At 35.5% G+C, this 72089-nt stretch overlaps 1 protein-coding gene and 3 pseudogenes across 1 annotated transcript; 3 read left to right on the top strand and 1 right to left on the bottom strand.

Annotated features, from left to right (window-relative positions):
* Nucleotides 1-37780: 37780 nt before the first annotated feature.
* Nucleotides 37781-38563, top strand: LOC145661622 (zinc finger MYM-type protein 1-like). The gene has a single exon (XM_081726942.1). It carries the CDS (start codon nucleotides 37781-37783, stop codon nucleotides 38561-38563), a length of 783 nt encoding a protein of 260 aa, XP_081583068.1.
* Nucleotides 38564-40224: 1661 nt separating this feature from the next.
* LOC145661621 (cytochrome c oxidase subunit 2 pseudogene) lies at nucleotides 40225-48353 on the bottom strand (annotated as a pseudogene).
* LOC145662752 (NADH-ubiquinone oxidoreductase chain 4 pseudogene) lies at nucleotides 41918-43270 on the top strand (annotated as a pseudogene).
* Nucleotides 43337-45094, top strand: LOC145662751 (NADH-ubiquinone oxidoreductase chain 5 pseudogene; annotated as a pseudogene).
* Nucleotides 48354-72089: the final 23736 nt, after the last annotated feature.

The following is a 72089-nucleotide window of genomic DNA, read 5'->3' as shown; positions in this document are numbered from 1 at the left end:
AGCGTTAAATTTTAGTGACCTATTCAATTTTGTACCAAGTAGAAAAAATTGAAGAATGAATAAATTTTGTTTGTAATTTAAATAGTTCAATAGTCTTTTTTTGAATAGTTAAGTATTTATGTACATTTTGTACTACTCAAATTCTACTTTCTGTACCAACCAGAGAAAAACAAAGAAAGACCATATTCTGCTACTCAAACAAACGAAGGAACGAAAAAGGATAATTTTATATCCTTTTGTACTAATCAAATAAACGAAAAAATAAATTTGTGGCCTATTCACTTTTATAGCAAGCAGAAAAAGCCCCTTTTAGTTTTGTACCAACCACGAAAAAGGGGAAGAAGGCTCATTATAGCAAGCTCGGTATTTTATACCATTTTGTATAACTCTAATAAATTTGGGTGGTCTATTTCATTTTTTTAACAATCAGAAGAAAAGTAAAGATGATACATTTTAACTAGCTCAGAATTTTATACCTTTGTGAGGAATTAAAATAAACGAGTGGTTAATTTAGTTGTGGTGCTAGATTTTGTATATTTTTGTGTCATCCAGAGAACAATTAAATTGCCTCTCCCGTCACTATATGGGTATTGACGTGTGTTTAGCGAATTAGGTTTACAAAATACTAGCGGCGACGCTAAAGCCCAAAGTTTCCCGGTCATTAACTAAATATTTGAACGTGAGATTTAACAAACCAGAGTTGCGCCATAATTCAATGTTAACTTAATTGTGTAGAACAGACTCCATAGCAATTAGCGTTCTAAAGAAAACTGATGAAGGACGACAAATCATGACAGCATGATTGGCCATTTTTGATCACAGCAGAAGGAAAAGTAGACAAAGAAGAGATCATATCAAAGTAAAAATCATCTCACCAAGGAATAGAGAAGTTTTGAAAGTTCCATGTTGCACACCATCTATAAAGAGTGCTGAATTATTCATTCTGTTGCTGCAGATATTTAAACAACGTTACGAATGCGTTACCTAACATTTGTATTGCTAGTATAGTGAGGGTCCTAAGGTACTGCCTATTGCTCAACGATTCAATTATATTTGCTTAATGGAATTATTTTTTAAACTTTCTTTCCTCGTCTAAGGTAAATTATATGAAACTTATTAAGTCCAAAAAGACAAATATATTTTTGCATTTATGTATTTTATTATAATGGAATATAAGTTTATGGAGTATATTTGGAAAATAATAGAACATACATCATGATGTTATATTAACGAATTGTTTCTTGGAAAAGATTTATTTTGTATTGCCTTGAAACATATTATTAAACACGGAGAATGCATAGAATGCTTTTATTGTATGTATATAAATACGTGTATCACACTTGAAAAAATATTTTTTTGATTTGGTTTTGCTGAGCAGAAAAAAGAATAGCATGGAGATTGTTTTTGTTTCATCTAGAGAAAAAGAAATACAGCGTGAAAACGAAAAACCTATACTTTTAATTCACCCGTCTGACCCCGATTTGCCAGATGAATTAGGTGATAAAGTGAGACTCATATAGCCATCACAAGAAATAGAAGAAGTGTATTATTTTAGACGCTATAATAGATATAATGATGAAATACTCCCGGAAAGTGATGATGACAGTTTTTCAAATATTAACTGTTTTGAAGTGGAAGCTACTGAGTGCGAGTGTACTAGTGAAAGTATTAGTGATACATGTGTTATACAATTATTTAATGAGTACATGCCAAATTCAGTATTATTATGTGAAGCATGTTCTGAACATAATGAAAATGAAAAAGATCGCAACTGTTTGCTGCAGTATGATTATGAATTATTACAAAAGGTGTGGACGATCTTAATTAAACGTGAAATGAGAGAGAAAATCTATAAACTTTATTTAAAGAAGCATTTTAAAGGTTGTAATATTAGGAACACTTACACTTTGGAGAAAAATTTAATCTGGTATATGAATACATTACAGAGTGTGATTGTTATATCAAAGAAATAGTAGAAATGTTTTTAGAGAAAGATAAACAATTATTTAATTCTGTAAATGAACACTGACACACTGTAGCATAAGCATTTGATTGTGTATGAATAGAAGAACATATTAGGGCTAAATACTTTGATGTAAGTTGAGAAATTACAAAGGGTTAGAGAGAATTGAACTGTTAACTATATTATTTTATAAACGGATCAATTTGTAGTATTGTAATATTAAGAATTTAATAGATTACAAACATTGGACTAACACATGCAAATAATAGTTAGAGCTAAAATACTGAATTACTGGCAACTGAATTGTCAGTGAGAGTAATGTATTGTTTTCTTTAAAAGAAATAAACTAATCTGGATGACACAAAAATATACAAAATGTAGCACTACAACTAAATGAACCACTCGTTTATTTTAATCCCTCACAAAGGTATAAAATTCTGAGCTAGTTAAAATGTATCATCTTTACTTTTCTTCTGATTGTTACAAAAATGAAATAGACCACCCAAATTTATTAGAGTAATACAAAATGGTATAAAAATACCGAGCTTGCTATAATGGGCCTTCTCCCCTTTTTTTCCTGGTTGGTACAAAACTAAAAGGGGCTTTTTCTCCTTGCTATAAATGTGAATAGGCCACAAATTTATTCCTTCGTTTATTTGATTAGTACGAAAGGATATAAAATTATCCTTTTTCGTTCCTTAGTTTATTTGAATAGCACAAAAAGGTATAGAAATTCAGAGCTTATTCCTTCGTTTGTTTGAGTAGCAGAATATGGTCTTTCTTTGTTTTTCTCTGGTTGGTAGAGAAAGTAGAATTTGAGTAGTACAAAATGTACATAAATACTGAACTATTTAAAAATAGACCTTCTCCGCTTTTTTAATTGCAAACAAAATTTATTCATTCTTCAATTTTCTCTACTTGGTACAAAATTCAATAGGCCACTCAAATGGTATATCATGCTGAGCTTCGCTTTTTGTGGTTATTACAAATTTATTTCTTTGTTTATTTGTGTAGCTTTTTCTGTTTGGTACAAATATTACAAAAAGGCATAAAAATCTAAGCCTGTTATAAATGGTTCTCATTGGTACAAAAGGAAATAGGACACCCATATTTATTTATTCCTTTCCTTATAGACATGGCAATATTAGGTATGAAAAAGCTGAGCTACTTAAAATGGTTCTTCTTTGCTTTCCTTCGAATGAGTACAAGAACTTAGACTACTCAAGTTATCCTCAGTTTTTTTAATGGTACAAAAAGTATAAAATGGCCCTTCTTTGATTTTCTTCTGATTGGTACAAAAATAAAATAGATTATCCAAATTTATTCTTTCGTTTATTTGGGTAGTACAAAATTGTACAGAAATATTGAACTAATTAAAATGGACTTTCTTCACTTTTTTTCTGGTTCGTACAAAGCTAAATGCTCCATCCAAATTCATTTCTTCATTTATTTGAGTATTACAAAATGATATAAAATTCTGAGTTAGTTAAAATGGTCCATGTTCGCTTTCTCAAATTCAGCCTTTCGTTTCTCTAAATAGTAGAAGATATAAAATTTTCAGTTTGTTAAAATGGTCCTTAGCACATAAAGGTACCTAAATTCTGAGCTAGTTAAAAAGGCATTTCTCCTTGGTACAAAATGGAATAGATCACTTAAATTTATCTCTTCGTTTGTTAGTTAATATGGCATATCTTTCCTTTCTTTCTCGTTAGTACAAAAATAAATACTCCATCCAAATTAATTTTTGCGTTTATTTGAATAGCCCAAAAAGGTACAGTAATTTTGAGCTAGTTAAAATTGTGTTTCTTTGATTTCTTTCTCATTAATACAAAAGTAAATAAGCCACTCAAATTTATTCCTTCTTCAGTTTTTTATTGCTTGGTACAAAATTGAATAGATCACACAAATTTATCCGTTGCTCTGTTACGAGTTATTTGACCTTTTGACCTCAATAGTCAATATTTTCGTACATGTAGTTGATGATCTGTTACTAAATGAGGAAGCAGAGTTCGCTGCGGTTAAAAATAACTGAAATATTGATTTTTAAAAATTATTTCTGGACTTAGTCAAAATTCGAGGTGGGTGATTTTTAAGTGTTCCTCATAACCGCACCCATGATTGATTATTTTTTTAAATATACGTTGTGTTGAATATGTTCATGAAAACCAGAGTTCGCTGCGTATGTGGCTTCGTATACGAGTTTGACCTTTTGACGTCGATGGTCAACACTTTTGGAAGTTGTAGCCGGACAGGTGACCCCGCCCCCTGGCCACGCCCACGTTTGCCCCCACCCCTGACCACGCCACGTTTGGCCACGCCCCGGCCACGCCTACGGTCCCGCCTCCTGCACCGCCCACGGACACGCCCACTTGGCCCTTTGAACATAGCCGATAATACATAAGACTACGAACATAGCAGATCGATAACACATTTTCCAACCGCCTATTTAACATAGCACATATTACGTAAGACTATATAACATAGCAGGGGTGTACTTGTTCTCTTTTATGAGTACATTTTAAGGTGTGGACTCGTTCCCTTTTATGAGCACTTTGAACATAGCAGATCGATATCACATTCTCCAACCGCCTTGCAGAGCTAATAAAAGAGCATGGCTTAACATTGCAGTGGAGACTACGAACACATAGTATAGGACATATATTTAAGGTGTGGACTCGTTCCCTTTTATGAGCACTTTTAACATAGCAGAAATTATACAGAGACTATGAATATAGCAGATCTATAACACATTTTCCATCCACCTATTTAACATAACACATATTACAAAAGAATATGTAACATAGCACAGCTAATAAAAGAGTATGGCTTATTTTTCAACCCCTGTTTGCGCATGGCAAAAATATAAGGGCTTGTACTCATGACTTTTCAATAAGACATTGAGATTTTTGATAAGACAATAATGACTATTGAAATTTTCTTCACAATACAATAAATCAATATGTTTACCTGCGGATGTGTTTTCTCTTATACGTAGTGGAAAAATTGTTTCATTATCATAATCAATGCCTATTATCGTTATTTTGAATATTTATAATACATTTTTTAGAAATCCATTGAGGTAATTTTATATATGATGCGGTCAATGGATCATATTTACTGATTTTAATTTCTAAGAGATGGTTAGGTTGAGAGCAAAGAGACCACCCTGATTTCTTAATTGCTCTGATTTCTTGTTCAACTAAAATTTTATTAAATAGTTTTTCAATTATAGCATTCACATCTGTACTCGGTAAAATAATTTCGTTACCACTATTTACAAAGAATCTACATGTTTCTAAATCTACTGGTTTTACAAAAGTTGTAGCCAAAGAGAAATTTACTTTAAAACATGTATTATCTTGTTCCTGTTTTAATATATCTAAACAGTCTTTTATTATTTAAAAAGCACCCACTATCCTCATTTAAAACATTATCACATCTTAAAATGATTTTTTTTTCAAATTATTATTAAAAAGAGTATCAGTTGGTAAATTGATAGTATTCGGTTTAACCTTTTTCGTTGCCATGACTATAATACGTTCAAAAGTGTGTGTTTTTTTTTAAATAGCACAACGTTACTATAATATGTTCAGAAGTGAGTTTTTATAATATGATGTTATCGTTATAAGATGTCTTACCTATAGGCAACTAAGAAAAGCACACTGATACACACAAAAAACAGAGCTTCACCGATAAGACGTTTACTCTTTAAGCACCAACAAGCAACTTATTAAAAAAGAACTTCTCGGTCAGTCCTTTATACCTTTGTAATTGCATTGCGCAATATTACGCAATAGGGATATGTCATCGAGTCACGGTCAGGGTTTGAATGTCAAGACAGATCGCGAGCGATCAACACAAACCTTTGTGATTGCATTGCGTAATATTGCGCAATAGAGATGGTATCATCGAGTCACGTAACCATGGGTCTCCAATTCCTAATTCATACCGCGAGCGATCAACACTTACTATTAAATCAGTATTGTCTGTTGAGGAAAAACTAGCACAATGTTCTTATAATCCGGATGAATGTTGTAATGAGAATTATCCATATATAGCGGAAGTTATTATGTAACTGATAACAAAACACGGAAGTCTGCATTCCTTTGCAATCTTTAAACAGTTATAAAAAGCTAATAAATATTGCCTCCTCGTAAAAGAAAATAATCTGTTATGTTCAAATAGGGGTTAGAACAAGTTCATCCCCTAAAAGAATCTTTGCTATAAGGGTGGGAATGAGTACACACCTGCTATGTTGAAAACGAACTATGTTGGTAGTCTTTGCTATTTCTGTTATGTTAAAATAGAGAACGAATACAGCTGTACTATGTTAAATAGTTGTGTGTTCTTCTTTTATGTAATTTCTTCTATGTTAAAATAGGGGTTGAAACTGCCATGTTTAAATAGTGGAAGAAGTACAGTTGTGTGTTCGGTACACCCCCTTTGCTATGTTACATAGGTATTCATTGTCTGCTATGTTGAAAAAATGCTCATAAAAGGGAATGAATACATCTCTGCTATGTTACGTATTCTTTGCTATGTGTTCGTAGTCTCAGTGTAATTTCTGCTATGTTAAAATAGGGGTTGGAAAATAAGCCATACTCTTTTACTAGTTCTGCTATGTTAAAATAGGGGTTGGAAAATAAGCCATACTCTTTTACTAGTTCTGCTATGTTCACACCCCCTTTGCTATGTTACATAGATATTCATTGTCTGCTATGTTTATAGCTAAAATAGGGGTTGAAAAAATGCTCAGAAAAGAGAATGAATACACCCCTAAAATGGAGGTCGTTTTATGTATTCTCTGCTAAGATCGAATAGGGATTGGAAACGATGCTATATTCGTTATGTTAAAATAGGGGATGGAAAATACGCTCATAAAAGAGAACGAGTACACCTCTGCTTTGTTAGGTAATTTATACTATGTGTTCGTACTTTTCTGCTATGTTAAAATAAGGGTTGGAAAATAAGCCATACTCTTTTACTAGTTCTGCTATATTATATAGTCTTATGTAATATGTACTATGTTAAATAATTGGTTGGAGAATGTGTTATCGATGTGCTATGTTCATAGTCTCTGTGTAATTTCTGCTATTTCAAAATATGGGTTGAGAAAAGTGCTCACAAAAGGGAACGAGTACACCCCCTAAAATGGAGGTCGTAAAAGACCGTGGGTGGACGGTTCAAGTTATTCGATTTCCCACATGTGGGCGGGGCCAAGTGGGCGTGGCCAGGGGCGGTGTCACGTGACCGGCGCCAGCCAATCAGCGTGAAGCGGGCGTGGCTTGTTGGGGTCACAACACCGGCGCCAGCCAATCAACGTGAAGGGGGCGTGGCTTGTTCTAATACTGTTCCAGGTCTGTTCCAGATCGATCCATTTTCTACTACTGCAATACATTACTGAAATATATTAATATTTCGAATTATTAACCTCCTCTTGTTACACCTTTCAGGCTTAGTTGAGAAAAAAAGAGAAAAAATGAAAGTACAAAGATTTACAATAAATTACTTAACATTTACTGACATTGTAATAGTGGATATTTCTGAAAACGTATAATGATCCAAAAATATATTTAGTAGGTCAGATGTATATATCATTCGATTCTAACTTGAAAGTTACAGTTCAGGCAGTGACGTATCGAAGAGTCATGGGATTAAGGTGTTGCAAGCCCTCCCATTGAAACTTGTATATTCTATTGAAATAAAAATTATTTCAGTTTTTAATCTTGAAAAATCAACAAGCACCGTGTGTGGAGGACGGTTAATTTATACTACGATTTATCACTTCCAAATGTGTATAAGATGTGGCTGGATATTGTATATAATCATTCAAGAGATATAAGAAAACGAAGGAACTTCGTAAACCCTTTACGCCTCCCCAGAAGGAGGAAGCGCGCCTCCCGGTTGAGAACTACTGCTTGCGAGCGAAACATTCTAACAGTCTGTTAGCATTTCCTTCTTCGCCTTCTCTGTGTACTGCGCATACACCTGTCAATTTTCATGAAAGATAATGCATAGCCTTGATACTTTCTATAGTATTTATGAAAGAACGTGTAATATAATCTATCAACAACATACATCATTCGTCAAAGTAATCAATAACGTGTTCATAAAACAAATTAATGGACATATTACATCAAAGTAAATTAGGCTTAAATTTTAGCCAATAGAAAGTAATGTTATTCTGTAAGAAGAATTGCTACTCGAAGCCTTTGCTACAATCACTAGTTGCTACCATGGCCAAGTGGTCTAAGGCAATCCTTTTTGTAAAACACCCTGCGAGTTTAGTTCGAATCCCCGGATAGTCCAACGCATTTTTTCTCTCTCTTTTTACGAGGTCTCGATGTTTCTGTCTGTATTCCTGTCGGATTCGATTAAATAGAATTTGGAATAGAGACCAATATGTATGATAAATGGTATTATATTTACGAGTCTCCACTCGTCTAATATACGCTTTCGAGAGTTTTATTTTGGAAGTGTATATAATATGGAATACTGAAAATAGTAAAGTAAAAAAATATTCTTATAAATATTGGTTAATTAATTGGAGTTGAGCATGGGTTACAGGTTAGGGTTATATAGAGATGATTTACTTTCAAGTGCAATGCGAAAAAAATTGAGTTTTAATCCCACACAAAATTGTAACTTACAGGATAACTTTTACATGATTAGTATTATAATTTTTTATGTTTTTATTATAATACTGTTTAAGATATGATACTACTATTTCAAAATGCAGAACGAGAAAGAAGTGTAATATTATATTTGTTACGAAAACCTTTTAAATCAGTGATAAATTCAGGGAGTAATCTGAGGGAGAATTTGAGACCCTTCTTAAGCTAAGCAATTTCTGCCTTCCGGACCTATCTTCGATCATGCTTAATGTGGATTACCACTGAGTATACCCACCACATCTATTAAAAATTTCCCCGAGGATAATTTTCTCAAATCACCACTGTTTATAATTAGTTTTTCGTTACAAATCAGAGGATAATAATGGGGTAGTAAACATACTTTATATTTTGTTTCCAGCTATGGATTTTAGTTTTGCAATTGATATATTGTTCCGTCTTAACCGAATTTGAAACAAATGAAGTTTTCAATGAGTTACTCAAAGAAATGTTTTCCGCCTCCAAATGAAAATAGGAAGATACTTAGAAACTCTTATTATCCGGTTTTAACACACAAACATATGGTTGATAGAGTATCGACCTAAACCACTCGACCATTTTGCACGCTTTTGCAGGCTTTCTTTTAACTTTTGTGAAAGCAGTTTACTGTTTCATACTCGCTTTTGTTTATTGCTATACGACTATGAGTTCTCAGTGAATATTTGGACTTCACAGCTCTTGCAATATATAAAAGTGTTTGTAGAATAAATCACATTCAATTTTACGTCTTAATAACATACGTAAATCAGGTTTAATTCATGAAATGTTTGAGGTTGGAGTGAGCGTAAATGTTTTCATACTTTGGAGCCTGGATATAGAAACCTGCTTACCGCGGGGATTTACTTCTGTGAAATTTGGTCGATGAAGTTATACAAACACGGTAAAATAAGGAACGTTAACATTCTTACAATGAGAACAGATTTCATTTCCTGGTGGGAGTTAGCGTACGCGCGCCATTTTCGTGGGAGACCCGGGTTCGATTCCCGGTGGGAGCTCATGTGTTTTGTATTCCATGTTAATCAGTAGGTCCACGTCTCCTATAGCCACGCTGCTGACCGGGCGGTTAAATTCAAAATCACAATCACCACCACACGACGGGAGTTTGCATGGTTCGGGTTTTACGTTAATCAATATGTCCACGTCAAATATGGTCTTGCTGTTGAAAAAGACGTTAAACTCCAAATCAACTCAACTCATTAAGATCAGAGTTCTGAGTTTAATATCAGCTTGAAACCATACGTTCAAAATAAAAATTGAAATAAAATGAAATCTTTAAGTTTAACGTCCCGTGGTTATGCCGGTTAGGCTAAAGGAGACGGTGATAATTAGAAATGAGTGAAATGGTGGAATGAAGAAAGTGGGAGGAAACAGAAGAACCCCGAGAAAACCCACGAGCACGGCGCTTGTCCACCACAAAGTCCAAACGGCGCGAGCTGGGATCGAATTAGGGACCCGAAGCACCGGAGGTGAACGCTTTACCACTGAGCCACCGCGTCCCCAAAATGAAAATTATTCATGCTTCTGATACCTATATATATGGAGAGAGAGAGAGAGAGAGAGATAATAAAAATGGTTGTATTTTTCATAGGGCCGAAGTGGCTTAGTGGTAGAGCGTTCACCTCTGGTGCATGGGGTCCTTGGTTCTATCCCAGCTTGCACAAAGTCAGATTTGTGGTGAAGAAACACCGTGTGTGTTCGTTTCTTCAGGATTCTCCTGTTTCCTCCTACCTACATCGTTGCACAATTTTCATTCATTTCTCATCATCACTGTCTCCTTTACCTAGCCGACATAAGCATGGGACGTCAAACTTAATTTCATTTCATTTCATTGAAAAAATTACTATAATTCATAATCTGCATCTTTATAAAGCAAATTCAACAATCATATGGATGTATAATGCTTAAAATTGAACTAAATCGCAATTGCAGTAATCTGCAATATTTTAGGTTTCTCATTTATTTACATCAAATGTTTAGTTACTTGATACTTTATAGCAAGAATAGTAACTGCTATATAAGACACAATTATATACCTGTGGCGTGGGAGACCCTGGTTTGATTCCCAACGGGAGCTCATGTGTTTGGTTTCTATGTTAACCAGTAGGTCCCGTCTCATATAGCCTCGCAGCTGAAAAGGACGCTAAACTCAAAATCAACTCAACTCAATAATTATCTATACATTGAATTTAATAATAAGGAGGGAGACCTTGAAGGATGGAGGCCGAATAAAGAGTAAGATCTTAAAATTTAAAACGTAGGGTCAGTGTGAGTCACAGAGATCACGGTGGGTGGTGCGTCACAGTGAGTCACGTCCTGTTGACCCACGACCCACTGACCTATTCACAAATCCTGACCCAATTGACCCACTCCATCTCTGGACTGTACACACAGATAAAGAAGACATATATGTAACTTGACCTTACTTGGCCTTCACTAATTTTAAATAATCTACAAAAAATGAAAGAAAGCAATTTCAAACACAAAAAATATAGAAATGTATTTTCAACGGAACAGAAAAAACGTATCAGCCCAGATTTGAACCCGGATTTCTCCACTCAGCAAGCAGACGTCTTACCGACTTACCCACGGCAGATCTTCCGACTTCTGGTTTTGAAACTTTATTTACATTGCGTGTGTTACGTAACAACGCTACGAGATGTCCTTACTGTTGTGTTAACACGCGTTCCGTAAATTTACGAAGTCGCTCTTTGAATCCTCAATCAATCCGACATATATATATATATATATATATATATATATATATATATATATATATATATATATATATATATATATATATATATATATAGATAGATAGATAGATATAGATAGATAGATAGATAGATAGATAGATATGTTGGTGCACCAGTAAGCCTCCAAGAGTACAGATTAATTCATCCTTGATTTTAATCGACAGAACAAATGCTTTTTATGAAAGCAAGGGGACTGCTACCCATAGATGGCTAAGTGAGGTAAATAACATGTAAACTTCAAATGGAACTGGGGTGGCTCACCGACAATGGCTGATTTATCACGTTTGATAACAGCGCGGGTAATAGCTGATTTATAAACGCAGTTGATAGAGCCTGTGTAGATAAGTGGATACCGCGTGAGACTGTCATCCTAAGGGTCTGGGGTTCGAGTCTCGGCTTAGACTGAGTTAACATTTTTTGAAAGAATTAAACACTATAAATGATGTTCGCGTTTGATACTGAAAGAGATTTATCCTATGAAGGGAGAAAAACCAAGACAATACAGGGGGCAGGGGGAAAGACGGACTCTGTTTATCCTTAAGTGTTAAAATGTAATTTATTCCCATGTCTTTTGCTCTTTTCTTCTTTTCTCATTTTGTTTAGCTTTCCGTACTTTTTCGGTTTCTGCATGAAGCGTATTATCTTTTCGTTTTCTTTGCATTAATTCATATCTCTTTGAACTTAATGTGAATGGAATTTCTGCAGATTTATCTCGTGGTTGTTTCTCTAACTGATGCTCTCAGATAGTAATACTTTTTCCTCCAAGTGGAGGAATATCCTGGCATGTTGTTTTCGGGCACGTATTTGCTGTCATGTTGGTTGTCCAACTATCAGACATAGAGTGAAACTATTCTGCTACTGGAAAAAGCTATCATTTCTTATTTATGCAACCTCCACTTATTACTGTCGCTGACTGTACATATTTTTCTTGATAATATTACTGAACTGATTTTATATTCACTTTACATTTTCTTTTCTATATTTTGTGTCCTGAAAAGCCAAACAACTCGCAAGGATTGTGAACAGAGATATTTGGGTAGAGCCAAACAGCCTTTTGTAGATTAAATTATACTCTGATTATATTAATAAATAATTATATATCAGTCATTTATACTTTTATTGTAAATTTTGTAGTATAATGAAAAAATGTATTTGCATGGATTGCCCTTTAGTGAACTAAAATTGTATTTTTTTCATTGGTTCGGAATATTATAACGGATGGAGTAACTCACTGAGACGATGAGAGGCAAGCCTAGTTCAAGTATGAGTGGAAGTTACTTTACACAATACAAAAATAAGTTGAATTGTAGGGCGCAAACATCCCAGTGCAAATATATAGCCGGCGCATTTTCCCTCTTTTTGGGGTAGGGCGCAAACATCCCAGTGCAAATATATTGCGGGCACATTTTTCCCTATTTTTGTGGAAGGGCGCAAATTTCCCGGGCGCAAAATTCTCACATTTAAGGAAAATATAATGTCCGTGAAGTTGACAAGCCACTTATGTCAGACCCCAATTTCGACTTTAAATGTCGCTAGTGCTACGTTAGTGTTCGATAGTGACGCAAATCGTTAGTACTCCACAGATAACGTGTGCTTTTTAAATAATGAATATAGGTCTTCTAACTGCATGCCAACACGCCCACTTCTAAGAATCATCTCAAAAATGAGGTTAACCGTTAGAGCAAGTAATGCTCATTACTGCCATTAATATTAACGGTAATGCCTCCATTGTACGGATGACTTTAACAACTTTATACATCTGGCTCACCTTATTAAAATTAGCCAAACGAACATAACACCACGCTCTTTGCTAGAGTCTCAATGCGTCCCTATATTCTCGCGATCATAATGCGCAATGTGGATGTCCCCTGACGTGCCCAAATTAGTTACGTTTTTTGCAACTATTGTTTATCTGTTATTTATTGCTAGTCTGCAGAGTAGTCCTTACATTAATATGCCATTGTCCTTGATAATCATTGCGTATTTACAAGCAGTTTGTTATTACTGTTAGAAGATATCAAAAAACAACAGATAAAATCTGCTACTTAACGGTTCATATTTTTCTTTTACAGTACATAAACGATTATTATTATTATTATTATTATTATTATTATTATTATTATTATTATTATTATTATTATTATTATTATTATTATCATCATTATTATTATTATTAATAATAATAATAATATTCCAGCATAAAAGTTATAAATTGCATGACACTGGCAACAAGCGACGCATATTTTAACTTCATAAAAATTCGTTTCTCACGATTTTCTGGAAAACTACGTATGATAACATCTTCATTATGTCAAGTTGTTTATCTCAGTGTGATATATGTCTTACCTCTGGACAATATCACAGTAAAACAAAAATTAAATATTAGGAGTACGTCGTACTTTTGGACTACATCTCATTAACCATGGAAAGATTGAGCAGTGTATATTTTAGGATGTAAATTTCAGCTTAACTTGCATCATACATTCTTAGGATTACAAAGAGGAAATTTGTTCGTTTGGATTTGAACAAAATTCTTAGGATTACAAAAAGAAAAAATACCTTTTTCCGAATTCCGGATTTTTTCAGAATTCCGGTTTTTTTTTCGAAATCCGAAATTTTTCCGAATCCGAATTCCGGAATTTTTCCGAAATCCGGATTTTTTATTTCCGGATTTTTTCCGAAATCCGGAATTTTTCCGAAATCCAGAATTTTCCGATTTTACTTCCCGGATCCCGGAAAGTAAAAATTCCGGAATTGGCCATCCCTAGAACATACATAAGACATTGGTTATACCAGTCACGTATGCATTGATGCTAGATAAAATAGAGCGAACATGCAAGGAACTGTTAACATTTCTTAAAATGTGGTCTGGCCAGAACGAATCTCGAGTGCTGAAAGTGGATTTTGAGCTTGCTGTAATTTATGCATTGCGTGCGGTGTTACCTAATTCACAGGTTTCTGGTTGCTATTACAATTTTAACCACAGCATGTGGTGGAAGCTTTTAAGGTCTCGTCGAAGAATATCTCCACAGTGAAGATGTACATCATCATGTTCGTATGTGTAGTGCCTTAGCATTAATATCATTAAGCAGTATCGATGAAAGTTGGCTCATCGTCATGGAGGACTGTTCATCTAGCCAGAAAATCGAAGAGTTAAACGATTATTTCATTTAACAATAGATGGGTATTCCAAACATTCAGAGAAATATAAAACTGCAATGGTCAAAGGCACAGAATAAACAATCCAGTAGAGAGTTGGCGCTGTCGCAGCTCCAGTACGCGAGCGGAACGTACTTTATAATTTCAACTTCAGGATTAACAGTATGCGAGCGGTCACACATGAATAAACAACAAACATATTAAGCTTCTCTTAATCTTTAGCTGCAGACAGATCCATGGGTTGGCAAGTATTCAAGTATTTTAAACAATAGGGACGAATTCAATATCCCAGTTTATTTGTAGAAAGTAAAGTTATAATTGAAGTCCGTCGGTTAATTTAGACGTATTAAATTTAGACGGTTAATTTAGACGTAAAGTGCCGAAAAAGAGATTTACCGACGGACTCCCGAGGTTTATAGTATGACGTTTGTCTACGAAGTTACATCAGTTTTTGGAGACATCACATTTATAGTAAATGCTAAAAACGTGACCAGTTTCTGCAATTTACGTCAGATCTTATGACTATTTTGTACTTTGGTCACCAATGTTAACTTTCCATATACACCCTTTTGTGCACTCAGCACTTCAACTGCGTGCGCACATAGACTCCAAATATTTTTCCTTTTCGTACACATTTTTTGTTATATTTAGAAAAAATGTCACATTGATATTCAGTGCTTACGTCCTCATCACGTGTAAGGCCTGGTGACCATTTCCTAACAAACATCTCCAAAAATCTCTTTCATACCCTTTTGTGAATTACCCCTTTGACTTTGTCTCTCCTATGATATCCAATGTTAATAGAAATTTTCCTTTGAGAATATTATATCATTTGAATTTAAGAACACACAAAACAAACATGTTAAACAGAGGAAATAAACGAAACATACATATATACAATATAAACAATTGGTAACTTCTCAATTAAGAAGGGGAGATCGGCCGTCCTTTTATCATCCCGTGGCATAATTAAATATAAGTAACCAACAACAAAAATTAAATAATATTCAATAAAAAAAATAAAAAATACAATAGTGAGACGCAGGGCTGTTAAAGCGCAATAAGTTAAACTGCAGCATATCTAAGAGACACCACGTACTTGAAGCTTGCGAGTGTACTAAAAACAGATGCGACGTCTAGTTTTCATGCTTTTGCGAGACAGGGCTTAAAAATTGCAATCCGGAAAAGCGTAGAAAATCAACTTACATTCATGTTGACCACAGAGTGCAATTAGTCCTGGAGAAACTAGGAAATGGCGTGGACTTTAAAGAAATGCTTGAGAAGCTTGAGCTTAAGGATGGGCACGAGTCGAGCTAAAACGTCACTTGAATTCAAGTCGAGTTTCGAGTAGAGTCAAAGGTAATTTTCTCGAGTCGAGTTTGATAAATAGTTCGTTTTAACTTTTGAAATCATGACCTGATTAGACTCATGAAAGTGAAACCACGAGATTTGAAGCAGTAATGTCGAATACTTTCAATGTTGCTTACGAGAGGGGACACTGCTCGCATCTCGCCTCGTCGCGATAACGAGACGACAATAGATTTTTATAACGAGACAGCTTCAATTGTCGTGAGCAGCAATATAAATATATACTGTAGTTCTTACCATCAAAGCTGAGTTTTGCATGGTCGAATTGTTGAGCCTAAGCAGAAGCCCAACCCAGGTAGTAACGTCAACCGGCTCTGCTCGGTTCAACTGAGTCGACTCGGTTGGGATGAACCAACGGCTTGGCTCAGTTGAGCCGATCACTTGTTAGACTGGGTTGAAACGAGTCCTTTGGCTCGGTTTGACTCGGATCAACTAAGCCCATGGCTCGAGCCGGCTCGGTTGGGGTGATCCATCAGTTCGGCTCGATATGAATGAGCTGTGACCCGAGCCGCTAGAGCCGTTGGAAACCCTAAACCCGGCCGAGCAGTTCTGAACATGTTTGCCCGGTGCCTTATAACATTTAACAAATTTTGGCTCGAGCCCGAATACTTGCTCCTCCGGAACTCAAACCGAGAACCTCGTGAATGATGTCCTTGCTTCCTAGACTTGACGACTACCGAAGTTGGCAGTCAACTAGTTTTTGGTATTCAGATATAAACCGCCTGTCTTTATTTTTATATCATTGATAATAATTATATTGTCTATGAAGGATGTTTGAAGAGAGTACTTGAAACTCACAAGATTTGGCTCAACTCGACTCAAAAGTTGACCTCAATTCGGGTCGAGTTGAACGAAAATTTTCGAACCGAGTTGTCGAGTCACTGGAAGATGTATTTCGAGTCGAGTCGAGTTTAAAAAAAAACGCTCGAACTCCTGCGCATCTCTAAAAGCTGGAATAATGAACTATGAATTGTGCAGAACAGAAGTATGAAAGTTCCACCTTAACGATGTGTTGTTCTATCGGAAAATAACAAGACGACAAGGTTCTCCAAACAGCCTTGAAGTATGGAGCCAATGTTTTGTGTTTCACAAATCACAACGTTTTTTTATGCTCTGGGGCAGGCACATTATTTTTTTCGATTTTTGAACTTCCTGACTAAATTCTCTGATGTGTTGCTTATTTTATTATTTATTTATTTTAATTTGTGATTGTTCTATCGAGCGGCGAAGCGTGCTGTAAAAAAACTGGGTAGACAGACACACACAGACAGACACAGGCACAGACACACAGACACACAGACACACACACACACACACATATATATATATATATATATATATATATATATATATATATATATATATATATATATAGGCCTATATTTGTAGAGTATTTGCTTTTTACTTCTATTTTTAGTTCTGATATTTCGTACTGTATAAAGGATACTGATATACACTAATCAGTATTCCAAGTAGGATGAACCCTGATAATTCATAAATGTAGTATTAATGTTTGAGTTTTCAATATTCTTTGTAATAAATGTTTACTCTGTTCCTTTCCTCTGTTCCTCTGTTCCTATAAGTATTAAATTTTATAATTAATGAAATTTGGTGTATAGTATTTCTTTTTCTGAAGTATAGATTTCTGAATGGTACCACATTTGCTAGAAATGGGGCATTAGTTCCCCATACCCTCTTTAGGGATAGTCATTTCTAAATACCTTGGAAATGAGCTGCAAAGTAAAAATAAATAAATAAAAAACGATAGAAGTAAAACACCTTACAACACCTAACCTAATAACAAATAGGGCCTGCCTTACCTAATACCTTACAGTCTTGTAAATGAGCTCCATACCCTGCTGTTCATTTCGGCGAAAATATTAATAGCTCTTTCTTTGGATTCAGATATCCTACAAAGCTTCCACACCAAGTTCTTTATTGTAAGTGTCCGTAATTCAGGAAGTGTTCATAATTTCTCATGCTGTTCGTTAAGTAAGTTTTCACTCTTTTCAGAGCACTCAATGAATGTTTTCAAAAAACTGAAGTTGATGGAATGCTCAATACCATATTTAGCAGCTTTGTTGTCTCTCTGATATACGCTTTGAAGTTCATTACTGAGAATATATTTCAAGTATTCGGGAAGAAAAATGTGTTGGTTGCTTTCGGAACATAAGTTGATAAGTTCATTCTTAAGCTGATCTGAGCAAAATGTATTAGAAAAGGTGCATATCAAGTCATTCAGTTTGCCGTATGGAAGAATTTGTTGATATATACTAAATATTCTATAATTTATTAGTTCTACAATGACCAGATTTTTGTATTTTTCAAATCTTTCATCTGCACAATTATTGAGCGAAGAATTAATATAAATAAAATAGAGTTTGTTTGTGTGTTTATCTGTCTTTGTGTATGTGTGCGGCCTGGGGATCAGACGAGTGGACCGAGTTACCAAAATTTGGTCACGGGTACCTTGGTCTAGGCCCCAGACCAAGACGATGTGTTTTTTTAAAATTCGAACCAGGGGATCTCAGGGGGGGGGGACGTTTACCGGGACATGTAAAAGTACTTTTCATTCTCGCGAAAAACATAAAAGTGATAGAATTGCCAATACATCTCAACTTTTCGTTTGGGGGGGTCTTTCTTTTATTCTGATGTTGGAGCAGTGCATTTTTTAAGAAATCGCTACTGGGTATCCAGGCACAAAAGGGTCCTTTACACACACACAGCAAAATTCAAACGCACACAGTTTTTAAAGCGCAGTTTTGTATAATGTACACATAAATGAAATAATGACATACAAAATGGCGTATTTGTCAGACTTCTGCTAACCGTTTCGTTTCTGATTTAACACATCGCCATTATTACAGGAGCGGACATGTTCTTTTTTCACATTTTGGCTCAGATCCGCCCTCAGGTCGGTATTTAAAAGATAAAATCATACTGCGCGATCATGATTGGATATTTTCTTTCATTTATTTATTTTTATATCCATATTTTTAAGTTAGACATAAACAGGACAAGGACAAAGAAACACGACTAGTAGAGATGGAGAGAACAAAAAACACACAAGACACAAACCACTCAACAAAGAAATAACAATATGTGAACCTGACTAAACATTTCCCTAACGAAATCATTTTAGGTGTATGCGTATGTATTTAATACTAAATATTACTACCAATATAAAATCAAAAATTTATCTTCATGGTTTAAATCTCTCCTGTTTTAAAGCGTGTTATTCCACTTGCAGATGGTTAATTTCTAGCATTATTTTCACACTTCAATGGCATTGTTTGGTTTCTTACATAGTTACCATAGGTTTCACGGAGCCGTTAATATCACTAGCAGTCTTAATGCCTGTATTACTATCACGGAATTTAAACATGATCTACTATCACCGAATAAATGGCACTGACATTACCAAAGAAAAGGATTTTTTTCTGGTAATATTTAAGAAAACTGGAGCTGAAGAAAAAACGGAAAAGTATACAGTGATGCAGTATTAGAGATTCTAGTATCTGAGTATACGGGAAAAGGGGGATGGGCACAAAGGTAACAGCGACAGATTTATAAAGACATTTTGGTAGGGACTTCCCCTAAGAATATTTCGTGTATAGGAATCCCAAAATTTTGGGAGAAGGGGCTTGAAGATTATGAGTAACATTTGATTCGTTTCCTATAGAAATCCTAAAATTTTGGAGCTCAGCCTCCCCGCCACTGAAGGTACCTGTGCAACAAAGAGGGTCAAAAATTGTTAAAAATAGCGCTTTGTGCTTAATGGACAATCTCTTACTTTCTTACAAGTTTGTGCCATCTATTATGTCAGAAAAAAGGTCTAAACAACTCTCAATTATCGATATTGCCCATAGCAGACATGAAATGTTTGGTTGCCAGAAAATGTTAGGCCAGGATACGTTAAAGAGAACAATCTTTGAGAAGACTGGAATTGGGCAATAATGAGAATTGGGAATCTCTGGAAAGCGAACCAAGTAATTCAACTAAGAGCCTATCCGGTTTGCCATAAGCACCAGACTGTGTCACGTGATCACGTCAAAAGTCACGTTGCGCGCTAAATCGAGTCCGGAGATTCCAATTCAAGTCCCTGGGTAATTCGAAGAAGATACATATACTTTATCATTATTATTGATTTTACTCAAACAACTTGGCTTTTGACAACATTCTATCCATATTTACCCTGCAGTGTGTGCTATACTTCATTTATAAGCTCTTCACTGTGTCTTTGTAATAAGCTTTCTATTACAGGCAAAAAAAAGAAAGGTTACTAGTAAACAAGAAAAAGGTGGACAGTAACCAAGTTAGTTTGTCAATATATAGACAACAGAGTCGTGTGTCCCAGCAGCCAAGCCAAAAAGGTTAACGAGAGAAGGTGATCGTAACCTTGCGTTACAGGTTAACATTGCTAGGTTACAGTGTAATAACTCACAGGGGTACGCTAACCGATCACGTAGTTACCACTATCAATCATAGCCTGTAACCGGTAACCTTGTTAGTATGTTGGAATAACCGACTGCTCGGTTAACGAAACAGGGTGCGACATCTTTCTAACCGTGTATTTTGATTAGTATAACTTATTTAATAAATAACAGTAACAGATATTCATTCAGCCACGAGCACATCAAAAAATACAGTACTAAAATAGATAATAACTACCTAAATTTATTTTCATTTGTAATATGTACTTTTTTTTCTTTTTCATCCCGTTTAAAGGGTAACGCTCTATTTTTTTTTTTTTTGCTAGCCGAAGGCTAGCTCCCTTGCGAGGGTTACGCCCTCTATCCGGGGTGAGAAGTGCAGAGACTGGGGAAGGAAGGATATTGGAGGTGGTCTATGGGAAGTAAGGTAATCTGGAAAAATAATTTACTTTATTGTATTTAATGACAGTTTATGACTTTTATTACATTTTTATTCAAGTGCAACGGACATTATGAACTTTGTTCATAATCATGAGGAGAGGAGGAAATATGACAGTGAAGTGCATATCACAGGACAACACAAGGAAATGTTAGTTAGACGAATGCAGATTATCTTCTTGTCCAGGGGCTGCTCTGGACAGTGATGTAGACAAGTGGAGCCCTGTTAGCACAATAGGTTACAGTGCAGCATATGTAGGTGATAAATGAAGTGGAAGGTGATCAGAAGAATAAGCTGAAGCGACAAAATGATCTGGATGGTCTGGTGGAATGGTTTTGAGATATAAAGAGAAGAGTAGGGATAGAGGGCAAGTAGAAAATTAATATCCTAAATCATAGTGGCGGTCGGCGTCCATAGTTTCCAGAAGTAATGGATGACGTTGTTGAAACCGGTTAGTAATGAACTTTACTCGTAACTGTTCAAGATGACAGAGGATGGTGGGAAAAGTGATACGGTCATAAAGCTCCTGTGTCGGACTGGGAAGCTTGATTCTATAAGCCAGACGAAATGCATGTCGTTCAAGAACTTGTAATTTCTGATAGAAAAAAAGGTAGTGCAGCAGTCCAAGCGGGATGGCCATATGTTAGAACTGGGCGTAAGAAGACCTTATATGTATTTAGGATTGTCGTGGGTTGCAATCCCCAGGTGGTACCAACTAGACGTTTTAGTAAATTAAGCCGAGCATACGCCTTGCGAATGATCGCTTGAAGATGTGGCCGCCAAGTTAAGTGATGATCGATGATGATACCAAGATAGGTGACCTGTTTTGTAGGTGATATTCGTGTGGCGTGAACCTCGAGATTGAGAACTCGAGAACGTTTTCGAGGTGGTATGAAGACTATAGCTTGAGTCTTAGTCGAGTTTATATGAAGACGCCACTTAGTGCACCAGTGGAGAAAAGAGTCTATTGCTAGGCGGAGAGCAGAATTGATTTGTTGAATAGTTCTGGCCGTGCAAAGAAAGGCAGTGTCATCTGCATACTGAAAACTATGAACAGTGGGAGGAAGGGTTGGCATATCGGCTACAAACAGAAGGTAAAGAAGAGGCGAGAGAGCGGAGCCTTGAGGTACACCAGAATGTATAAAAATCGGATGAGATGAGGAGTTATTGATAGTAACATAAGACAGGCGGTTAGAAAGAAAATGGAAGATGAAGCGAAGGTAGGACAGTGGTAGCCTAAAACGGTGAAGTTTGAACATGAGAGCTAAATGCCACACTTTATCAAAAGCCTTCTCTAGGTCAAAAAGAATGAGACATGAAGGCCGAGCAGTGTTATAATGATTCGTGATGAGATTGAGAAGTCTGAGCAATTGATCATTGATACTGAAATTAGGTCTGAAACCAGCTTGCTGTACAGGCAAGAGATTATGTTGAGAAAGATGGTGATGCAGTCTGATGACAATGATGCGCTCAAGAATTTTGCTAAATACGGAAGTTAATTGTATCGGACGGTAAGAAGCAACAGAATCTGGAGGTTTGTTGGGTTTAAGAAACATAAGAGTGGAAGAAGTCTTCCAGTCACAAGGTATGTAGCCGGTCCGGAGAATAAAAGAGTAGATATATGAAAGAAGCAGAAGAAGACAATAAGGAGCCTCTTTGATATGACGATAAGTTATTCGGTCGATGCCAGGAGCTGTGTTGCGCTTGCGATTTACGACGGTGGCGATATCAGATGTAGAAATCGGAACTGTGAGAGGATTGTCGTCTGGAAGAATGTGTGCTGCACTAGGTTGTAGATATGGAGATGATAAATTCAGGCGATCAGTAGGATGTCTTTGAACAAAATCAGGTGAAAACGGGGTGAAGGTAGTCTGCAGGTGGTCTGCAAAGGCGTTTGCTTTCTCCTCATCTGTGTGTAATGGTTGGTTATTAACTAACAGCGGATATGGTGTGCGAGTAAGCTTCCCAGTTAACATATGAAATCGCTTCCAATACTTAGTGGGGTGTGAAGTTTCGGCTAAGTTGTTACACGTCTTTATCCAGTTGCGAAGCTTATGTGCCTTGACGTAGTTACGCACAGTGCGCTGGAGTTGGCGATGATGACGAAGAGCTTCTAGGTTACCAGTGCGCTGATATTCACGAAAGAATTCGCGAGATCGATGTACGAGAGGTAGGTAGTTTGGCGGTAGACGTGGTTGGTACCTGGAGATTTCAGTTGTGGGTATATGAAGGTCAGAAGCGTGATGAATGGAGTGAGTGATTTCAGAGACCCGTGCGTAGAGATCATCTTCGGTAGTAGGAGGCTCGATGGTTACCAAGTCTTCAGTAATAGTGGTGCGATAATCATCCCACTTTGCTTGATCAAATCGTGGGACGCGACGAGGTTCAGGTAGCAAACGAAGAGTAGGAGCCTGTGGTTGGTCGATATGAAGTTTTATGGGAAGGTGATCACTACCTATAGAATCGAGCACTTCGAGAGTGCAGCGCTGGTAACGCCCTACCCTTATAAGCCACCAATATCACAAGTATTTAACAACTAACAGTGAGAATTTGTTTGGGTGATACTCTTTCCTATAACCAAAGACGTAAAAGGATTTTGATATTTGTACCGTAAAGCAACGTAAAACGCATTATGTTTCCTGAACACATTACAAAATTATTGTTACGAGTGTGTGAATTATTTGACGACAATTACATAACTAGTAGTGCTACCATCTAGTGTGGATATTTGTACTAGAAACATGTCACATAACATTTTATTCATTTAAATCTCAGAATATGCATAAACCTCCGTAAATAAACTTTCCTTCACATTTCTCTATTAATTTATGTAGAATCCATATTTTAATAACTGTTTTCCTATTCCTTCGGATGTATTCATAATTCTTAAAACTTTTCGTTCTTAAAATTGCAAATGGCGACCTTGCTGTTTGTACTTCTAGTAATGCAGTGTTACCAGTAAACAATTTTCGGAGGGTTAAATTTGCCTTGTGTGAAAATCGGTTGATAACAACACAGTGTTTTAAATTAAATTAACCTTCTTGAATTGGTTACCTTCTTCTAACCTATTTTATAGGTTAATAGCAACCAAACACTGGATTGTTTCTACACATTTTCTAGTAACCTTTCTTGATTGATTACCGGCGACCTCGTAAAATTAACCTCTTTTGTCTCAGAAGGGTTGTTACAAATTATTAACTGGTTCTAGCAGCTAAATTGTCCATTAACCCCCACTAGGTTACCACTTATTTTTCTCAGTGTAGCCATCTCCTTATTACAGTTTTTGAGATATGTGGACAACTTCATTTTTTCCCACTGATTTTCCATTGACTTGACTTTTCCATGTTTCGTGATCTTTTTTGACTATGTTCCATCCATTTTAGGACAATTTCTTTTTTTGAATGTAGAATCTGCATAGACTGTCCAATATTTAATCTAATTTTCAGCCATCTCCCTGTTTAGGTTTTTGAGATAAGTGGAGGAAATACTTGTTTTCCATTGATTTTTCCCTGACATTAATGTTAATGTTTCGTGCTGTTTTTGAGTATGTTCCATCCATTTTAGGACAATTTGCTTTTCGAATTAGAATCTGCATAGTCTCTTCCACATTTAAGCCGAATTTCTGCCATCTCCCAAAAGGTCTGTTTACATCACTGAAACCGGATAGGCCCTTTATTGTTCAAGTACTCTTCCAGTAATTTAAAGATTTATGGAGTGCACTGGGTATCCAAACTGCTGGGCCTGGGTATCCAAGTACTGGGACTGGGTATCCATTTGGATAGAAAAAGGTAGCTTAAAAAATGCCCTGTGTTGGAGACACATGGGGACAATAGTACTAATGTTCTTCAAGGGTACATTATAACAAGTTAACATTTTATAGAGGGAGCTCGAAAGATGGTTTAAAATAAAAACAAATAAGAAGAAATAGCGGTCTGTTTCTTTCACTTACAACTCCAGCTTAAAACAAACAAGATAGACAACCCTCTAAACGTAGGCAAAACAGCAAATGTCTTTTGGCAGGTATTACTACACAGCGCGAGTCTTTGGACTTCAACTTTTCACGTGGCTTTTCTCCTACGCTTCTATGGGTTGATGCAAGTTAAATGGATGCAGCAGAGGAATAATGTTCAAGGTTTCGCGAGACACTTTGCTTTCTGTCTTTTATATATATATATATATATATATATATATATATATATATATATATATATATATATATATATATATATATATATATATATATATATATATATATATCAGAATAAGTGATAGGAAATTTAAAGATCAGAATCTTTAAATTACAAAATTTTAAGTTAGTAATTTAGGCTTAAGGTGGATCACCACCCGAAAGTCAGTATAAGCATTAGTTCATTGCCTTAATCAATGCGTAACGAAATGGCACATATTATAAGAATTGCACTATAAAACAGTTATGCGTCAGCTACAATATAATATACTATTTCCTTTGGTTATGTATTCTGTTATCTAAAAAAAGTAATATATAAGAGGAAAACTTGATGAGTTTTAAGATGAGTACGCAAGATGTCGCTTGCTGTTAGATTTTGCTACTCCTGTGCTTAGTTTTATGAAATTTTTACTTACAGGCATAAGTTATTTTACAACTAGTTATCTCATTACGGAATATGGATATTATATAATCGTTTTTCGTGTTATGTTTTACGTCTTATCCAAATATTATTCTATCCCTAATAGCATCTAGGTTTGCAGCAAGTCTTTCACTATATTTGATTTTAACTTGCTAGACTTTCCGTACACTGTGCACCTACTGCAGGCGTTTTGAAAGAGTTACCCACAAATGTAGTAATTTGATTTTCACTTGCTAGATTTTACTTGCCTCGGAGGCTTGCTGCAATTTTGTAGCAAGTGTGTCAGTTCTAGTTTCTACCAGCAGGTGGCACAAAAGTTTAATCTTAGAAATCTCCCCGCCAGGACGCCATTTGTAGTAGGTGCGAAGTGTGTGAAGCATTAAAACAAGTGGATAATTAAGATAATTACGTAAGTATCCAGTATGTAAAGATAACATATTTTAAACGCGTATTGATTGACAAAGTTGTTGAGAAAAATATACTATGTGATTGTTCGTATATAGTAAATGTTGGGTTTGTAAAAGACATGCAATACAATGCTAGTATATACCTGCAGAAGACTTGTTACACTGACTTACTGAAGACCTGCTGTAGACTTGCAATGCAAGTATATACTTGCAGAAGACTTACTACAAACTTGCTGTAGACTCGCAGTGCTACTGGTATCCTTGCAGAGACTTGCTGTCGACTTGCTGTGCACTTCCATTGCAAGTGGAAACTTGCAGTAGGCTTGCTGTGGAAGGAAACCCCTTGCAGAAAGTTGCTTTGCAAACTTACCATACACTTGCACTGCAGACGTGCTGCAAGTTCGAACAGCGTCAACTAGGAAGTTTGAATTAAATTTGCATTAAACTTGCAAACTTGCATCACAAGTCTGCTAGAAGTTGCCAGACTTGAGTTGCAAATCTGCTGCAAGTTTGTTGCAAGTCATTTTTGCTATTTGGGATGTTTACGGAAATAGTTTTAGCGGTTGAATCTCATGTTTGCGCAGGACGGCATTTTGCTTCGTTGCCAAACTTGCATTTATACTGTTGCAGTCACAGTAGTAGGGCAATTCCTCGTAAGCGTTTCAAGTCCAGAAGCGGAATCTGGGAATTGTGACAAAACGATTATAATTAACAAAAGTTTAAAATGGGAAAACGGACGGAATCATATAAAAGAAAGAAGAATACAACTCAAAGTAAAAGGTCGAAGAGCGAAGAGAAAGTGAGAATAATTTGAAGAAACAGCTAAGCGCTTTTCAATTTTTAACTGTTTGTTGCCACGTAAATATTATACACACGTTTAATACAAAGATAGTTTATCTTGACAATCATTTTGAACGTTAAATATGTAATATGTGCTCTTACTTTCTTTTTCTTCTTTTATTTATTTATTGCTGAAACTTAATTTGGTTAGGTAAAATATTATATCTTCTTGATAATAATTTATATATGTTTTTGAGCTTTCATATGTACACGAATAGTTGCCTGAACTCTTTAGTGGAAAATACTAATTAATTTCACTTTCTAGGGAAGGTCATGGGATGTTACTCTGACTTCATATTGATACTATGCTCAGTCGACTCCTTTTGACATATGAAACAATTAGGTGACCGGAGAAATCCTCAATCGCAAGCGTGTTCCAGTTACAAGCGTTAAAAGTTCAATATTGAACAGATTTTGAAAAAGTTTGAAGTAACCATTTTCTGAGATACACGCTTCACTTTTGGTACTGGGGTGTTTTCTTGGGTGCTCGACAGAATGGTGATGTCAAAACGTACACATTTTGCAAGATAAGGAAACTTATTGGGGAGCGGTTGAAGGGTAATGACGTATTACAGTCGAATAGGGGTAGCAAATACATTTTATTAGCCTATTGATCCAGTTTGCCAAATGGGAGGCAATTTACAAGATGTAAGAAACCATAAGCTTCACCCTCTTCCAAATAATTGCCCTTATCTTACAAAATGCGTACGTTTTGACGTTCCCACTCTGTTGCACACCCAAGAATCCCCCCCCCCGATACCAAGAATGTATCGATACGAAGCCAGAGTAACACCCTAGTTAGTATTTTTTTAAAATCATAAGACCTACAGCTAGATTTTCTTTTTATATAGAGGAAAGAAAGTATGTATAGCTTCAGTTCAGAAACGCAAACACTCCTGTAAAAATTCAAATCCTTTTTCTACTCCGGAGCTGCAATGGTAGAGCATTGACATGTACTTGATGTCGCTGGTTCGATGACATATTTGCCAGGTGGGCTTTATGGTGGACAAATACCATGTGTGAGTAGGTTTTCTCTGGGTTTCCACATGTGCTACTACAGTAGTGTATTGCGCTTATCGGAACAGAAGAAGGGGAGCTAAAAACACAATAGAATCCCTTTGTATTTGTATTAGAGAGGCACCAGCGGGTCGCCCCCAGACAATGGGTAGAGAGTATAGTTGTATAAAATACACTATTGTTTAATTGACATATGATGACAGGTAATGGGTAGTGTACTATTGTGTGTTGGGGTACGTAAACAAAAGAGAACAAAAGAGAATGGTGATGGTAGTGGAAGGGGGATACAATATGAGTCGATAGAAAAACACATGGTTTGGAGGGGTGATGAGAAGGTGTATAGAATTCTTTGACGGCATGTAAACAAAAGGATAAAAGAGAAATGAAGCATACAACGTTATACAACTATATGTTTAAAGAAAACAAAAGGTTAATAGAGGATAAAAGAGAAATGAAGCATACAACGTTATACAGTTATATGTTTAAAGAAATACAAAACAAAACAAAAAGGATAATAGAGGATAAAAAGAAATCAAGCATACAACGCTATGCAGCTGTATGTTTTTAAAAAGAATAATTGGTGAGAAGGATAAAAGAGAAATGAAGCATACAATGCTATACACTTGTTTGTGTTTAAAAGATTTTGGAGGGTGGTGTGGGAAAAAGGTTTGTTGTTAATTTACGTGCGTTAAATAGTAAACAAAAGAGAAATTGTATATACAAGGCTATGCAGCTGTATGTTGTAAAAAAGAATAATTGGGAGGGTAAGAATGTTTTTGCGAAAGATGAATTGTAAACAACAAGAAAGAATAGTACCAGGTGTTGATAGCGTGGGAAGATAATATGTATACTATGATTTTCCAGCTGGGATGTTTATGCAAAATAATAATTTTAAGAAAAATATTAGAACCTTGCAGCCGAGGGCGGAAACGCGGCGCGGCGCGGGCGCGGGAAGGTTGGCGGAGGCGTGCGCGACCGGAAAACACCCGCGTGTGCGGACGCGACAGCGACTAAAGATGAAATGAGAGTATATTGAAAAAAGAGAAAAGTATTAACCTTGAGTTTATTCATGTGAACATGTGAATAAAAGAAAATAAATGATGTTTACCCACACATTGAATTTTCCAAGAAAAGAAAACGTAATGCACATATGAAAAGAATTTTGGGGGGTGAATTTCTTTTTGTAAAGATTTGTTCTGTTTCTTGTATATGGGTACTATGATTTGTTTTGGTGGGAAAAATATATGGTTGGTATGAAAAAAAATAAAAATAATAATTTTGTCCTTGAACGCGATATGAGAGTTGTGGTGTGGTTAGAACCCCATTTTGTTTGACGTAAACGTTTAAATACTGAGTGTTAGTAAAATGTTGTATGTATTAGCTGCTATGGCACCCATACGTAAGCTAGTTTTTGAGGAGGACGAAGACACTTTACTGTGTCCACCATCACCAGCGAGAAAGAAGATGAAGACAGGACATAGTGATTTACCGAGGAAACAGCCAAAGCACAGACCGGATTCCCCGGACTGTGTTGAAGTCGTGTATTTATCGTCACCTTCGGATGATGATGAAACTGATTTGGAAGAAGAGCGCCAAACTCCATCACCAATAGTTTCACCGTCACCACCTTCATCGCTATCGTTATTAACGAGTACAAGAAGACAGACAAAGCACAGACCGAATTCCCCGGACGGTGTTGAAGTCGTGTATTTATCGTCATCTTCGGATGATGATGATGAAACTGATTTGGAAGAAGAGCGCCAAACCCCACTACCAACACTTTCACCGTCACCACCTTTTTCGCCATCGTTATTAACGAGAACACGAAGATTTTGGAGATTGGATTGCACATGTGAAAACTTGAAAGTGGACCCAAAGTGTATTTTGAAATCAATTAAAGACTGGGAAACGAGTAAAATTTTAATCTGCGAGGGCTGTTCTGAAGGGGTTGATAATCAAAACGGGGACGACTGTTTATTTATGTTCGAAGAAGAATTGGTTAAAAGGGCAGTGCGAAATCTAATTGAAATAGATATTGATGAACTATTTTATACATACGCAAAATCCCACATGATCGGAATATGCACACAAGAGATCTTTTATGAAACATATTACGATTTGATTGAAGAACGGGACAATCAATTTTTAACCGAAGTGGTTGAAATTTTTAAAACTAAGGACAGGCAGAAAGCATATTCCAAGTAAGTGTTTTTTTACCAATGTGAAAATAAACTAAACATTCGTGAATTGTGTGTTTGTGTATATAGTTTACCAGAAAGTGAGATGTGATTGTGTAATTACTTTGAACTACAACAAGAAAAAATCATATTTAAACTATTTGATTATGATTAATCATGAACTTGTGTTTTACTTAAGACATTAGTGAAGTTTATACTTACGTTTAAACAATATTTCTTGTGAACATTGCGTGTTGAAAACTTTATACGAAAAGTGTATGAATACGGAATTTGTTGATCCATGTTTTTATTGGAACGTAATCGTGAAATTCCAACATATGATAATGAATTTATTATTTGTGAATTTTGTTTAACTGCATACAGTAAATTTGCATTGTTTAATTATTTCATTTATAGAATACAATTTATTTGGGTTACAAACAAATTGAATTAGAAATATTTTTCCAATAACTAATATTATTAATTTGCAAAGTAAAGAACCTGTAGTATGAACAAAGATCATGTTTAATAACAGTAACTATTACAATGTGTTTGCTGTAATTTCAATTGTTGTAAATGTATGATAAAATGAAAAAAATATAGAATCAAATAAACTTTTCATGATACTAAAAAAAGTGTTGTGTTTTCTTTTACAAAAAAATAATAATGAAATAAATAGAAAAAAACTTTACGAAGGAAAATGTTGGAAAGGAATACTTGTATTATATTTATATTCTTCTGCATTTACATTTATTATTTGATGATTAGTATTATTTCACATGTCTGCAATATTTTAATTTTTCGTTATATCGTTTTACACTTTAAGAAACTATTTTAAACTTGAATAAAAAATAATCTTGAAGAGAAAACCAACTAAGTATTTACTAAAGTATTACAACTTGAAATATAAATATTTCCTGCTTTAGAGAATATAACATGAAATGGTAACACTTGTAAGGAAAAAGAAAACAAACTTTCGAGACTATTTGTTAGTTGTTGAGTTTATTTTCTTCTTAGAAGACACGTTTCTGCATTAGCAAAAGTATGAATTGCGTATGCAAGAAATCAGTTATTGACATTAATTGTATTACGTCCGCTTTAATTAATTGGATACCAAACAATTTTTTTCTCTGCAATGAATGTTATATCGCTTTGAAAGATAATAATATACATAGCTGTATCTTAAAAAGTAAACATGTGTTGGACTTGGAAGCTTTTAGTATTTTATCAGAATACGCCACGTACAAGGAAATTTTGAAAATATATATGAAATCACATAATATTCATAGTAAGAAGGATTATATTCTTATTCAATATATTTTTAACAAACATTATGAAAACGTTCTATTTCATTTGATATTATCCAATTCTGATTTTCCAAGACAGATATTTTTGCACAAAGATTTTTTACATGGCATGAATATGATTGGAGAAAAATATTGCTAACTTTTGTAGGACGCATGCGCATTCGTTGAAAGTTTTGTGCGCTTGCGCATTTGTTTATATATTTCTAAGAAGAATGTTTAAGTAAAACAGTTTTTGTAAAGATGTGTAGTAAGCGTGTATTTGCTTCCGAGTATATTTCTCCAAGAGAAAAGGAAATTAAATCTGCCAATAGACATAAAGTTATTTATGTCGATGATAATATTTCTGAAGAAGAAAATAAACTGAAAATATTATTACGTAAGGAAAAAAATATTGATTCGTTTAGAAGATTTTATAGATATGATGATGAAATTCGATTTGAAAAAGTGTATCCTAATTCACGTATTGAAATTCCTGAATTAGATATTGTGAACTGTAAGTGCAATCGATTTAACATAAGTGAATTGTGCGTAAAAGAACTTTTTGAAAATTATCAACTGAATGAACCATTACTTTGCTTTGCTTGCTCAATAAGAATACCAGATGAAAGACTTCATTCATGTACACTAGCGTGTGATAATAGTTTGAAACGTGCTGTGTGGGAATTTGTCATTAAGAAGAAAACTCGTGACATTGTATTTGAACTGTATTTCAAGAAACATTGCTTAAGTAGTGCTTATAGAAAAAATATAAACGTTTTTAAATAGATTTAATTTATCATACGAAGGCCTCTCGTTTTCTGATTCTTATATTTCACAGTTAGTGGAACTGTTTTTAAAGAAAGACAAATATGCATATAGAAAATAAAATTTGCGTGTACAATTGTACTTCTTTTAATGTAAATGAACATTGTGTGTTTGAATGTATTTCAAGATGGAACCCGCAACGTCGAGTTTTGTGTTACGGATGTTTTCAAAATCGAAGTGTTTTAGATGAACATGAATGCATTACGTTAGACTATGATATGTTATGCTATAATGCATGGCGTGCTATGGTGAATATACAGACTTTTGATGATTTATATGAAGAATTTGTATCAATGCATAATGATATTGAAATTGATAAATGGTCATTTAATTATGCGCTATATAATATTTTATTAAACAGAAAATATATTGAGTTAATTTTAGAATTACTCCTTGAGAAGGATTTCTTTTATAATTTTGAATTTTGTACATGTACAAAAAAGGTATAAATTGTAAACACAATTTTATATTGCTCATTGAATATTTTAATTATGATTTCTTTTGCGTTTACTGAAAAATATTATATAACATTGTATATGATATACCATATGTATAATTCATAAGCAACTTTTTTAAATTTATAAACATGATTTTAAAATTTATATAATATGCAAAACGTTCTTTTGAAAATAAAATATTATTCGTTAAAAGTATTTCTTCTTCTTCTTCTTGTTTATATATTTTAAAATATTTTTTGTTTTCACTTTTCAAAAACTACCCAGATACATTAAGTTCATACTCAGACAGTTTGAAAAAAGAAAATAGTAGCTGTAATATTACGAAATGTGTTAATTATATACCGTGAACGCTATGAAACAAGAAAACTTATTGTCAGTATTGTTTGGACATCAAACAGAAATCATAAGTGTATTTTCAAAATGCACAATGTATGAATAGTATCACAATGTTTGTAATAATATTATTAAACTCGAATGTCCTGATTGTCATAGACTGTTTTCTAGGGATGAATGCTTTGCCAATCATAAAACAGTATTTGTTTGCGGAAAGAGTTTATACGGTCACATAAGTTCTAAAATGATTGTAGTGAATGTTAATCTAATACATGTTATACATATGTAAACGTTGGGTATATTTATTTCGTTGAACGGTTACCATGTAGATATCTTTTTGTACATCATCTTTGATGTAAAATGAACATGGAGAACAAGAACATCAGCTCATTTGTATTTACAAGTGTAAGGACATGCTTTGTATGTGGAGATAAAAAAAACGGATTCCGTTTGTCTACAACATTGATGGATTAATAACTCGACCAATATTTTTTAAAAAAATTATTCTACTTTCACATAATAACAGTAATTATGGTATGTAATTTTATGTTAAAAAACTTTACACTTGAAGTAATAATGTCGGGGCAAAAATTGATGAAGGACAAAAGATTTACTTCCGTGACAGTAGTTGTATATGGGAGTTAAATTATTAAAACTACCAAACACATTAGGTATTTTTGCAAAAGCGAGATTTCATATATTTTGTTTAATACATTAAACAATGAAAATTATGTAGGTAAAATTTCTGAGCTAATCCTGATTCACGGACCACCGAAGATCGAAACCAACTCATCGCCTAGTACGAAAAAACGTGCTGCAAGTGGGGAGGAGTATGATCTCCAAAAGGAAATGATGGAAATGATGTTATTAAATTTTCAAACTTAATTGTGGACAAAACAATTTGTAGTTAATGATTTATTATAACACAAACTATTGCTAGTTTGACAATACTGACGTTTCGTACCTCCCAGAGAAATTATTTCACCCTATGGGTTCGACCATTGTGATCGTCAAAACCTAAAGGTAATGTATTGGTTACGGTACTTAGAACGTACTAATGGTAATGAAATCCATCATTCCGGAAATGGATTGAAAAAAAACGATTTGGTAGGAAAACAAATACAGTTTATGAATTTCATGGATCACGGGTGCTTAAAGTGTTATCCTACAATGCGACACGTATCCTTGAATTTTACGTTTCAACAATGTACATCACTACAAGACCAGTATGACCACGAAAATAGCATTTCTTAAAAAATTAAATCTTAATGTCGTTGAAATGTGAATGGGACCACCTGGTGAGAAAACGACAAAAATCCAGTAAATTATTCAAGCAAACTCTTCGATGGTACACCATGAAAACTATACTTAGGTACCAAGTGCTCGACAAGATCAAAACAGTTTGTTTGAATAATTTACTGGATTTTTCTCTGGGAGGTACGAAACGTCAGTATTGTCAAACTTGCAATAGTTGGTGTTATAATAAATCATTAACTACAAATTGTTTTGTCCACAATTAAGTTTGAAAATTTAATAACATCATTTCCATCATTTCCTTTTGGAGGAAACTAGCTTACGTATGGGTGCCATAGCAGCTAATACATACAACATTTTACTAACACTCAGTATTTAAACGTTTACGTCAAACAAAATGGGGTTCTAACCACACCACAACTCTCATATCGCGTTCAAGGACAAAATTATTATTTTTATTTTTTTCATACCAACCATATATTTTTCCCACCAAAACAAATCATAGTACCCATATACAAGAAACAGAACAAATCTTTACAAAAAGAAATTCACCCCCCAAAATTCTTTTCATATGTGCATTACGTTTTCTTTTCTTGGAAAATTCAATGTGTGGGTAAACATCATTTATTTTCTTTTATTCACATGTTCACATGAATAAACTCAAGGTTAATACTTTTCTCTTTTTTCAATATACTCTCATTTCATCTTTAGTCGCTGTCGCGTCCGCACACGCGGGTGTTTTCCGGTCGCGCACGCCTCCGCCAACCTTCCCGCGCCCGCGCCGCGCCGCGCCGCGTTTGCGCCCTCGGCTGCAAGGTTCTAATATTTTTCTTAAAATTATTATTTTGCATAAACATCCCAGCTGGAAAATCATAGTATACATATTATCTTCCCACGCTATCAACATCTGGTACTATTCTTTCTTGTTGTTTACAATTCATCTTTCGCAAAATCATTCTTACCCTCCCAATTATTCTTTTTTACAACATACAGCTGCATAGCCTTGTATATACAATTTCTCTTTTGTTTACTATTTAACGCACGTAAATTAACAACAAACCTTTTTCCCACACCACCCTCCAAAATCTTTTAAACACAAACAAGTGTATAGCATTGTATGCTTCATTTCTCTTTTATCCTTCTCACCAATTATTCTTTTTAAAAACATACAGCTGCATAGCGTTGTATGCTTGATTTCTTTTTATCCTCTATTATCCTTTTTGTTTTGTTTTGTATTTCTTTAAACATATAACTGTATAACGTTGTATGCTTCATTTCTCTTTTATCCTCTATTAACCTTTTGTTTTCTTTAAACATATAGCTGTATAACGTTGTATGCTTCATTTCTCTTTTATCCTTTTGTTTACATGCCGTCAAAGAATTCTATACACCTTCTCATCACCCCTCCAAACCATGTGTTTTTCTATCGACTCATATTGTATCCCCCTTCCACTACCATCACCATTCTCTTTTGTTCTCTTTTGTTTACGTACCCCAACACACAATAGTACACTACCCATTACCTGTCATCATATGTCAATTAAACAATAGTGTATTTTTATACAACTATACTCTCTACCCATTGTCTGGGGGCGACCCGCTGGTGCCTCTCTAATAGAAATACAAAGGGATTCTATTGTGTTTTTAGCTCCCCTTCTTCTGTTCCGATAAGCGCAATACACTACTTACTACTTTTCTTATTCTATCATTTCATTTATTCTTGGTTTGTCCACCACAAAGCCCACTTGATGCGAGCTGGAATCGAGCCAAAAACCTCACCCTCCAGAAATGAGTGTTCTATTTCTAGCTCTTATTGATTCAATATTCTGACCGTAAGTGATACCACTTGCGGTTTCAATTTCAATATAAGTATAATGAGTGGAGATGGAACGCATGCTTGGGTCTGAATCTATACCATCAAATAATTTCTTGTTATCGCTTACCGTCTTAGCTCTATGTAAATTGAAAGTGTGATAAGGGGCAATGCAAAGTGACTGGATGAAGTACCTATAATCATTGCCATTAGTCACTGTTCAATCTGTAACATTATCCACGCTGTGTTCAGATTTCGGAATGTGTGCGCCAGGATGGTATCACGCCAGCTGATAGACGAACTAAAGCAGTGATGTTTTGATATGTGACGAGATTTTGCTAAGCCGCAAACGAGAAGGTAGTGACTTTCAGAAGAGATTCGTTACTGGGTATGAAATATGGGTACACTATCACATTCCGGAAGTAAGAAAGCTAGCATGAAATTGCAGTATCCATTATCTGACACAATCATCTACAGGGAAGTTAGTACTTTCTTCTGAACCAAAAGGGTGTCATTTTGTAGCATTAGAGTCTAGGGAACGCATAATCAGAGGCAGCATTTGGGGGTGGCGACTGGGACATCCGCCCCAGGCCCCGCGATAGGATATTCTCTTGTCACAGTCAGCTCAAATATGCGGGGCCTCTGCAACATTCTAATGTACTGTAGCTTAGAGCTAAGTGAATACTTTGGCCAATAATACGGTGTGATGGATTTATTCAGAAACCAGTTTTCATAAACCTGAACTTCTTACTCAATATTTTACTTTTAGAAGCCTTAAATTCCCGAAATCTACACCATTACTATAGCATGATATTTTTGGTTTTAAAGTACCGTAATAATTACACTCATGAGTTTCGGATTAACAATGGGTCAGCAAACAAGGCGACGCTAATACCATGCACGTGACTCTAAATGGCCTTATCTCAACTTTTCTTTGTTGTCGAAATAGAGTGATAAGTCATGTTATTTGTTGCTTTTGGGTGAGAAGAGAGGTCCTGTTGCTACGGACACCTCTGAGTCATCGCTTCCAAGAAATAGCTCCTATTGCACGCCTTGTGTAGCACCTCAGTTTGGCTTCGAAATTCGGACCGCGCAATCGTAGTGAGATGTGGATACGTAATGTTATGATTAGTGCGTGAGTGTCTTCCGATTATTCGTTTATTGGGCAAAGAATAAGTGACCATCATGAGTGGCAGAGACAGAGACAAATTCCGTAAATACGAAAGTGGGGCTGCGAAAACCAAGAAACGGAAATATAAAGAAGATTTCATTCAGAAGCAAAAGGGATCTTTGGACAAGTTTGTTGTAGCGGTAAAATCAGCGGATCAACACCAAAAACTTGAGAACATGGATGATTTGTCTGTGACTGTGAGCGACCGGTGTGATGCGACAGACCAGGTTGTGATACCAAGTTTTGCGTCTGACGAAGAAAACAAACTAGCCGGCAACAAAACTGTTTCTACGCCCTGTTGTCCCACAAGCAACAATGAAAACTTGGTGCAATTCTCTGGGGACAACGTTGTTGCAACAGACCCAGAAAGTGACCTCTCCTGTGAAAGCGCGACCATTCCTCTGCATACTTCTGACACTCTTCAAACGACGAGCACACTGTTCGAGGACATATACGATCCAGGTAATTGGAAACATATTAACAGCGAAGTGCGTGACATGTTAGTGGAGAAGGGTCCAATGAGGCTCAGTGACTGTGAATACCCAAAGGACGAAGGCAACAGACATTTTTCGAACGATTTCTTTACACGGAGGATGCCGAACGGAGAAACAGTGGATAGGCGATGGCTAAGTTATTCGAAGATCAGAGACAGAGTATTTTGCTTTCCTTCTAAGTTGTTTGGCACGATAGCTACTAGAGACCAGTTAGCAAACGAAGGCTGCTGCGACTGGAAGCATCTTGGCGATAAACTTCAGCACCACGAAGTTTCTGTAAATCACGTTAAGTGCATGACAGCGTGACAGTGCATGACAGTGTGGTTGGAATCAGCTCGGAGAATGTCCAATGGAAGCGCAATAGATAACACGATGCTAGAACGAATTAGAAAAGAAAAGCTGCATGGGCGCGCAGTGTTAACAAGAATTCTAGCGATTGTACAGTACCTTACCGAAAACAACAGCGCATTTCGTGGGAGAACGGAGAAACTTTATGCGCCGAACAATGGTCAGTTTTTAGGCTTAGTTGAGATGCTGGCCAAATTCGATCCAACCATGCAAGAACATCTCCGCCGAATTAAGAACGACAAGGCTCACGACCATTACCTCGGGTATAGGATCCAAAACGAGCTTATCGACCTGATGGCGTCAGAAGTAAAGGGGAAAATTATTGATAAAGTGAAACTCGCTAAATATTTTGCCGTCATCCTTGACTGCACGCCTGATGTTGGCCACAAAGAGCAGATGTCCCTAATATTGCGTTTTGTGGACGTATCAGATCCGAAAGTGAAGGTGGTGGAGCACTTCATCGAATTTCTGGATGTGGACAACGCAACACGAAAGGGGTTGTCTGAAGCTCTTGTTGCCGCACTGGCGAACCTCGGTCTGGACATCGCCGATTGTCGTGGCCAGGGGTACGACAATGGTGCAAACATGAAGGGAAAACACCAAGGAGTTCAAGCGCACATTCCTCGCATGAACAGTCGAGCATTTTACACTCCGTGTGGCTGCAATAATTTGAACCTTGTTTTAAGAGACATGGCTAAATGCAACTCCCAAGCAGTGACTTTTTGGTGTCATACAGAGAATATATAAATGCTTTGCTGCCTCGGCTGAAAGGTGGAAAATTTTGGAAGAAACCGTGCCTTTCATGACTACAAAATCACTTTCAGAAACGCGGTGGGAGTGCCGCCTGGAAAGTGTGAAAGCGCTGCGTTATCAGACGAAAGAAGTCAGGGAGGCACTGTTGACTGTCGCAGATACCGCCAATGATCCGCTAGTAAAAGGTGAAACCGAATGTCTTGCAAATTGTGAGCTCGAAAGCTTCGAGTTTATTCTGAGCTTAATCATATGGTATGACATTTCATTTGCTGCGAATGCTGTCAGCAAAACTTTGCAATCAGCTGACATGTAGCTCGATGTGGCAATACAGCAAATCAAAGACCTTGTTACTTTCTTGAGAAAGTACCGGGAAACCGGATTCTCCGATGCTATGATCGCAGCAAAGGAAATTGTGTCCGAAATGAACGTAGCTCAGAAATTCAAGGAACGAAGAGAAAGATGCAAGAAAAAACAATTCGATTATGAGGGTAACAACGAAGAAACATCTTCGCCGGAGGAGCCCTTCAGAACAGGATATTTCTTATGGGTAGTGGATGAAGCACTTACCTCAATGGAAAAAAGATTTGAACAACTGGAAGAGTATGCTTCAATCTTTGGATTTCTATACAGCTTGAAGGGTTTGCGGTCATTGAACGACGATTATCTGTTAAAGTGCTGCATGGATTTGGACAACGTTACGCGCAGAAGATTCACGCGATTTGGACGGAATTGACTTGTGCGCAGAATTGAAGATTTTTCGAGAAATGCTTCCTAATAACATTAATGCCGCCCAAGAGTGTCTTCAGTACGTTTGGCCCATTCGAGATTCATTTCCCAATATCGTTATTGCATACAGAATTATGTTGACAATTCCTGTGACAGTTTCCAGCGCGGAAAGAAGCTTTTCGAAGTTGAAACTTATCAAAAACTATCTACGATCAACAATGTCGCAAAGCAGATTGTGCGGTTTAGCTATTTTGTCCATCGAAAAGGAAGTTGCCTCAACAATGGACTACGAGGACCTTATCAACGATTTTGCACAGCGAAAAGCCAGAAAAGTGGACTTCCGTCTGTGACCGTCAAAGCAGCTGCTTCGTAAGTCAGTGATAGTTTTATTATGTGTTCTAGTTTGTTGATCTTGCATGCATGTAAAATGTTTCCGAATCATTAATGTCGTAAGTTATATCGACCCCCATGCCATAAGAACCCCTTACCCCCTAAAAAATTTCACCTATGTTTCCTTGCTTCGTGGGGGGGCTTCGCCTACCGAACCCCCCACCCGGGGCCCCGCATACTACTAAGGCCGCCTCTGGCATAATCAATAATATCTTGTATTCCGATCTCCAAAAAGATCCTATACCTGTTATATGAAGTGACGCAGACTTCTGACAACAAACTTCCTTCTACTACATAACAATACTCGATCTCATACTACTGCCTGTACAATGGCTGCAATCATTGAAAATCTTCGTAAGCCTCGTATTTTTCTGGTATGGAAGAATGGTATAATTATTAAAATGAGGATTGATATTACTAAAGCAATAACTCCTCCAAGTTTATTAGAAATGGAGCGAAGAATAGCGTAAGCAAATAAGAAGTATCATTCTGGTTGAATATGTACTGGTGTGACTAGAGGATTGGCGGGAGTGAAGTTTTCAGGATCTCCAAGTATATAGGGATTTCAGAGGGTGAGTAATATTAAAGCTGTTATTATAGTTAGAAAGCCAATAGTGTCCTTAGTTGAAAAATAAGGGTGAAAGGGAATTTTATCTTGATTTCTATTAAGGCCAAGGGGGTTGTTAGATCCTGTTTGATGAAGGAATAGAAGATGTACTATTGATATAGCGGCTACAATGAAGGGTAAGAGAAAATGGAAAGCAAAGAATCGATTTAAAGTAGCATTATCTACGGCGAAGCCCCCCCAAATTCATTGTACTAGCATTGTCCCTAGGTAAGGGATAGCTGATAGTAGATTTGTAATGACTGTAGCACCTCAGAAAGATATTTGACCTCAAGGCAGTACGTAGCCTACAAAGGCAGTTGCTATTACTAAAAGTAGAATAGCAACCCCTACTCTTCAAGTATGAAGATAAAGATAAGAGCCATAATATATTCCTCGGCCGACATGTAAGTAAAGGCAAATGAAGAAAAATGATGCTCCATTAGCATGTAAAGTGCGTAAAAGCCAGCCAAAATTTACATCTCGACAGATGTGAATTACTCTATTGAAGGCTAATTCAATACTTGATACATAATGTATTGCTAGGAATAGACCTGTGGCAATTTGAATAATTAAACACAAGCCGAGAAGAGAGCCAAAATTTCATCAGTACGAGATGTTAATAGGAGCTGGAAGATCTACTAAGGCGTTGTTAGCAATTTTAAAAAGGGGGTGATGTAAGCGAATTGGTGTTGACATATGATTTAGAGGGCCGAAGGGGACCTTGATATAATGAAGTAATTTTTACTACTGCAATTAATGTAATAAATAAGTATGTTGCTAATATAATAGTATTCATTAGGATTGATGTTATATAAAATTTTATACCAGGAATTTCTTGGTAATTAGTTGTATAGTGATGCGGATCTGGCAATGAAATTATATTTGGTAGTAGAAGGGGGTCGATAATTATTATAGCAATTAGGAGCAATGGAACTAGGAAAATTAGTAAGAAAAGATTAGGTGTTAAGGTAAATATTTCATTTGATGCTAGTCTTGTAACATAAATAAATAGAACTAATATGCCCCCCAGAAAAACTAAGAAGAGAATGTAAGAAAATCAAGGAGATTCTCTTATAGTTGAGATAGTTAAGCAGGTAGTAATAGTGTTGACAATGAGTATTAGTCCTATTGATAGGGGGTGAGATATTTGAATTAGAATAAATCTTAAAACTACTAAAATTATAAGTAATATTCAGGTTATTTTAATTTCAAGAGGTAGTTTATAAAAATATTAGTTTTGGGGACTAAAGATAAGTTTATACTTTCTCTTGATGCTTTTAGAATTTTTATTCATTAATGGTTTACAAGACCAACGTTTTAGTTAAACTATAAAAGCTTATGAAAATATTATTTATTTTGTTTTCTTGTTTTCTAGTTATTTTAGGAATAGCTTGTTTTGTTATTCAACGTAAGCATTTATTAATAGTCTTATTAAGACTTGAGTTTATCGTGTTGATAAGTTTTTTACTTTTGTCTTATTCTTTGGGTAGCTTATATGTTGAAAATTATTTTTGTTTATTATTTTTAACTTTTAGTGTTTGTGAGGGTAGTCTAGGTTTATCAATTTTAGTATCTATTGTTCGAACCCATGGAGGTGATTATTTAAATTCTTTAGTTGTACTACGATGCTAAAATATTTAATGTTTATGTTGTTTTTAATACCTTTGGGCTTTAATTTTAAATTATGGTGAGTTGTTCAGTTTTGTCTTATTAGAATTTGTTTTTTATTTATAATAAGAAATAGTATGGGACTAGTTCCTTGGGGGGTGGGGTATTACCTGTGAAGAGATAGCTTGAGATATTCATTGATTCTATTAAGTATTTGAATTGTTATTCTTATAATTATGGCTAGAGAGGGGGTGTTAAGAAGTTCATTTTATAGTACGAGTTTTATTAGTTTAGTTTTATTATTACTTGTGTTACTTTATTTGAGATTTTCTTCCTCTAGATTATTTATGTTTTATTATTTTTTTTTTGAAGGCTCATTAATTCCTACATTATTTTTAATTTTGGGTTGAGGTTATCAGCCCGAACGAGTGCAGGCAGGCATATACTTGTTGTTTTATACCTTATTTGCTTCACTGCCACTTTTGATTGGTATTTTTTATTTAGAGTATGTTAAGGGTAGTTTATTAATAATTAATATGAGAAGTGTAATAGATTTGGGAATTACATATTATATATGGTATTTTGCTTTAGTTGTTGCTTTTTTAATTAAAATACCTATATTTCTGGTTCATCTTTGATTACCTAAGGCACATGTTGAGGCACCCGTAAGTGGTTCAATAATTTTGGCGGGGGTTTTATTGAAATTAGGAGGGTATGGATTATTACGTATTCTATATTTTATAGAAAATGTAGCTGTAAGTATAAATTTAATTTGGTTTGGTATTAGAGTTGTAGGTATTTGATCGGTTAGATTAGTGTGCCTACGACAAGTTGATGTAAAGTCTTTAATTGCTTATTCTTCTGTTGCCCATATAGGCTTAGTGTTAATAGGATTATTAACAATGGGATTATGAGGATTTAGAGGTGCTCTTACACTAATAATTGCTCATGGTCTATGTTCTTCAGGTTTATTTTGTCTTGCAAATATTTCTTATGAGCGTTTAGGGAGTCGAAGACTGTTAATTAATCGGGGAATATTATCTTTTATGCCGAGTTTAGGGCTTTGATGATTTTTATTAAGAATTGCTAATATGGCGGCACCGCCAACATTAAATTTATTAGGAGAAATTAGTCTATTAAATAGAATTGTTGGTTGATCTTGATTGAGTATGTTAGGATTGGCCTTACTATCTTTTTTTAGAGCCGCTTATAGACTGTATTTATATTCATATACTCAACACGGAATGCCTTATTCTAATTTATATTCTTGTTGAGGAGGAAGTGTACGAGAATATTTATTATTGATGTTACACTGATTACCTTTAAATTTATTGATCTTTTTTGCAGGGCCGAGATTTCTATGGCTATAGATGCTTGAGTAGTTTAGAATAAAATTTTAGTTTGTGGAACTAAAGAAGGTTTATTACCCTTAGGCCATGGTTTGACCTTTCTCAATTTGTGTGACTAGTTTTACTCTTTTAAGTAGAATGAGTGTTTTTTTACTTCTTATAGGTTTGAATTTTTTAATTAATAGATACAGTGTATTTATTGAGTGAGAAGTTATTTCTTTTAATAGAAATAAAATCGTTATGACTCTTCTATTTGACTGAATGTCATTTATATTTATAAGATTTGTACTTTATATTTCTAGAATGGTAATTTATTACAGTGGGCAGTATATAGGATCTGAACGATATCTTAATCGATTTATTATACTTGTATTAATATTTGTTCTTTCAATAGTTTTATTAATTATTTCCCCTAATTTAATTAGAATTCTCCTTGGATGGGATGGATTGGGCTTAGTTTCATATTGTTTAGTTATTTATTATGAAAATGTACGATCTTATAATGCTGGCATGTTAACCGCGCTTTCTAATCGTATTGGAGATGTGGCAATTTTATTAGCTATTGCTTGAATACTAAATTATGGAAGTTGAAATTATGTTTTTTATTTGCATAGAGTTTTAAATAATAATGAAATAGTAATTATCTCTAGTTTAATTATTTTGGCTGCAATAACAAAGAGTGCACAAATTCCTTTTTCTGCGTGGTTACCGGCGGCAATAGCCGCTCCTACCCCAGTATCAGCATTAGTACATTCTTCTACGCTTGTGACTGCTGGGGTTTACTTGTTAATTCGGTTTAGAGACGTTTTATTAAGTGTTTATGCCGGCGATGTATTACTTTTACTATCAGGACTGACAATATTTATAGCTGGTATTGGTGCTAATTATGAATATGATTTGAAGAAGATTATTGCTTTATCTACTCTAAGTCAGCTTGGTCTCATAATAATAATTTTATCCATGGGGTTTCCTGTATTAGCTTTTTTTCATCTATTGACACATGCTTTATTTAAGGCATTACTTTTTTTATGTGCAGGAGCGATTATTCATGGTGTAGGAGATACACAAGATATCCGTAGAATAGGAGCACTTGTAAGTCAGATGCCCCTTACTTTATCTTGTTTAAATGTAGCTAACTTGGCTTTATGTGGAATACCATTTTTAGCTGGCTTTTATTCTAAGGACTTAATTTTGGAGATTTCTTCTTTGTCTTTAATTAATGTAGTCAGCTTTTTCTTATTATTTTTTTCTACTGGCCTAACTGTATGTTATTCAGTACGTTTAAGATTTTATTTGACAAGTAAGGGCTTTGGGGGCACTAATATTCATTCTATTAGTGATAATGAAGGTTGAATTATGTGTAAGGGAATATTAGGATTAGTAGTGATAGCAATTTTAGGGGGTGCAACTTTGAGTTGATTAATTTTTCCTACTGTTAACTGTGTTGTTTTACCTTTATATCTAAAAATAGGTGCATTACTTGTAAGTGTTGTAGGTTTGTGAGTTGGTATCTTACTATCAAGTTATTCTATTGGACAGCCTTTAATGTGTATGAAGTTTTATTTTAACTCTACAATAATAGGAAGCATATGATTTTTACCTTACCTATCAACAAATTATATTATTAAATTCCCTTTATACATAGGGGGAGTGTATTATAATAATATTGATCAAGGATGGAGAGAGTGTCTAGGTGCCCAAGGCATATATAGTAGTTTTAAGGGCGGTTCAATATTAATTCAACAATCACAAGACAATTTATTTAAAATGTATTTATTATTTTTTTTATTTTTTACAATTTTCCTTTGTTTCTTTATATTTGTATATTTAGGTAGCTTATATTGAAAGCATAGTATTGAAGATACTAAGAAGAATTATATTCTCTAAATAATACTCCCTGAGAGTACTCTCTTTTTTACCTCGAAAAGGTAATGTAATATTTATACTAAGGGGGTTATGTTATTTATATTGAGAGATGTTAACGGTCTAACCCGCTAAAGATAAAAGTTAGCAGCTTCTTCTTGATTAATTTCACATCTCCTTAGTTGGGGTAGAAGAATAAGCCCAATGATATCATTAACAGTGAAATGCCTCTTTTTGGCTTCAACTAATAAGTAGGGGCCAAGGGGCCAAAGGCTCAGGTCGAAACTGAGTGCAATCGTTTGCTTCCTACTTATGAGATAAGTTGATAGCAACACCTTTTGGATGCAAACCAAATATTATAGTTAACTATTATCCCGTTCATTAGTCAGCTCATGTTAAGGACCCTTGATTTCATTCGTGGTAAAGGCCTATTAGGAGGATTACTAGGAATACTAGTCTAACTAGAGATCAGGATAGTGTATTGGCGTTGTTAATAGTAATTGTTATTGGTAATAGAAGGGCGATTTCTACGTCGAAGATAAGAAAAATTACGGCAATGAGGAAGAATTGTAGGGAGAAAGGGATTCGGGCTGAAGATTTGGGGTCAAATCCGCACTCAAAGGGGGAGTTTTTTTCTCGATCATTAATAACTTTCTTAGAAAGAAGAGTTGAAATGGTTATAACGATTAAGCAAATAATAATAGTTAGTAAGCCGGTTGTTAAGACTGTATTAATTGCCTATTTCATTTAATGATCTTTTTGATTGGAAGTCAAATATACTATATATATTAAATAGGCTTAACCTCCTCATCAATAAATAGAGATGTAAAGGAATAATCATACTACATCCACAAAATGTCAATATCAAGCAGCGGCTTCAAATCCAAAGTGGTGAGTAGGAGAGAAATGTGATAAAAGGTGGCGTAATAAGCAAGTGGCTAGGAATGTGGAACCAATAATAACGTGGAGACCATGGAAGCCTGTTGCTATGAAAAATGTTGAGCCGTAAACAGCATCTGCGATGGTGATTGGTGCTTCATAATATTCGTATGCTTGTAGAGCAGTAAAATATAGGCCTAGGAGGATTGTAAGTAGTAGCCCTTGTGTGGCTTGGGTGTGGTTGCCCTCTATTAGTCTGTGATGAGCTCATGTTACGGTAACTCCTGAGGCCAGTAGAATTGCAGTATTAAGAAGGGGAATGTGTATTGGGTTAAATGGTACAATGCCTGCTGGAGGTCAGAAAGATCCCATTTCTACTGTTGGTGCTAATCTACTATGGAAGAAGGCTCAGAAGAATGAGACGAAAAAGAATACTTCAGAAATAATAAATAAAATTATGCCTCACCGAAGACCTAATGTAACTTGCATAGTGTGTAATCCTTGATATGTTCCTTCTCGAGTTACATCTCGTCATCATTGAATTATAGTTAGTAGTGTGATTAGTATGCCTAGGAAAAATAGAGAGGGGTCATATTGATGGAATCATTTAGTAAGTCCTGTAGTTGTAATTAAGGTGCCTAAGGCCCCAGTAAGCGGCCAAGGGCTTTGATCAACAAGGTGGTAAGGATGTTTTTGTGGTGCTGACATAAGTAACTTCTCTTGAGTATAGTGTAACTAGAACTGCAAATACATATGATTGAATTACTGCGACGGCAGATTCTAATATTAGGAGGGCAATTTGTCCAATTATTAGTAGGGAGAGTATGGAGAGAGATAAAGAAGGGCCTGTATTACCTAGTAAGGTTAAGAGAAGATGTCCTGCGATTATGTTTGCCATTAATCGAACAGCTAAAGTTCCAGGCCGAATGATGTTGCTAATTATTTCAATACATACTATGAATGGTATGAGAGGGGCTGGGGTTCCAGAAGGAACGAGATGGGCAAATATGTGTTGGGTGTGATTGATTCAGCCATAGATTATGAAGCTTATTCAAAGAGGGAGGGCGAGAGTTAATGTGAAGGTTAGGTGACTAGAGCTAGTAAATACATAGGGAAATAGGCCTATAAAATTGTTAAACAAGATGAAGGAGAATAAAGAAATAAATAGGAAGGTTCTTCCTTGATAGCTAGTAGGGCCAAGAATAGTTTTGAATTCCTTATGGAGAGTTAAGGTAATTTTATTTCATAGAATGTTTGGTCGTCCTGGTAAGAATCAGAATGGGATTGGAATAATTAGAAGTCCAATTACTGTTCTAAGTCAGTTAAATGATATATTTATGATTGAAGTAGAGGGATCAAAAGTTGAAAAAAGGTTTGTTATCACTTTCAATTTATAGTTGTTTTCTTAATATTGGTGTCACTTAAGGAAGGATCAGGGGTATTTGAATTAAAATATATAATAGATGCAAATAGAAGGTAACATAAGGAAAATATAATAAATAAGATAAGTCATTTTAGGGGGGATATTTGTGGGATAGAAAAATACTATTGAGTAGTAATTTAAGCTTGACATGCTTACGTTATAATTTAACTAATTTTTCCATTGGAAGTAATTGTTATTTTACTATCTTTTGGTTTAAGAGACCATTGCTTACTTTCAGCCATCCAATGAAAGTTCTTGTATTATTTTTGTTATTCATTTAATGAATACTGAATGAGGGCAGGTTTCAACAACAATTGGTATGAAACTGTGATTTGCGCCACAGATTTCTGAACATTGACCAAAGAATAGACCTGTACGTGTAATGTTGGCTGCTACTTGATTTAAGCGTCCTGGAGTAGCATCCGCCTTAATACCAAAGGCGGGTATGGCCCATGAGTGAAGAACATCGGCGGCGGTAATTAGGATACGAATATCAATGTTAATGGGTAATACAATACGATTGTCTACATCTAATAGACGAAATGAATTGGGATTTATTTCATTAATAGGAATTATGTAAGAATCAAATTCTGTTAAGGAGAAGTCAGAGTATTCATAACTTCAGTATCATTGATGCCCAATTGTTTTAAGGGTGATTGCTGGTTGATGAATTTCATCTAGTAGGTATAAGAGTCGTAAAGATGGGAGAGCAATGAAGATTAGCGTAATGGCAGGCAAGATTGTTCAAATAGTTTCTAGAGTTTGTCCTTCTAACAAATTGCGGTTAATATATGTGTTTGGTAGAAGGGAGGCTAGTAGATAACCTACAAGAACTGTAATTATGGTCACAATGAGTATTGTATGATCATGAAAAAATGTTATTTGTTCTATTACAGGGGATGTTGCATCTTGAAGACCTAGCTGATTTCAAATGGCCATTTCTAAGGAAGACAATTATTCTTATATTTGGGGCTTAGGCCCAATGCACTTATCTGCCACCTTAGAAGTTTGTTAGTAAGGGAAGTTCTGCATAACTATGTTCTGCAGGGGGCAGGTTTTGAAATCACTCTAGAGATGTTGTTTGTTGATCTGAAAAGATTACTGGTAGAGCTCTTGCGAAGGCTTCTCATAATAATTACAAGTACTAAGACAGCGATGAAAGAGAGGAATGAGCCAATGCTTGATACTATATTTCAGGTAGTATAAGCGTCTGGGTAATCTGAATATCGACGTGGTATTCCTCTTAGTCCTAAAAAATGTTGAGGGAAGAATGTGATATTTACTCCTATAAATAATACTAAGAATTGAATTTTTAGTCATGTGGGGTTTATTGTTGTTCCTCTAAATAAAGGAAATCAATGAATAAGTCCCGCTATGATAGCGAATACGGCACCTATGGATAGTACATAGTGAAAATGTGCTACTACATAGTAAGTGTCGTGGAGAACAATATCTAAAGATGAGTTTGCTAGTACGACTCCTGTGAGACCACCTACGGTAAAAAGGAAAATGAAGCCTAAGGTTCATAAGATTGAAGGTGAATAAGTTATTTGTGCTCCATGAAGTGTGGCGATTCATCTAAATACCTTAATTCCTGTAGGAACAGCAATGATTATTGTGGCTGCAGTAAAGTAAGCGCGAGTGTCAACGTCTATGCCAACAGTGAACATATGGTGAGCCCATACAATAAATCCTAAGAATCCAATTGCTAGTATTGCATAAATTATTCCTAAAACACCGAAAGTTTCCTTTTTACCACTTTCTTGGGTTACAATATGTGAAATTATACCGAATCCTGGGAGAATTAAAATGTAAACTTCAGGATGGCCGAAGAACCAGAATAGGTGTTGATATAAAATTGGATCTCCTCCTCCTGAAGGATCAAAGAAGGAGGTATTAAGATTTCGATCAGTTAAGAGCATTGTAATAGCCCCTGCTAGCACGGGAAGGGATAAAAGAAGCAATACGGCAGTAATTACTACAGATCAAACAAATAATGGTATTCGTTCTAAGGTTATTCCGGGAGTTCGCATGTTAATTACAGTTGTAATGAAATTTACTGCACCAAGAATTGAGGATACACCGGCTAGATGGAGGGAGAAAATAGAAAGATCGACAGAGGCTCCGGCGTGAGCAATAGCTCTAGAAAGAGGGGGATATACAGTTCACCCTGTTCCCGCACCACTCTCTACAATTCTTCCTGTTAAAAGTAGGGTTAGTGAGGGCGGTAGTAATCAGAATCTTATGTTGTTTAGACGAGGGAATGCTATATCAGGCGCTCCTAGTATTAAAGGTACTAATCAATTACCGAAGCCCCCAATTATAATTGGCATAACTATGAAGAAAATTATAATGAAAGCATGAGCAGTAACAATTACATTATAAATTTGATCATCACCAATTAGACTACCTGGTCGACCAAGTTCTGCTCGAATAAGAAGACTTAGTGATGTTCCTACTATTCCTGCTCAAGCCCCAAAAATTAAGTATATTGTACCAATATCTTTATGGTTTGTAGAAAATAATCATCGTTGCAAGTGAAATTAAATAGGGTGGCCGAAGCACTAGGCGATAGATTGTAAATTTATTTATGGTTAAATAAACCTCCTATTAGGTTTTATAGTCAATATTTATGATATCGGACTGCAATTCCGGAGTAGTAGTTAATATACTAAGACCTAAAAGATCGCCTTTTATTTATAGCTTTGAAGGCCATTAGTTTTTATAACTTAAAGTCTTGTTTAAAGGATGTTGACAGTTAGAGGTAAAATGATTATACCTCTTAATGAAGTAATAATGAATATTGATCTAATTGATGTTTCTTGATTTTTTTTCACTAAAGATGTTCATGTTTGGTTATGGTGATTAATAATGAAAGCAGCATAGGCGATTCGTATATAATAGAAAAGGGTAATTAGTGCTGTTATTACTATTAAGGTGAGGATAATAAATGATATTTGTTCGGCAGTTTTTATAATGATGATTCACTTAGGTAAGAATCCTAAGAATGGTGGGAGGCCACCTAAAGATAAAAGACTAGTAAAAATGGCTAATTTTGTTGTTACAACGATTTTATTAGAAAAGGTTTGGTTAATATGAAATATTTTGTTTATTGCGAAAAGAGTGACTGCTATTGCTGAGAGTAAGGCATAAAATAGGAAGTAGAGGGATCATGCCGTATCACTTAATAGTAGGGCTATAAGTATTCAGCCGGTGTGATTAATAGATGAGAATGCTATGATTTTACGTAGTGATGTTTGATTTAAGCCTCCAATTGAGCCTACTACTAAGGACAAGGCTAAGGTTAGGTAGATTAAATTTGTAGGTTTTAAGCTGTAAGAAAGTAGACCAAGGGGGGCAGTTCTTGTCATGTTATTAAAATAATGCAGTCTATTCAAAGTATGGCTTCTATTACTTCAGGTATTCAGAAGTGGAGAGGGGCTGCACCTATTTTAAAAAGTAAGGAAATAGTGATTAAATAGTATGTAGTTTGCAGGCCCATGTAGAGTAAAATGATTGCTATTAAAAGTAAAGATCTTGCAATGGCTTGTACTAAAAAGTATTTTAAAGCAGATTCGGTGTGACGTTGATTATTAGTCTTTGAAATCAGGGGGATAAATGATAGGAGATTAATTTCAAGACCAATTCAAGTACCAAATCATGATGAGGAGGTTAGGGAAATAAGGGTTCCTAACACAAGTGTTCTAGAGAATAAAAGAGTCTTAGGATTAGTGAGCATTAGAAAAAGAAGAGTAATCTTCATATGCGGGGTATGAGCCCACTAGCTTATCTTAGCTTATCTTTCTACGCCTTAGTGTAGGGTGCACGTTGATTTTTGATGTCAAAGGTGAAAGTTTAATTCTTTTAGGTGTAATAAGAGTATGTTGAAATACTTGATTTATCCTATCACGATAATCCTTTAATCAGGCATCTTATTATTTAATAATTATTTATAGTGGTATATGAGAATTTAAATAGATCAATATTGCGTTATGATAATTAAATTTAGAAAGATTATATATTAATAATAATTAAAACTTGAAAATCTTCGATGAAGGGATTTCCTTTATAGGAGATTCAAGAAGAAACCGGAGTTGTTATAAAGAGCGAGGCCTATGGCATGAGGTAGTAACCAATGTTGCTACATAATTTATGAAAAAGTTAATTTTTAGTTCACCGTTTACAATAATATAAATTTAGCAAGGATTTTGGCGCCCCCAAACTCCCCTAAAATTTGGCGCCCCGGGCGGTCGCCCGGCTCGCCCGGTCCTTCCGCTGGTACTGTGCACCGTAAAGACATCTAGTTTGAGATAAATATGCGCATAATGTTTCGCGAGTTGAGAAAATCACTTTTGATCAAAGAATATAATTAATTCATATTTTAAAGCAGGCAGTATTGAATAAAACGGAAATAAAAGCTCCCAAATCTCTTTGTAGTAAATCATGTATAAAATGTGACCGTGTCTAAACACTCTTCTATCCGTAACTCATGTGGCAACATCGCATGTGTCGCAATGTGCTCTGCCATCTAGTGAGAAAGTTTTACGCTAAAGGTGACTAGCGATCCAGCTTAATGGCTTAATACATATAAAATTCTAAAGGGAAGACGCTGTCCACCCTGTCTCCCCTCAGGCCTCGCCACTGGTTCTATCTTCTATTCCTAATGATTACGATTTTTGATTGTTCCTTTTCTCTTCTTATTTATTTTCATTTGTTATTCTGTTTTGTTTTTATCTATTTCAATTTGCGATAGTTTTTATTATTATTTTTCTTATTTATTTCCAAGGATGTTATAAATAGAGGATTTGCCATATGTATTTTCATCCTATTAAATCGATGAAGCCAAAAAACAACCGAGCATCGACATGTCTGATTGGCTACTCTCGTTTCTGCCATCGTCTGATTGGCTACTTTCGTTTCCGCCATGATTGTTGGCTCAAAACATTGCAATCCTATTGGGTAAGGGTGGCGAAACTGTGACATATGGCTTCAAGATTTTGTTGTAAGGGCAGATCCTCTATTTTATAAGATCCTTGTTTATTTCAGTTTCATATTGTTTATGTTATTATTTTCTCTTCTTCTTTTCTACAACTTTTGTTTGCTTATCTTTTGTTCTGTCTTGTTCTTAGTTATTTTAATTTCCGATTATTTTGATTATTCTTTTTATGAAAATGAAACATTTCCTAAGCTCTCCTAAGTTCTTTAATAATAATTGCAATTGTTGGTATTTATTTTAACTTGTATTTGCTAATATTCTGTTCTGACTTAGTTGACACTTGTTCTGTGTCCTCCTTCCCTCTATAGTGACAGCGTTATCAGGATGAATCAAATGATTAACAGGAAGACCGTGTGAAAGTGCAGGACACCTGCAGAATGATTAATCCGATAAACAGGACCGTGTGAAATTGCTCGATAATGAGCACTATGTGAAATTGCACCTTGAGAAAGTACACGTCAAGAAAAAATATCTTGAAGAAATCCCTCCCTGGACAGAATTCCTTGTCTTGAAAGATTAGGCAGAACGGGAATTTCTGTTCTGCCTAAAAATAAGATCATTTAAAATATTTTCTACAAAGTGCTAGAGGGCTTTAGGCAGAACGAGAAGACACCATTAAAAATCTTCCTATTTTGGTTTTGTTTTCTAAGTGCCAATAGAATAAAACAACTTACTTTGGACAAAATAAATTTTCAAGCAAAGCACGCAATGCAAGATTGAATGGAAACCAACCTTTACACGGCTGTCATCGTCACAACAACGTTTGATCAATCGGTTGCCAACGGTTTCATTTCGACGTTACACCAAGCATGAGAATGTCGACGCTAATTGGCTCTAGATGAGGAAGGAAATCCAATGAAATCATTCGTTGCATCAACGAATTTTAAAATTTGAAAAAAAAAGTTAATGCTAGATTGCACTCCCCCAGATTTTTTGAACACCCCCCCAAGTTCCAAATTCTGGATAAATCACTACGACCAACTTATCGAGAAAATCTGACTCTGGAGGAGATTCCAGAAGATTAAAAGACAACAATCATCTGTCCGACATATAAGGAAAGTTGTAAAATGAACTTAGCAATTACAGACAAATTGATTGCTCTTCTAAATTTGTGCTTTAAGATTTTTTTTCAACTGCATATTCGATAGAATATAGCCATATAGGAAGAACCAATCAGTGAGTCCTAAGGTGGTTTCCAGAAGGGACGCTTTACAAGGGATAACATTTATATCCTAAAGCAGCTCACGGAGAAAATGTGGGAACATAGGAAAGATCTTCAAGTACTTTTTTGTGGACTTCAAGAACGCATATGATTCCGTTCACCAAGAAAGCTGGATATAGCTGAATTTGTAATATAGGATAAACTTGTCAAACTGATTAGTTTTCCTGAGTTCAAAAGGCAAAGTAAAACCATGTCACAGATATTGGACATGATCATAGGCGTGAGGAAAGGAGATTATCTATTACAAGTGTTGTTCAATTTAGCTTTGGAGAAGATTGTGAAGAAAGCATCTTAAGAGCAGAGGTGGCCTTAGTAGTATGCGGGGCCCCGGGCGGGGGGGTTCGGTAGGCGAAGCTTCCCCCCCCCCCCCGAAGCAAGGAAACGTAGGTGAAATTTTTGAGAGGGTAAGGGGTTCTTATGGCATGGGGGTCGATATAACTTACGACATTAATGATTCGGAAACATTTTACATGCATGCAAGATCAACAAACTAGAACACATAATAAAACTATCACTGACTTACGAAGCAGCTGCTTTGACGGTCACAGACGGAAGTCCACTTTTCTGGCTTTTCGCTGTGCAAAATCGTTGATAAGGTCCTCGTAGTCCATTGTTGAGGCAACTTCCTTTTCGATGGACAAAATAGCTAAACCGCACAATCTGCTTTGCGACATTGTTGATCGTACTGTTTACCCTCGGACATTAGGTCCTTCGACACTTCTGCGCATGACAGAAGTAGAAGAGTCCATTACGAAAAATGGGTATGTGTGTGTACGGACAACATGTGTTCGTTTTCTCCTCTGGGAGCGAGAGAAAGAAGATTGGAAGTTTAAACATAGTTGCCAGCCTACGTAAATTGGTCCCAGGTCAGCAATACATTCTGGTCAGGTGATGATGTCACGCAGTGAACAGAGCGCACGCGTTTTAAATGCAGTCTAGCATTGTGTTTTAGGGGCTTCGACATTCGGTTCATCGCACCAGCAACCCGCTAGAGAACTTCAGTTATTGTCTTTCTCTACAGTACACATACGCTTGTGCGTGTGCAGTTTACTGTATTTTTCTAGTTCTTTCTCTTACCTGTTTCGTGGTTATGCTTGCGTGAGCGTGTGTATGCACGCGCATAGTTTTTTTATTTTATTATGATGGAGCCAATACCGTCAACCAGTGAAGGCAAAATATTGTGCTTATCCCCTGCTCCAAATTTTGGATTCCTCTATTTTTTTGTTCATCTTGCCCCGTAGATCCCCAGTCATTCCCTACGGACAATAATAATCGGTTATCGTGCTTTCAGTGCCGTACGAGTAGAATATAGGCTGGATAGACGGCCGAGTCAGCAAAAACTTATCTTGTTTTCCTAGAAATCGATATCATTTTCTGCAATTCGGAGGCAAGTTTCGACAAGCCTTTAGTTGTTATGTTCATAGCCTTTTAGGGCTACCACAGGAGCCCTTGGGATAATGTTTGTTGTGGGAACCCTCTGTTGCTATGCTCATAGTCTTGGACGCCTACCAGATGTAGAAACAAGATGAAACATGCCTTTTTCGGCCTTTTAGGTCTACCATCAACGCCCGAGCTAAGATCGAACGAGAGAAACAATGAAATGAAATTTGAGTTTTACGTTCCACTCTTATGACGATTAGGCTAATGGGAAATCTTTAAGTTCTACGCCTCACAGTTATGTCGGCTATGCTAATGGAGACGGTGATGATGAGAAATGAATGAAATGTTGGAACGGAGAAAGTGGGAGGAAATTCACGTACATGGTGTTTGTCCACCACAAAGTTCATTTGATTGGAACAGGATTTTGAACCTGCGACCTTCCATGTATACGGTGTTTGTCCACAACGAAGTTCACTTGTCGGAAAACAGGATTTTGAACCTGGGACCCCCATGCACCATAGGTGAACGCTTTATCACTGAGCCAGCGAGGCCCCCCTGCCGAAAAGGTATCAAAATTTGGCCATGGTCTCAGAACAAGACGAAGCGAAGTTATGTGTGTATTAACCATCAGGGACCCATGCATCATAGGTGAACGCTCTACCACTGAGCCACCGACACCCCCCTGATGAAAAGGTATCAAAATGTGATCATAAAGATCCCCCAATCCCCCGAGCTAAGATCGAACGAGAGAAACAATGCAATGAAATTTGAGTTTCACGTCCCACGTTTATGACGACTAGGCTAATGGGAAATCTTTAAGGTTTACGTCCCACAGTCATGTCGGCTATGTTAATAGAGACGGTGATGATGAGAAATGAATGAAATGTTGGAACGGAGAAAGTGGGAGGAAATTCACGTACACGGTGTTTGTCCACCACAAAGTTCACTTGATTAGAACAGGATTTTGAACCTAGGAGCTTCCACGTACACGGTGTTTGTACATCACAAAGTTCACTTGGTGGGAACAGGATTTTGAGCCTGTGACCCCCATACATCTATCGCCGAACAACCGAGACCCATAAAACGAGAGAGAGAGAGAGGTCAAACCACAACACTCATGCAGGGTCGCTGTGTTCAACGATGATACTCTGAACTCGTTAGCGCATCATCTAAGGGGGTTGAAGTTGGGGGTCTCTAGGGTTTCTATCGAGACACGTAAAAATAATTTAAAATCATTGATATTAGTGTCCAATACATAGTTTTCGAGGCCTATGTGTTCAATGATGATACTCTGAACTCGTTAGTACACCATCTAAGGGGGTTGAAGTTGGGGGTCTTCAGGGTTGGTATCAAGACACGTAAAATAATTTAAAATCACCGATATTAGTGTCAAATACATAGTTTTCGGGGCCTCTGTGTTCAATGATGATACTCTGAACTCGTTAGTACACCATCTAAGGGGGTTAAAGTTTGGGGTCTCCAGGGTTGGTATCAAGACACGTAAAAATAATTTAAAATCATTAATATTAGTGTCAAATACATAGTTTTCGGGGCCTCTGTGTTCAATGATGATATTCTGAACTCGTTAGTACACCATCTAAGGGGGTTAAAGTTTGGGGTCTCCAGGGTTGGTATCAAGACACGTAAAAATAATTTAAAATCATTGATATTAGTGTCAAATACATAGTTTTCGGGGCCTCTGTGTTCAATGATGATACTCTGAACTTTTTAGTACACCATCTAAGGGAGGGTTGAAGTTGGGGGTCTCCAGGGTTGGTATCGAGACACGTAAAAAGAATTTAAAATCATTGATATTAGTGTCAAATACATAGTTTTCGGGGCCTCTGTGTTCAATGATGATACTCTGAACTCGTTAGTACACCATCTAAGGGAATTGAAGTTGTGGGTCTCCAGGGTTGGTATCAAGACACGTAAAAATAATTTAAAATCATTTATATTAGTGTCAAATACATAGTTTTCGGGGCCTCTGTGTTCAATGATGATATTCTGAACTCATTAGTACACCATCTAAGGGGTTGAAGTTGTGGGGGGTCTCCAGGGTTGGTATCAAGACACGTAAAAATAATTTAAAATCATTTAAAACGGACGATATTAGTGTCAAATACATATTTTTCGTGGTCGTTGAAACTCTGAAAGAATAAGTATAAAATTCATGTACAGAACGTTTATACATTAGACAACACACTTGAAGCAAACTGTGAACATACATTTGTTTCACTCCCAGGGAATACGAAAAAAAGTGACAATTCATTTTAACTACTTAAAAGGTATGCTATTTTTTCCCTTGAAACTTCTGCTTTTTCCGCATAACGAATTGAAATTATGTGTGTATATACTGTTTATATTTATTTGGAATATGTGTATAAGTAACGAAATGCACTTCTTTTTTATTTTAGGTTGAATACAAATATACGTGTATCAGACTTTCCTTATCCTTACCGATATTATTATTCCTTCGTTAATTATATATAACCCTTTTTATTTATTCGTACATTCTCTTAAACACTTTTATTTATATTCCATTTTAAATAATACTTATATTCTCTATTCACTATTTATATATACATATTGGAATTTTTTTTGCATTACGTATATACATCTGGGGGGGGGGGTAAAAATGGAAAACAAGTGTACGCAAGAGTTATTAAAAGAGATTAGTGCATTTATTAATGACATAGAAGAAGAAGAAGAGGAGATCGCAATAAATAAAGAGACGCAAGTTCTTCTAAAAGAAATAGATGCCGTAATTGGAATAGAAGAAGAAGATCGTCATGAAAGGAAGGAAGAAGATGAAATGAAGAAAGGTACACAAAAGGAGGAAGAACTCATAGAAGAAGAAGAGATGATCATGAATACCGAAGAAGAAGAAAAAGATGCAGCTAGTGAAATTCAAATTGCAGAAGAAAAAGAAGAATATGAAGAAGAACAACTATTAGAAATATTGGAAAGTGCAGGTAATAGAATGATAACAGAAGAAGAAGAAGCATCCGACCGTATTGCCCAAATTAAAAAATGGTTAGAAGAAGGAGCAAAAGAAGAAGAACAAGACGTCGAAGAAAGAACAAAAGAAGAAGAAGAAGAATTGCTAAATCTAACGTTCTCCCAAATAATAGGAGAGACTTACAATGAGGAAGAGAAGAAGACAGAAGAAGATGAGTTCTACGAAACTGAACTAGAAAAATTGATTACCAATTTATTTCCTAATCCTGAAAAAGAAGAAGAAGAACAACAAGAAGTAATATTTCCATCAATTATGGAAATATTAGCTGAGGCTAATACAGAATATACAGAAATAGAAATCGATTTAGACGAAATAGAAAAAAAGAATGGACGAGTTGTTATCCGTATTTGAAGCAGAACGAAACTCAAATGTACAACTAGGATTTGGAAATAACATCCGTAATGATGAAAACAATAGATTTCATATAATAGAAGAATGCAGAAGACAATACAGAAGATACAATATGGAGGGTACAATGTTAAGATTCCGTCTATTCCCCGTGCGTGCAGGTGAAAATCCTTTTACTGCAATTGAAACAGGTCTACAGGCTTTAATATATTATTTGCTACGTAATGTGGATCAGCGTGATTACGTAGGAATAACAATCACAAATGAAAGAGAAGGACACCACCCTTTTTGGTTATCATTCAGAGAAGCAAGAAATCTCTCAGCAGAAGTTCTATGGACAAGTTATGAAAAAGCACTGCAAAGTAATGCGGCTTTTCTTATAAATGAAGATTGCATCGTGAATTTTCATCATGTACGTATGCCCAGAGGACAAGAGGGATTAAAACAACATGTTATGAATACTGAAAAATATGTAAAAGCAAAACGTGGTATTATCACAATTAAGAATAAAGGCACAAGATGTTTAGCACATGCAATCGTAGTTGCCATAGGACTGAAAACATACAAGGGAAGAAAGCAAACTGAGTACAATAGATATGTAAAACATCAAAGTAAATATATCATAGAAAAAGAAGCAGAAGATCTGTGTGAAGCTGCCGGTGTAGATCTTAGTCATGGTGGTGGAATTCCTGAAATCCGTAAATTTCAGGAATATTTAAAGGATTATAAAATCACAGTGTATAGGGGGTTTTCAGGAAGTGATGTTACGTTTGAAGCACCACCAAGCGATAATGAGAGACCTGCTTTAAACTTACTGTTCACAGATAACCACTACAACGTCATTGAAAGATTGAGAGCATGTTTTAGCTGTAGTTATTATTGCGAAAGCTGTCATAAGAAATATGAAAACAAACATGAACATTTGAAACATTGTACAGCTGTATGTTATCGATGTCATCAGAAGCCACCATGTGATTTTAAAGAAGCCCATATTACTTGCAATGAATGTAATCGAGAATTTTATGGCCAGTCATGCTATGACTATCATAAGTCAGCTCCTTATCAAAATGGAAAGCCTTTATGTTTAACTGTGAAATGTTGTGCCCAGTGTTTGAAAATTTATGTAGTAAAAGAAAAAGGATCTCACGTATGTGGAGAAACTTATTGCAACATTTGCTATGATATAGTACCACCCAATCATGAATGTTACATGAAAGTGAATGAAAGAAGAAAATCAAAAAAGCCAATGAAAAAATTATCATGGAGAAGAAAGCTATGATTGTGTTTTATGATATTGAATGTACACAAGATACGAAAATAGAAGATGAGGACGCAAACATATATGAGCATATACCTAATGTCTTGGTTAGTCAACAAGTATGTTACAGGTGTTATGAAGATAACAACTTCAAAAATAATTGTATCGTTTGTGGAAAACGAGAAAATATATTTGATGGAGAAAATGTAATAGAAGACTTTCTAATACACCTTCAACAACGTCGTCCAAACATTAAATCAGTAACATGTGTGGCCCATAATTCTAAGGGCTATGATGCACATTTCATCATTAAGACCATGGTTGAGAAGATGAATTGGACACCAGAAGTAATCATGAATGGGGCGAAAATTCTTTCTCTTAAAATAGGAACATAAAATTTATTGATTCACTAAGCTTTCTTCCTATGCCCTTAAGTAAATTAAGTGGTGCATTTGGTCTTCAATCGTGCAAAGGATATTTCCCACACTTTTTCAATCGACGTGAGAACCAAACATATGGAGGTACACTTCCAGACATTAGATATTATGGAGCAGATACCATGAAAGTAGACGAAAGACGCAAGTTTCTCCAATGGTATACTGAACATCGAAACGATGCCTTTAAAATGAAAGAAGAACTCATCAAATATTGTGTACAGGATGTTGAAGTATTACGCCAAGCATGTATTTCTTTATGAATACATTTGAATCTGAAACAAATGTAAATCCCTTACTTGAATGCATTACAATCTCCAGTGCATGTAATTTGGTGTATCGTAGAAATTTCTTAAAGGAAAATACGATTGGTATCATACCAAAGAACGGGTATCGATGGAGAGATGTTCAATCAGTTGAAGCAGTACAATGGATAGCTTGGGAAGAAAAAACAAGAAACATACAAATTACCAATGCTGCACGTAGTAAGGAAAAACGAATTGCATCAATGAAAGTAGATGGTGTATGGACAGATCCCAACACAGGAAGAATACACGTGTGGGAATATGAGGGCGATTGGGTTCATGGATGTATCTTCTGCTACCCTAACGACAGAGATAAACCCATCTATGACAATGCTACAGATACCATGGAATTTCGATATGAAGCAACAAAGAAGAAAATTCAAAAATTAAAAGATTTTGGCTGTGAAGTGCATGAAATATGGGGGTGTGAATTTAAAAAAGAATTGGCAGAAAATGAAGAGATGAAGAAGTATGTTAGTAATCATCCGTATACAAAGAAATCATCATTAAATCCTCGTGACGCTTTTTATGGAGGACGTGTGAATGCCATACGTTTGTATCATAAAGCACAAGAATCTGAAGGAGAAACAATTCAATACAAAGATGCTATATCACTTTATCCGTATATCTCTAAGTCTAAGAAGTTTCCAATTCGTCATCCTACGATTTATCTGCCTGGAGATTCAAATATTCCCACCATTGAAGAAGTAGAAGGATTAGTTAAACTAAGTATTCTACCTTCAAAAAATCTCTTACACCCAGTACTCCCTTACAAATCAAATGATAGATTGATGTTTCCACTTTGTCGTACATGTTGTGATGAACTAAACCAGTCATCTTGTAATCACAGCGATGAAGGCCGAGTTCTACATGGTACATGGGTAGCAGATGAGGTAAGAAAAGCGTTAGAAAAAGGATACAAAATAATAGATATTCATGAAATTTGGGCATATGATGTTGTTCAATATTATGAAGAAACAAAAAGTGGCTGCTTATTTGCAGAGTACATAAACACCTTCCTGAAAGCAAAAACAGAAGCTAGTGGATGGCCAACATGGTGTGAAACAGATGAGCTAAAGGAGAAATACATTCAGCAATTTTATGAAAAGGAAGGAATACGTCTCGATGAAAATAAAATTCAACATAATCCAGCACTTAGGAGTTTAGCTAGAATAACAAATACATATGTAGAATAACAAATACATATGATACTCTTCCATATGGCTACACTACTTCCAACAAAAGAAGAAGAGAAATGTAATAAGGCCCTTTATAAATATACGTATGAAGAAAGAATGATCATACTCTTTAACATGGATACGACGTGGAAACCTCCCTTTTCATGTATTGTTGCCGGATCAAGTGGATGTGGAAAAACTTCCTTTGTAATACGATTCCTGTCCAATTTATCACGTATGGTTACTACATCGTATCGTCATATTTATTGGTACTATGGAGAATGGCAAAATTCATACAGAGAAATTTCGACAAAAGTACAATTTATTGAAGGATTACCTCGAACAAAAGACTACCTGAAACTGGACCACATCTTATTATTATTGATGATCAAATGTGTGAAGTGAACCGCAATATAGTTGATTTCTTTACAAAGGGTTCCCATCATAGAAATCTTAGTGTACTGTTTATTACACAAAACATATTTCATCAGGGACAAGGAAGCAGAGATATGAGCTTGAATTTTTCTTATCTCGTATTATTTAAAAATCCAAGAGATAAATCACAAATTAAACATTTGAGTTATCAACTAACTCCTGAGAATCCAAAATTTCTTCAAGGAAGTTTCAACGACGCAACAAAGTTACCATATGGATATTTGTTTATTGATTTAAAACAGGATACGCCAGATGAACTTCGTTTTCAAACAAATATCTTTCCTGATGATATTTATCATTACGTTTATGTTCCAACGAAATAGATGTGTTTATAATGTAAATTTTAAACTGTGTTTCTTCATTCTGACAATATGTCTCCAAAAGTAAAACACGGAGATCTTCTTCGTACGGTGAGCAAAGCAAATCCTAAATTACGTAAAGCTATAGTGGCCAATGCAGACTCTTCAGTGATTCGAAGTATTTGCGAATGTTGTTATAATGTATTAAAAGGGAATCTACCACTTACAAAGACACAGAAAGCAAGATTAAAGCGATACAAGAGGACGCTTCGATATCTTGTGAAGAAAGGAAACTCCATCCAAAAGAAGAAGAAGCATTTATTAGTGCAGCAGCAGGGTGGATTCCTACCGGCATTATTAGTTCCTATTTTAACTGGTGCATTGTCAAGTTTACTATTCCGTTAGTACAATGGAACACGCAAAGAAAATGATTTTAGTTCCACCTGAAGTTCTGAATCGTATACAATCACCAGCATCATCATCATCATCAGCCCTGGAGAAACGTGAATCTAATTTGGATCAAGAAATGCCAGAGATTTTACAGTTATCATCGCTTAGTGACGAAGAAAAGTGGAATCAATATAATAATATTCTTCAAAAATATTTACATTTAATACGAAAACAAGAAGAACCTGTGACACTTTCGATTACGTCAACTAAATCAGAGAAGCCTGAAGTAGAAGAAGAAATATTATTATCTATACCCAAAATGTTTCGTAAAAGAGCTGAATTACTACTACATAGAATGAAACATGATGATAATATCACGTGGGATAATACAGGAACTGTTTACATCAGAGGTGATAAACTAGAAGGATCTCACATTGTAGACTTAATTTCTGATGTGTCGCGACCCCGGAAACACACAAATCCACCGGGATAGGAGAAATTTTGTAATTATTTATCTTCTAATAACACACCTCAAGAATTTATTGGAAATCAAAAACGTTTGTCATATATTTTACGACGAACTAAAGCATCACCAACAGCATCATCGTCAAGGGAAAAAATACCTCTGAAATCGTTTCCAGAAGACGACGAAGAAGCAGCAGCAGAAGAAGAAGAAGAAGAAAGGGAAAAAGTAGTATCTCCCATAAGGAAAAGGAAACGTGCCTGTAAACGTCCAGTATGGTCAAGATGGAAACCATAAACTAACAGTTAAGCAAGATTTACTACAACCCTTCACATCCTGCCTCGTTTTCAACTGTTAAAAAATTGTGGATAGCTACAAAGAAGAAAATTCCTACACATTGTGTAAGAAAATGGTTACTGCAACAAACAACATATACGTTACACAAACCTGTACGTCGTCGCTTTAAAAGAGATTTCTATGTAGTGAATAACATTGATGATGAGTGGGAAAGTGATATTAATGATCTTCAATCTCTTCATAAATTTAATGATGGATATCGTTATATTCTTACAGTGATAGATGTGTTCAGTCGATATGCATGGGCTGTGCCATTAAAATCTAAAAGTACAAATGATGTCTTAAAAGCATTAAAACTTGTGTTCAAAGACAAAAAATTAATTACATTCCGAAGGACAACAAAATAAAACATATTACAACTAAAAATCCTGATATAAAAGCTAGTATTGTAGGACGTTTTAACAGAACTCTAAAAGAAAAAAACGTGGAAGTATTTTACAAAGTATCAAACGTATAATTATTTAAATGTATTACCTCTTCTTGTGAAATCATACAATGAAGGTTATCATTCAAGCATAAAGATGTCACCTGCAAATGTTTCTCAAAATAACCTATTACAAGTATGGCATAATCAGTATGATAATAAAATAAAGAAGAAGAAGAAGAAGAAGAATCCAATTTTCTCAAAACATCTTAAGATTGGTGATACAGTACGAATTAGTAAAACTAAACGTACATTTGATAAAGGATATATGCAAAACTGGACTTGGGAAATATTTAAAGTGAAGAAGATAATATCAAGAGATCCCCCTGTTTATGAAATTGTAGATTTAAACAAGGAACCACTGGATGGATTATTTTACAGAGAGGAATTACAACCTCTGACGTTATCAAAGACGTTTCACATAGATAAAATCATACGTACAAGAAGAAAAGGCAGCAGAAAAGAATATCTTGTTCATTGGAAAGGACCTTCTTTCGATTCCTGGATACCTGCATCAGACGTAAAGAAGATCGAGAAGTACAATGGAACCTGATGGAGATTTTTACGTTACACTTCCCAGTAATAGTTCTATGGAATATTTTCCTGACAACACCTTAACATCATACACTACGAAACTTCATCAAAGAATGGAACTCCGTGAAAAGTGGGAAGTGGCTATTGTTGAAATTCATTATCCTCATTCAATATTAAATATTAATGAAGAAAATAATAAACTTTTTTACAAACCTGCAAAAAGTGATGAATGGAAATTTATAACTATTCCTGTACGTTATTACACTGACATATCAGAATTGATCAAGATAATAAATACGTACAACAGATTCACAAATTTACATATTTCCTATACTCGTGAGAGTAATTCCTGTTTTATACGACGTCTTCATAAATACATAGCTGTAGACGTTGCATTATCACCAAGTGTTAGTGCGATGTTGGGGTTTGATCCAAACGTTGATTTAAAGGATATGCAACAAGGCCTAAGCATTCCAAATTTACGTTTAGGACTTCCATCTATAATATATGTGTATTGTTGTATAATTCAATCTGTATTTGTTGGAGATACAGTAGCACCATTATTACGTATCATAAATATGAATCCTGTGAATCATACATTTGGAAGTAGTGTTATAGAAATGTTTAATCCTCCACATTATGTGCCTATAGAAAAGATGCATTTTGAACACATGAAAATAGATATAAGAGATAGTACAGGCTCTCCACTGGCATTCACTTTCGGAACTGTATGCATTAAACTACATTTTCGACCAGTGCGTTAACATCAACAAAATGAATAATCCATATTTACAATATTATCAAAAACAACCTCTTTCTGGAACTGGAAACGTTTATGTTGGATCCCCTTATCAAGTTGTACATGGTATTGGAAGTTTCCTTGGAGGATTATTTCGTTCTGTCATGCCACTAGTAAAACAAGGAGCTAAAACAGTAGGAAAGGAATTATTAAAATCTGGAGCAAACGGTATTACTGATGTCACCGTCGATAAACAACCTATTAACGAATCCTTTCATCAACGAATGGGTGAAGCGAGATCCGTCTTGCAAGACAAAGCGAAAACTAAACTGAAATCTATGCTAGGATCTGGATATCAAGCAAGGAAAAGAAGACTTACACATTATTCCATCTTTAACCCTTCATCATTACACATCATCAAACGCAAGAAGAAGGGCAAGAGGAAACGTACACAGAAAACAAAGAAAAATCAGTCTTATAAGAAGAAGAGGAAAGTATCACACGATATCTTTGATTGAATCATCACCATCATTGCTTTCTTACATCATCAATCCTGCGAGTGTGTAAAAAGTGAACTAGATATTTTTTTCTAGAAAACCAACGCAAACCAGTATATTGGATAATCATGTTGTTACATACAAACCAATCAGTTCACTAGCTGATAATACTCCTATAGAATTTGTCATCCCAGGAACAAGTGATGAATACATAGATCTACCGCATACTCTTCTTTACATCGAAGCTCAAATCGTTAAGCCTGATGGATCAGCATTTGTTGAAAGTGATAAAGCTGTGGCTGCTATTAGTGACTTTTTAAATTCTATGTTTAGTGAAGTGGAAGTGTATTTAAATAACAAACTGATTTCATTTCCATATCATAATCATCCATATCGATCATACATTGAAAAACTGTTAAATTATGATGATTCTGCTAAAAATACTCATCTTCAATGTGCATTCTGGTTTCAAGATACTGCTGGACATATGGATGCAACATCTAGTGGTAATAGAGGATTTCAACAACGTTATGAATTAACAAAAAAAAGTGCAAAATTCGATATGCTTGGACATCTTCATTTTGATATTTTTAATCAAGATAAATTTTTAATCCAAGGAGTAGAATTACGTCTCAATTTAATTCCTGCAAAGCCAAACTTTTGTCTCATCGCTAGTGATTCGTCTGTTGAGGCTAAAGTGAATATTTTAGACGCTGCTTTACACATTAAAAAGATTAATGTTAGTCCTACAATAAAACTAGCACATAACAAGCTTCTACAATCGACAACAGCCAAATATCCTCTCACAAGAGTGCAAATGAAGTCATTCGTCATTCCAAAGGATCTTCAATCAAAAACAATTGATAATTTATTTATGGGAGTATTACCAACTCGAGTTGAATTCAATATGATTATTATTATTATACATATCACTTATAGTATACGAGAAAAAATATGTCAGGATTTTTTTTCTTATAAAAAATTAGTATACTAATTAAAAGTCCTATCATATTGAGGTGTATGAAACGAACACAAAACACACACATACAAGTAAAACATTTCACTTTCACTATATATTTTATTACATTTGATATTACGTTGTTTAGTATACATGAAAAAACAAATCAATTTTCTTCTTCTTTATGAAGAGACGTTCACTTCATTCATACCCTCCGAAGGTTGAGTATCGGTTTCCCCCCACCATGGCTGTGTCTGTACACTATCAAATAAATCAGCCATAATTGAATCTATGAGTTTTTGTTTGCAAAATACTTTCATTTCCAATTTTAATCGTTCACCATCAATGTTCACTTCACTGTTCTTATCAAGAGAGACACTTGGAAAACTGATGTTCATACCATTAATAATACTCTGTTCATCTACACAGGTATGGATTCCGGCAAGTCCTCTGCATGTAAGAGACTGCGATTGTACATGATTACGATTAGTATCTGTACACAAGTCAAAATATTCACGTAGCACAACACTACAAACTTTACTGTTTTTCACAGCATGTTCAATACACGGTAATATTTCCAAGAAATAAAGCCAATCACCTGAAGTTAAATACACAGTGTTTCGAGGAGCATGAAGTGTTCCTTTCTTCTCTAACATCACTAATTTTTCACCCATTAGTTTTCGCACCACCAGTTCGTTTTTTTGACCAAGAGATTTTATAAATTTAATTTCCACTTGAGAATTTAAATAGTCCGTAACAAATGGGGTCAAATGTACAAGTTTCTCCCACTCTGCCAAATTTAACTCCACTCCAAACACAAGTCCTTTGCCAACACGAATCACTGGCTCAGATGTATCACTATCCAGTCCAATACAAATTAATTTGGTTTTCATTGAATTAAGTCCATATTGAACATTTAACAAATACTCTTTCTTGGTATCCATAGTTGATACACAAGCACTCAAAGACATGTTACTCCAGTAGCTGGCCAACACAGAATAACGACACTATGCATACAGATGACTGCGCATGCATGAAGAGGAAGGGGGGCGAAGAGGAAAATTCATGTTTCATCTTGTTTGTACATGCTACCATACACTTACGATGAGTATACCAGTTCAGTAAATTCAAGATCGTGCATGTTACACCCAGATACATTAATCTTCATTCCTTTATATATTAAACAGACATTCCCAATTTGTAAATACGTTAATAATGCACCATTATCTGCTTCCAATTTTTCAGTATAACGTCCTGGTGAAATCACTTTTTCGCCTCCTTCAAATGTCACAGTCTTGAACTACCAGACAGACCTGCATCAAATTTTCAACATGGATGAAGATTGAGTCTGGAGTGGTTTTCATCATATCACTTTGACGGTAAAACTTAGGGGAGTGGAGGGGAGGGAAAGATATATAAAAATAAATAAAGCTTAATAACTCTTGAACCACCGTACCAACCTCGATAAAATTTTCAACCCGAGATGGTTTTTGAAGTTGGAACCCGAGATGGTTTTTATTTCAGATGAGATTCGGGACTGATATGGTTTTTATTTCACTTTGACCCTAGAATTTAAAGGGGAATGGGAAAGGGCGATATATGAACATAAATAAAATTTAATAAGTCTTGAATCACCGTACTAACCTCGATAAGATTTTCAACCCGAGATGGTTTTTGAAGTTGGAACCCGAGATGGTTTTCCTCATATCATTTTGATGGCGTAACTAAAGGAAGAGGGAATAATAGCAACATTTAAAAGAGAACGAAAAATGGCCGATATTAGTATCGAATCTATAATTTTTGGAGTCGCTGAGATGAAAAGTGACGCATCTGATGCCGTTTAAATCCAAATTCAGCCCGCAACATGGAGGAGGGGGAGACATATAAAAATGATCAAAATAACCAATATCATTGTCGAATTCATAGTTTTCCGTGTGGTGGAGATGAACAATGACACTGAAGATGCCGTGCTCCGCAACAAGGGAAAAGGAGGGGATATATAAAACTCATCGAAAATGATCGATATCAAAGAGCGCTTTAGTAATAGTAAAAAGTGACTGAATAACGGAACATGTTACTATTTTTTCACAATTTAACAGCGAAGCGGGTAACTGATGTTAGTAATAATAATAATAATAATAATAATAATAATAATAATAATAATAATAATAGCGTACTTCCGAACTTGAAGGGCGAAATTTATTCATAATATGTATTTATTTCTGTAATATTTCTGGATTGTATGTTGTTTCCTTGATTAGTGGGCACTAATTGCTCTCTAAGTCGTCGAATAAATTAATTTCGTTGCGCACTTAGGTGCAAATAACCTTACAGGAAGAAGCTTGATCGTTCCAAAGATCAAATCTAAAGTAAGTAATATTTGGCTTCTAGTTGCAGGTGGCGTGATAGTGTAGCGGTAACGTAGTGGAGTTACGATTAACCCTTTCCGGATTTCGGATTTTTGGGCTATTTGTAGACTTTCAGTCAAGCAGCTACTGCATCGTCACTATTTATCCTAGGATCATGGTTCATACCTCATTCTCTTCAGAATAGAGCTGGCTTTCAAATGGTATAACTTGCATACTCATACCTATACCAGAAGTGGGGAAAATGATGTCAAAGGGAAAATTTCGGAGGGAAATTTTTTTTCTCGCACTTTGCCCCCCCCCCCTGGAACGGCCCTGTGTGAACGTAGCCATCTAAAAAAATCTGATAAATAGTACTTGGTATACTGAATGTGTATGCCAAATTTCAAGTTTCTATCTTGAATACTAAGGGCGGGAGAAATTTTATCAAGAATTCCCACAATGCCCCAAATTATTACAAAACACTATGATCTCAGGGGAAAAAATTCCTGAGACATCCCTAATTACCCTAGGGTCATGTTTCGCCCATCATTCTCTTCAGAATAGAACTGCCTTTCAGGCGGTACCATTCACATGTCTCCATCATGTATGTAAGGCGGGAAATTCCCGAAAAAGGGGATTTTTGGTCTAAATTTTCCTTTTTTGACATTTTAGCCCCTCTGGACTCCCCCTGTTTTAACGCAGAAATCTAAAAAAAATCTGTTAAATACTACTCGGCGGACTGAATGTTTGTGCACAATTTCAATCTTCTACGTGCAAAAATAAGCCCGCCATAAAATATATATACCGACAATGCCCCATATTACCCTATACAGAAGTATATTTTGATAAAAATTCACTGAGACGTCCCTAAGTACCCTAGAATAATAATTCGGCCGTCATTCTCTTCAGAATGGAACTGCCTTTCAGACGGTATTACGCACGTGTCGCCATCATGTATGTGAGGCGGGAAAATCCTGAAAAACGGGATTTTTTGGGTCTAAAAATCACTTTTTTCAACTTTTTCCCCTTCTGAACCCCCCTGTTTTAATGCAGAGATCTGAAAAAAATCTGATAAATACTACTAGGTGGGCTGAATGTTTATGCACAATTTCAATCTACTAGGTGCAAAAGTAAGCCCGCCTAAAAAATATACCGACCATGTCCTATTTTTCCCTATATAAAAGTATATTTTTTAAAAATTCCCTGAGACATCTCCAAATACCCTAGAATAATAATTCGACCGTCATTCTCTTCAGAATGGAACTGCCTTTCAGACGGTATGACTCCTGTTTCCCCATCATGTATGTGAGGCGGGAAAATCCTGAAAAACGGGATTTTTTGGGTAAAAATATCCCTTTTTTCAACCCTTTGCCCCTCTGGTTCCCCCCTGTTTTAACTCACAAATCTGAAAAAAATCTGGTAAATACTATTTGGTGGACTGAATGTTTGTGCAAAATTTCAATCTTCTACGTGCAAAAATAAGCCCGCCAAAAATATTGAACATAGGCTCAATAAATGAAAAAATAAATTTTAGACTCATGACGTCATCACCTCCTATGTCTGAACGTAGGAAGGTCTGAAACCATACGTAATGTCTTCTACAATGCCTCTGGACTTGAAAAACAAAAAAAACGGACGAAAAAGCTCAAATAGAATAGAAATAAGGCAATGTACCATGAAAAACGCGTGTGGTACAAATTGTATCATAAAATCTCCAAAGGGTTAATGAAGCTGCACAGCATCGGTTCAAATCCTGTTCACACCAAAGTTGCTTTTTTTTTTTTACAAAGTGATAGTGAAGAATCGATTTCTGATATTCGACATGCAATGCTCAAGAATGTGGAAGTAAACACCTTTATCATGATAGAGACGATTTACGAATATTGGTTGGTAAAGGGAAAGGGATTTACCAGGATATTCGAAACACTTCATTGATCCTGTCGTTGCATCTTTCACTTCTCTCCCATCTCTCTCACGTACACACGCACTTTATGTGCGCGTGCGTGTTCCGAAGTTAAAGCGGAGCAAGAGACCGATAGACCTGGTCTGGAGAATGTAATTAACTGGCCACTTCAGAGTGGAGTTCTTTGTGCTCTGGGCATAACATCTCCAGTCCTTGTCATCTCTGAAAGAAATACTGTTTAAACGCAACGGAATAAGCAAAATATATTTTTATCATCTGGGTTACCGAGTCTCAGTCGAATTACCGGGTCACTAGGGGTTCGAATCCTCGACACAGTGGTTTTGCATAAGCTAACCAACATCATCCGACTGACACTATGATCCGTTTGAGCTCTAGCGTGTTCATTCTATCTGTGCAAATCACAACGTTCCATCCGCAAGAGATGAAAGTGATGCTGAATGTTCGGAACAGATAAATCTTCGGAAAAGATTAGAAAATGGCAACCTCTTTGGTTATTTGGAAACAAAATCTTATTTATACTAGTTCGTTACAAATTTGTTTCCATCCTATACTTCAATGTGATTTATTCACGTTGAAATTTGAAACATACAAGATCTGCTACATCTATAAGGAACATCCAATTTTCCATTTGAACATTTGTAACTTTTCATTATGATACGGTTTGGACTTATAATATAGAATATTTCTGATAAAAATTTACCAGTAAAATAGCACTCATTCAATTTTATATTTCTTTCTTGCTTGCTTCCTTTTTCTTTTCGCTTCTTTCTTCTTTTTTGTTCACTTTGCATTAGTAGTCTGGAATGGAAGATATGACCTACGCTACCTACTGGGTATATTAGAATGTAGTTTGCATTAGTACGTCCAATGAACACTACCGAATTTACAACCGAACCACGCGGAAACAAAGCGTATCTGTTAAACTTTTGACATTATCTTAGATGTGTCAATGAGATCTACAGTTCTACTGGAAATTGCGTATGCTATCCTTTATGAAAGAGACTTAATGAACGTTTCAAGCATCCTCTATATATTCGAACAGTCCTGAAAAATATATAAAAACAAACGTTATTTCTACTGTATATTACTGTTGGTTTTCTGGTAACGGAACTTTATAATGTTAGGTTCTTTTCTTACTAAATTTAAAATGCCACATTTTTATCG

This window comes from Thermobia domestica, chromosome 10 (assembly GCF_964235325.1).
Source record: "Thermobia domestica chromosome 10, izTheDome1.hap1.1, whole genome shotgun sequence".
Classification (NCBI taxonomy): Eukaryota; Metazoa; Arthropoda; class Insecta; order Zygentoma; family Lepismatidae; genus Thermobia; species Thermobia domestica.
The sequence above is the reverse complement of the archived record's forward strand: the minus strand, read 5'-3'. Positions and strand labels throughout refer to the sequence as shown.

Excerpts from the sequence above, each read along its gene's own strand:
- LOC145661622 (XM_081726942.1), top strand. The coding sequence starts at position 37,781 with ATGACAGTGTGGTTGGAATCAGCTCGGAGAATGTCCAATGGAAGCGCA.